This window comes from Ranitomeya variabilis, chromosome 1 (assembly GCF_051348905.1).
Source record: "Ranitomeya variabilis isolate aRanVar5 chromosome 1, aRanVar5.hap1, whole genome shotgun sequence".
NCBI classification, from domain to species: domain Eukaryota; kingdom Metazoa; phylum Chordata; class Amphibia; order Anura; family Dendrobatidae; genus Ranitomeya; species Ranitomeya variabilis.
Window position 1 is genome coordinate 106,363,198 of NC_135232.1, and position 72,089 is coordinate 106,435,286.

Sequence of the window (72,089 nt, forward strand, 5' to 3'; positions counted from 1 at the left end):
CCAGCTAGGACACTTGAGGTCCTTGAAATGCTTCTTACGGAGCCACTCCTTAGTTGCCCTGGCTGTGTGTTTCGGGTACTAGTCATGCTGGAAGACCCAGCCACAACATATCTTCAATTACTTACTAAGGGAAAGAGGTTGTTGGCCAAAACCTCATGATACATGACCCCATCCATTCTTCCTTCAATACAGTGCAGTCGTCCTGTCCCCTTTGCAGAAAAGCACCCCCAAAGTATGATGTTTCCCCTACCATGCTTCATGGTTGAGACGGTGTTCTTGGGTTTGTACTCATCCTTCCTCCTCCAAATATGGTGAGTGGAGTTGATGTCATGACCTTCTCCCATGCTTCCTATTGATCATTCAGATGGTCACTGGTAAGCTCCAAACAGGCCTGGACATGTGCTGGCGTGAGCAGGGAGACCTTGCGTGCCCTGCAGGATTTTAATCCATGATGGTGTAGTGTGTTACTAATGGTAATGTTTAATACTGTGGTCCCAGCTCTCTTCAGGTCATTGACCAGTTCCTCTCATGTACAGTAGTTCTGGGTTGATTCCTGGCCTTTCTCAGAATCACCTTACCCCACAAGGTGAGATCTTGAATGGAGCTCCAGACCAAGGAAGATTGACAGTCATCTTGTGTTTCTTCCATTTTTTAATAATTATGCTAACAGTTGTTGCCTTCTCACCAAGCTGCTTGCCTATTGTCCTGTAGCCCATCCCAGCCTTGTGCAGGTCTAGAATTTTGTCCCTGATGTCCTTAGACAGCTCTTTGGCCTTGGTCATGGTGGAGAGGTTGGAGTGTGATTAAGTGTGTGGACAGGTGTCCTTTATACAGATAATCAGTTCAAACAGGTGCAATTAATACAGGTAATGAGTGCAGAGGTAATGAGTGCAGAGTAGGAGGCCTTCTTAAAGAAAAACTAACAGGTCTTAGAATTTAGAATTCTTGCTGGCTGGTAGGTGATCAAATACGGTACTTATTTCATGCAATAAAATGCAATTTAATCATTTAAAATTCATACAATGTGATTTTCCGGTTTTCATTTTTAGATTCTGTCTCTTACGCTTGAAGTGTACGTACAATAAAAATTACAGACCTCTCCATTCTTTGTAGGTGGGAAAACTTGAAAAATCTGAGGTCTATCAAATACTTTACCCCACTGTGTATGCCTGATGTACTGTATTTAGTATTGGTTTATGCTAACATTTCATAGCAGAGATTCTTTCTTACCTATTGTTATTGATATCCCCAGTCTTCTAGCATAACCTGAAAGTAAAAGTTTAACTAATCTATAAAATATTGTTAGATTAGATTCAAGTAGGAATTTATCAATGGCTATGGCTCAAAATTTATGTATATATTAAAAAAAAAACATGCTCAATTTACTATTCAGTCATCCCCAAGTGCCAAGACCGACACTGTTCCACGTGAGGTTGTTACGTCACGTGTGCCCTGCATCCAATCATCACTGGCTTCAATGTCACTGCCTTCAGACAAATAAGTGCTAAGTAAGCTGCAGCTGCTCTCACTTCCTCTTGAGTACTTATAAGTCCAAAGGTGGGAAAAGTGAAGCCAGCGCTGATTGCACGCAGGGCTCACGTGACATAACAACTTCACTTGAGCCCAGGGAAAGTGAGAACCGACACCGCTGGAACAGCGCCGACACAGGAGGTGAGTATATAATAAGTCTTATTATTTTAAGGAAGAAAAACACAATGGAGCAACCATCAGCTCACCAGGTTGAGAAATTCCTAGAATAGGGGTGCAGTGCATCGAGACTTCAGGCTGGTTTCCTGAGTAAATGAACAATAAAAAAATGGGAAAATCCTAAAACATCACATTTATTAGTAGATTTAACCCCTTTCTGACATCCAAAGTACTATCCCGTCCATGTGGGCTGGGCCCGTATGACCATGGACGGGATAATACGTCGAGGCCGATCGACAGCGCACACGGGTGGTGTGTGGCCTATCGGGGCCGGGTGTCAGCTGATTCTCACAGCTGACACCCGGCACCAAGTGCCAGGAGCAGTCACGGACCACTCCCGCCACTTTAATCCCTGGAACACTGCAATCAAACAAGATTGCAGCGTTCCAGTGGCATAGAGAAGCGTCACGCAGGGAGGGGGCTCCCTGCGTGCTTCCCTGAGACCCACAGAACAACACGATGTGATCACGTTGTTTCAAGGGTCTCCTTCCGGCAGGCCCCGGATCCAAGATGGTCATAGGGTCCTTCCGGTTCCTGCATGGAGGTGGCTTGCCAGCTCCTGCTGAGAGCCGGCACCGGCAAGCCTCCTGCAGTGCCTGTCAGATCGCTGATCTGACACAGTGCTGTGCAAAGTGTCAGATCAGCAATCTGACTTTATACAGTGATGTCCCATCCTGGGACAATGTAAAAAAATAAAAAGAAAAATATTATACTGTGTATAATACTGTGTTTCTTTATTTAAGATTTTTAAAAATCTTAAATAAAGAAAAAATATAATAAATATTGTTCCAATAAATACATTTCTTTATGTAAATAAAAAAAAAACAATAAAAGTACACATATTTAGTATTGCCGCATCTGAAACGACCCGACCTATAAACCTGTCCCACTAGTTATCCCCTTCACTGAACACAGTAAAAAAAAAAAAAAAACCGAGGCAAAAAACAACGCTTTATCATCATACTGCCGAACAAAAAGTGGAATAACACGTGATCAAAAAGACGGATATAAATAAGCATGGTACCGCTGAAAACGTCATCTAGTCCCTCAAAAAACGAGCTGCCATACTGTATCTATACAGAAGTTATAGTCCTCAGAATAAAGCGATGCAAAAACAATTATTTTTTATATAAAATAGTTTTTATTGTATAAAAGCACCAAAACATAAAAAAATTATATAACTGAGGTATCGCTGTAATCGTACTGACCCGAAGAATAAAACTGCTTTATCAATGTTACCACACGCAGAACGGTATAAACGCCCCAACCAAAAGAAATTCATGATTTGCTGTTTTTTGTTCATTCTGTCTCCCAAAAATCGTAGTAAAAAGCGATCAAAAAATATCATGTTCCCGAAAATGGTACCAATAAAAATATCAACTCGTCCCACAAAAAACAAGACCTCACATGACTCTGTGGGCCAAAATATGGAAAAATTATAGCACTCAAAATGTGGTGATGCAAAAACTATTTTTTGCAAAAAAAAGTGTCTTTTAGTGTGTGACAGCTGCCAAATATAAAAACCTGCTATAAAAAGCCACTATAAATAGAAAATCAAACCTCCCTTTATCACCCCCTTAGTTAGGGAAATATAATAAAATAAAAAACATGTATTTCCATTTTCCCATTTGTGTTAGGGCTAAAGTTAGGGTTAGGGTGGGGCTAAATTTAAGGTTAGGGTTGGGGCTAGAGTTGGGGTTAGGGTTTGGATTACGTTTACGGTTGGGTTAAGGGTTGGGATTAGGGTTGGTATTAGGCTTAGGGGTGTGTCAGGGTTAGGGGTTTTGTTAGGGTTATGGTTAGGGTTGGGATTAGGGTTAGGGCTGTGTTGGGGTTAGGGGTGTGGTTAGGGTTGGGATTAGGGTTAGGGGCGTGTTTGGGTTAAGGGTGTGGTAAGGAATATGGTTAGGGTTGGGATTAGGGTTAGGGGTGTGTTCGGGTTAGGGTTTGAGTCAGAATTGGGGGGTTTCCACTGTTTAGGCATATCAGGGGATCTCCAAACACGACATGGCGTCCGATCTCAATTCCAGCCAATTCTGCGTTGAAAAAGTAAAACAGTGCTCCTTCCCTTCCGAGCCCTGCCATGCGCCCAAACAGTGGTTTACCCCCACATATAGGGTATCAGCGTACTCAGGACAAATTGCACAACAACTTTTGGGGTCCAATTTCTATTGTTACCCTTAGGAAAATGCAAAACTGAGGGCTATAAAATCATTTTTGTGGAAAAAAAAAGATTTTTTATTTTGACGGCTCTGCATTATAAACTTTAGTGAAACACTTGGGGGTTCAAACTTCTCACAACACATCTAGATAAGTTCCTTGGGGGGTCTAGTTTCAAATATGTGGTCACTTGTGTGGAGTTTCTACTGTTTAGGCACATCAGTGGCTCAGCAAACGCAACATGATGGCCGCAGACCATTCCATCAAAGTCTGCATTCCAAAACTCCACTACTTCCCTTCCAAGCTCCGACATGTGTCCAAACAGTGGTTACCCCCACATATGGGGTATCAGCGTACTCAGGACAAATTGCACAACAACTTTTGGGGTCCAATTTCTATTGTTACCCTTGGGAAAATACAAAACTGGGGGCTAAAAAATCATTTTTGTGGAAAAAAATGATTTTTTATTTTCACGGCTCTGCGTTATAAACTTTAGTGAAACACTTGGGGTTTCAAAGTTCTTACAACACATAAGTCCCTTGGGGGGTCTAGTTTCCAAAATGCCATCAGTTGTGGGGGATTTCTACTGTTTAGGTATATCAGGGTCTCTGCAAACGCAACGTGACACCTGCAGACCATTGCATCAAAGTCTGCATTCCAAATGGCGCTCCTTCTCTTCCAAGCTCTGCCATATGCCCACTACTGTTTAGGCACATCAGGCTCTCTCCAAACACGACATGGTGTCCTATATCAATTCCAGCCAATTTTGCCAATTTTGGAAAATAAAAATTGGTGGCGAAATGATCATTTTTGTGAAAAAAAATATGATTTTTTATTTTTACAGCTCTACATCATAAACTTCTGTGAACCACTTGGGGGTTTAAAGTGCTCACCACACATCTAGATCAGTTCCGTAGGGGGTCTACTGTCCAAAATGGTGTCACTTGTGGGGAGTTTCCACTGTTTAGGCACATCAGGGGCTCTCCAAACACGACATAGCGTCCTATCTGAATTCCAGCCAATTTTGCATTGAAAAGTCAAATGGCGCTCCTTCCCTTCCGAGCTCTGCCATGCGCCCAAACAGTAGTTTACCCCCACATATGGGGTATCGGCGTACTCAGGACAAATTGTACAACAACTTTTGGTGTCCAATTTCTCCTGTTACCCTTGGTAAAATAAAAACAAATTGGATCTGAAGTAAATTTTTTGTGAAAAAAGTTAAATGTTAATTTTTTTAAACATTCCAAAACATCCTGTGAAGAACCTGAAGGGTTAATAAACTTCTTGAATGTAGTTTTGAGCACCTTGAGGGGTGCAGTTTTTAGAATGGTGTCACTTTTGAGTATTTTCTATCATACAGACCCCTCAAAGTGACTTCAAATGTGATGTGATCCCTAAAAAAAAATGGTGTTGTAAAAATGAGAAATTGCTGGTCAACTTTTAATCCTTATAACTAGGGTTGAGCGACCTTTAGTTTTTTAGGGTCGAGTCGGGTTTTGTGAAACCCGACTGTCTTAAAAGTCGAGTCGAGTGTAATCGGCCGACCACCGTGAAAAGTCGGGTTTCGGCCGAAACACGAAACCCAATGAAGAAATTTTTTTAATATTATTTTTTAAATCTCGCTGGTTTTCCACATCGCTCCCGGAACGCTCATTTTACACTTTGCACATCGCTGTAATGCACGGGAAAAAAAATGCCTGTTCTTGTGTACGCCCCCTAACACCTATGTCAGCACTCTACCGCTCCTTCAATGGCTGCAAAAATGGCGCTAAACGCGTCATACGAAACGCGACTTTCGCGCCTAGATCGCGTACCGCATGGCCGACCCCACACAGGGATTGGGTCGGGTTTCATGAGACGCCGACTTTGCCAAAAGTCGGCGACTTATGAACATGAACGACCCGTTTCGCTCAACCCTACTTATAACTTCCTAAGAAAGAAAAATGTTGGTTCCAAAATTGTGCTGATGTAAAGTAGACATATGGGAAATGTTACTTATTAAGTATTTTGTGTGACATATCTCTGTGATTTAATGGCATGAAAATTCAAATTTGGAAAATTGAAAATTTTTTAACATTTTCACCAAATTTCCATTTTTTTCACAAATAAACGCAAGTCATATCAAAGAAATTTTACCACTAACATGAAGTAAAATATGTCATGAGAAAACCGTGTCAGAATCACCGGGATCCATGGATGCGTTCCAGAGTTATTAACTCATAAATGGACAGTGGTCTGAAATGTAAAAATTGGCCCGATCATTAATGTGCAAATCACCCTTGGGGGTTAAGGGGTTAAAACATGAAAAGGAAAAATTTATCATGTTTTTTTTAATTTTTCCTTTTCATGTTTTAAATCTACTAATAAATGTGATGTTTTATGATTTTTTCGGTTGCTGGATTTTCCCATTTTTTTCACTGTTAGCTTGAGAAGGTGTTGTGCTGGTAGTGGACAACCCCTTTTAATTATAACAAGTATAACATAACTTTATTTAATTATATTTTCAAACCTGACATTTGTATCATCAGATAGAGGCCTGTCAGTGTATTTCTATCAAAATGCTCATGCTGCATCTCACAGTTTCAGAAGTACTGGTCTACATGTCATATTTTTCAATCTAAGTTCTCCAGAATTGTACCTGAATTTGCACCAACATTTTACAATGTCCTTTATATTTTCAATGTCTTTTAGACTCTGTCTGGTTTTTGTCCAACAAGAGGTTGTAGCCTCTCTAAAACACAGCTTAGCCTAACATCCAACACTGTGCGCCAATAATGCACCACAATTATGGAAAATGTATCTGGCACTAAATAAGCCAACTAATAAGTAGTGTTCACCTAGGTTAGAAAGGTTTAAAATTAGGCAGAGTCATCAAAGAGCATGAACCACTATGATAAATCTTGTTCATTTTAAGACTGTCCAAAAATTATATAATACTGATAAGTCCGCCACGTTGGGGGAAATTTATAAAGGTAAATTGCCAGAATTTGCACCAAAAAACTTTCCGCATAGATATTGTGCTTTAGTAACTTTCTTTGCCTTGTCTGACAAGGGGGCACGGCCATGCTGAAAAGAGATGTGGCTTATCAGGAAAGGGGCAGGATCTTGCGACACATTACACCCAAAAATGTGTCAAAATTGTAGTGCACATTTCTGGCACAAAATAAGCATATTAATAGGAGGTGTGAACTTCGACCAGATAGTCTAAACATTTGTCTGATTTATCAAATATGAGCCCCTATGATAAATTAGACTGTCTAGTCAATGTGCTACTGCAAGGACCCCAAATTTATAAATCAGATGTGAAATACCTCAACCTAAAAATGTACTAAAAAGTATAAATACAGAGTTTTCCTCCATGTTTCATTACCCTGGTGATTCATGAAGCCTTAGTTTTTCTTCCCCTTGCCATACTATAGACTTTTACTCTGTTGTTATGTGAACATTAGCTGAAAAGGCTTTACTATCAATAAATGCCAAAATGATGAGAAGTCAATATAGAGCAAAAATCACGGGCTTGGTGAGGATTACCAAGGAGAGGATACTCCAAGTACAGTAATGCATACAATTTTATTAAGACTATGTGTTTCAGAGTCGATCAGACATCTTCGTCAGGTACATGATGACAGGATATTACCTATGACCTTTATATGAGTCAACGATGACGTAGTAAAAAAATACCTAGAAACATATTTAAAATACATTACTGCACAATCCCATGACATCTATTATATTAATAAAATCTCAATTATTCTATTATCAATAAATATATTTTACCGTCCTTGGTTTGTCCTCTCCTTGGCAGCACTCACCAAGTCTGTGATTTTTGTTCTATATCGATTTCCACCTGTTCCGATGGAGGAACCATTTGTATACTCAATCACTGTTGTGCCTGACTTTTCACAATGGAATTTGGTGAGTGCATCAAGTCACAACGACTATAGCATCTGGTTGATCTGCACTAGGAGCGCCTTTCCTCTCTAAAATGATGGAAAGTGAAAGCGCTCATCTAGGAAAACCAACTTTGCAAATGGTAAAGAAAATACATTGGGAGAAATTTGTCCATAGTGCCTGGAGATGTATAGATTCGTTAGTACTTACCCAACAGCTCATCCTCTGAAAATAAATGGAGAAAACAAATGAAAGTGAAATGCAGCATTTATTAATTTCTTGGATGATACACAGGGCATTGATCAATGATTACTTGCTTCATTATCGGCTCCTGTAAGAGGATCCCACCAATGGGAAATTACTAGAGTTGGTGCAGATCTATTCACAGGACCTGGTCTAGTGGCCAGATCAGCAGCTGGATAGGAACTCTAAGAACTGCCCCCTTTCTTCTGACAACCGCGGTTCTTCGTTTGATTAGCCAGTCTGGCCCAACGTCACATGTACGTCACACAGCGATGACATAACACAAGGCCGGCTATTCAAAAGAAGAGCCACAGATGTCGGGAAGTTGGAGGCAGTGTTCAGCAACCGGAAATTACTCATCGGGTCCTGTGGATCAATTTGCACCAATTCTAGAAATTACATTTTTAAAATAATATAAAAATAAATAGTTTATATATTCGTGATACATCTTTTTCACGTCTATTGAGGGGTTGTTTAGTAGATGTTATCGTAATTACACAATTTTTTGTTGTGCCATTTGGTCAAATAGGGAAGAGAACCTGTCCCGGTAATGTGCTGCTGTCACATAGAGCAGAATATTCAGGTGACAGACTTAAAAATAATTATGAAAGTAATTAATAGCATCTTTAAATTGCTATATAAATAGCAAGTGGTTATCACACACCCACAGTATACGTTCTAACCTCTACAGTGGCTTGCAGAAGTATTCAGACACCCCCTGGCATTTTTCGTGTTTTGCTACCTAACAAACTGGAATTTCATGTGGTCATTAAGGATGCTCAAAAGTCAAACCTCATTGATCTAAAAGGTTTCACCTATCCTGCAGATAGATAATGACTTCTTGTTACTGGAATCCACCTCTAAGTATTGTGGAGCTTTTTCTAAAAGGGTCGTTCCATAAAGAGTATTTAACACCTGTCCATAAGATATGAAACCTCAATATTTCCAAAGAGGGAGTCTCGAAATCCCCTATGTAAATTAAACCTTATTGAGCATATTGAGCTTTACTGAAGCCTCATAGATAGTGAATGGAGTGGAAGTTGAGCATTTGCACCTCCTCTTCATTCAAAACTGGTTCAGAGCTAAGTTTCCAGATTCATAGTCCCACTCTTAGGATACCGTCACACAGTGCCATTTTGATCGCTACGACGGTACGATTCGTGACGTTCTAGCGATATCGTTACGATATCGCAGTGTCTGACATGCAGCAGCGATCAGGGATCCTGCTGAGAATCGTACGTCGTAGCAGATCGTATGGAACTTTCTTTCGTCGCTTGATCACCCGCTGACATCGCTGGATCGTTGTGTGTGACAGCGATCCAGCGATGTGTTCGCTTGTAACCAGGGTAAACATCGGGTAACTAAGCGCAGGGCCGCGCTTAGTAACCCGATGTTTACCATGGTTACCAGCGTAACCGTAAAAAAAACAAACAGTACATACTTACATTCCGGTGTCTGTCCCCGGCGTCTCAGCTTCTCTGCACTGTGTGAGCGTCTGCCAGCCGGAAAGCTGACGTCACCGCTGTGCTCGTTTTCATTTTAAAATGCGCGCGTGTCCAGCCTCCCGTGACGTCCCGGCTTGTGATTGGTTGCGTCGCGGTCAACCAATCACAAGCCGGGAGGCTGGACACGCCCATGTGACTGCGACGCAACCAATCACAAAGCCGGAGCGTAATTTTAAAATACTGAATGACCTGAAATTACGTCACGGCTTGCTGTGATTGGTTGCGTCGCCGCCACATGGGCGGCACGCGACCAATCACAAGCCGGGACTTCACGTAAGGAAAGAAAAGCGCGAATTTTAAGCAAACAACGCTGCCGGTTCCCTCGCTGAGGTTCAGGCTGCGTCGGAGAGGTGAGTATAGCAATATTTTTTATTTTAATTCTTTCTTTTACACATTAATATGGATCCCAGGGCCTGAAGGAGAGTTTCCTCTCCTTCAGACCCTGAGAACCATCAGGAATACCGTCCGATACTTGAGTCCCATTGACTTGTATTGGTATCGGGTATCGGTATCGGATTGGATCCGATACTTTGCCGGTATCGGCCGATACTTTCCGATACCGATACTTTCAAGTATCGGACGGTATCGCTCAACACTATTAATAACCAAATACTTATTTTCCACCATAATTTGCAAAATAAATCTTGCCAAGTCAGTCAAGGTGATTTTCTGGATTTGTTTTCTCATTTTGCCTCTCATAGTTGTGGTCTACCTATGATGTCAATTACAGGCCTCTCTCATCTTTTTAAGTGGGAGAACTTGCACAATTGGTGGCTGTCTAAATACTTTTTTTCCCCACTGTAAAAATAACCTGACAGATTCCCTTTAAGGAAACTGATGTTTTTTTTCTTGAATTGTCTGTTCTGTAGATTCTTCTGTCATTTCATGAGCGTTTTCGGATGTTTTTTTTGCTGCCGGCAGTTTTTTGGAGGGTTTTCCCATGGTTTTTGTGGCTTCTTTTTACCTGTTGTTTTCACCTTTTTTTTAAATAATGAAGGAAATGTTGGCATTTTTTTTTAACCAGTACTCATTTTGTGCAGAATGAGTTGTATTTTTATAATAATAAAATAGGTTTTATCATATAATGTACTGAAAAACAAAAAAAACTTGTAGATGGGGCTGAAATGACAATTAATCGTTATTCCACCATTGTTTTTAGGGTTTTACTTTTAATACAACAGCCTCAAGAAAGAGGGGAATAACAATACAACTCAACATAGCATGAAATTATGTTGTTAAATTGCATTAGTATTAAATATGCTACATATAAACATACAAAAAATATAAGACAAAGGCAGACTCCCCAGATCTGATAAGCCAGTATAGCATATACAGTATATACGCAGACAATGTAACCCTCCTATGCAGATCTAGAAAATTGTAGACATTGAAGAAATATATGAGCACTGTAAAAACAAAATGCGTAGTGGATAATAGACACTGCCAGAAAGGACCTTGGTACTCAGTGGTAAAAGGAGACATTATTCAGAAAACATGTTTCACAGTTGGCAGAAGAGCATTATCTGAATAATGTCTCTTTTTACCGTTGACTTCTAGCATCCTTTATGGTAACACCCATTATCCACCATGCATTTTTGTTTTTAACACTGCTGGTATATGTTGGTTTAACTGCATGCTCAGCAACAGGCTGGTCTTCATAGGAGACCGTGAAAATTGCTGGTTCTAGTCCCCAATAGAGACTGAAAAAAAGAATGAGAAGTAAAAATAAAAGTTTTTAAAAAATATTGAAAATGGAAATTTAATTCAGTGTCTTTTTCCCCAGTTAATAATGGAAGAAAAATATAAAATATAAATATTAGGTACTGCCAAGTGCATAAAAGTCTAAACTATCAAAATATAAAATTATTTAACCAGTACGGTAAATGTTGCAAACAAAGATAATTTGAAACTCTCAACGTGCCATTTTATGGCTGCTGTATCTCAAAATGGTATCAATAAACATGCCAGCGCCACACAACAATCCCTCTCAAATATACATTTTTTTATCCAAAGTTTAGAATTTTTTTTAAAGACATTAAAATACTATAAAAAAACACATATTTCATATCACCGTAATCCTACTAAACTGAAAAATCGTGTTCCCAGATAATTTTTACTGCATAATAAACACCGTAAAAATGAAAACTAAAAAACAGTGGCAGAATTGCTTCTTTTACCTTCATTATTTCACCATACCTGGATTTTTATATTCCCTTTATGCCATACACTGTATGGTAAAGTTAATGGTGCCTTTCTAAGCTAAAACTCGTTTCACATGAAACAAGCCCTGACATGGCTATGTCAATGGAAAAGTAAAAAACTTATAGCTCTTTCGAAAAGGGGAGAAAAAAGTGAAAATGCAAAAAATTTAAATTGTCTGTGTCCTTAAATGGGTGTCCTCAAGTTATTAACTTGCTTTAGTTAGTTATACACCATGAAAATATGCATGACTGGATTTGACTTGCTTTCTCTATCTGCCATTATTCTTCTGCAATAAGAGCTTTTATCATACATATTGTACAGCTGGTTTCCATGCAGCTTGGCCGCCAGGCCCTGACTGAGGCTGCGCACTAGTTACATTCCAGGAGAGGAGTTAACTTTTAACATTACAGCCACCTCTTCTCAGCCCATTGGTTTCTAAACAGCAGTTAGCTTCTTAACTACCTCCCACTCCTCCTCAGATCCTGACAAGCTGCTGTTCTAAGTCTTCCAAAAATCACCAGCCCCCATCACAGCAGCTTTCTGAGAAGCTTTTCTAATTATGGATTTCACTAAGTTGTGTGCTTGTTCAAATGCCCTTTTATCTCTGTAGCTGTGCTACTCACCAGAACTGTCAATCAAGAAGGAGTGCCTGCCTTGTCAGAAACCAGGAAAAAGGAGAATGCATAACTATGAGCTACTCAAGACATAACGTGAGAATATCCGTTAAGGGGTTAATAGTAATGCAAGTATTTACTAAAACCTACTTGTCAAGAGTGGTGACTTGGCTATTGTAAGGGAGTTCATGGTACAGAGCTTTTTGATAGCCCTATGAAGGGTTCAAGTATGGGAGTAAGTTTCTAATATCTTCGATGTATCAACAGCTTGACATCCCATGTTAATTACATTTCCACATAATTAACTCAACTGTTGGAGCAGTAGTATATTTAGGTAGAATTTATTTCCTTTCACTTACCTATAACATAGTTACCTGAAAAGATAAGGAAAGTGATTAGCAATAAACGATATGTATAACAATTTACTCTAAATTGTGAACATCTACACAAAATGAACAAACTATTGGTGCGCCTCCACATTACATCTAAAGGAGCTTCTATGACATCCCTTCTACATCCATAGGCATCAATGTAGAGTTGGTCCTCCATTGCAGTTTCCACTATTCTTGGAAGACTGTCTACAAGATTTTGGAGCTATATGTGGAAATGTATGCCCATTCATCCAAAAGAACATTTGAGAGGTCAGTCACTGATGTTGGAGGGAGGACCTCACACACAATATCCACTCTAATTCATTCCAAAAGTATTGGATGGGGTTGAAGTCAGGGCTCTTTGCGGTCGGTCAAGCTCTGCAACCCCAAACTCACCCAGTCATGACTTTATGGACCTTGCTTTGTGAAAGGGGACACAGTGGTGCTGAAACAGAAAAGGGCCTTCCCCAAACTGTCCCCACAAAGTTGGAAACTACAATTGTACAAAATGTATTAGTAGCTGAAACATTAAAAGATTTCCCTTCACTGGAACTAAGGGCCTAGACTGACCCCTAAAAAACAGCCCCATCACATTATCCCTCCACCAAAATTTTTCAGCTGGAGCTATGCAATCAGATAGGTAATGTTTAGTGATGAGGGAATATACTTGTTACTCGAGATTTCTCGAGCATGCTCGGGGGTCCTCCGAGTATTTTTTAGTGCTCGGAGATTTAGTTTTCCTCACCTCAGCTGAATGATTTACATCTCTTAGCCAGCTTGATTACATGTGGGGATTCCCTAGCAACCAGGCAACCCCCACATTAACTTATGCTGGCTAACGGATGTAAATAATTCAGCTGCGGCGATGAAAACTAAATCTCCGAGCACTAGAAAATACTCGGAGGACCCCCGAGCGGGCTCGAGAAATCTCGAGTAATGAGTATATTCGCTGATCACTAGTAATGTTTACTTCACATTAGCTAAATCTAGATTATTTTGGGATAGAGAAGCATGAGTCATCACTCTACAGACCACATTTCCACTGCTTCAGAGTGCACTGGTAGTAGCATGATGTACATCACTCCATCCGATGCTTGTCACTGTGCTTGGTAATATAAGGCTTGCATACAGCTTCTAAGCCATGAAGTTGTAATAGAGTGCAGGGTAGACTATGTCACCACGGAACAGACAGAACAACTGTTGAGGGGGGTTCATTAACAGGGGCGATACTCTCCTCACAGGGAGAAAACAGTAGAATATAAACTGCAGAAATAACGGTGGAAAATATATGGGAAGCAGTATAACAGTAGTAAACGGAAGTTCTAGGGAAAAACACTTATCAGTCTGATGAGGACTTGCTTGTAGGGTCGTCTTCTCCAACGTAGGTGCCGGGAAACAGCGGCACTTGTTTTCCCTGTTATCCGTGAGTTGTGTAGTCTCTAGGAACCCTCAACCTGGGGTTTGAGGGATTACTGTGGTGAGTAGAGGGGATACTAGGCAAACGGGGTCCCCTGTGCTCAGAGTCTTCTGCCTCAACAGTGCAGCCTATCTCGGGAGAATGATGCTCAGTCTATTATTGGGTCTCCCAACAGTAATCAGGGGCTCTGCACTAATGCCGTGGGTGCTAGGGGCCACTGTCTCTGCATGGGTCACTGTCTTTGCACGGGTCAATGTCTTTGCACGAACGTCAGGGCGCACCTCTCCAGTCACAGCAGAGTCCGCTTTCACGTACTCACAAGATGCAGTCTTTCTGGACAATCTTCCTGTCTCAGTCCTCCGACCGGGAGCTCTCTCTCTCCTCCCCGTAGCACAGCTGCGTGCTGTTCTGTCCACTGTATCCACTGCTCTCTCTGCTGCACATGCTGCTCTCTGCTGCACACTCTGCTCTCTCTGCTGTGCATGCTGCTCTCTCTGCGGCACACTCTGCTCTCTCTGCTGTGCATGCTGGCATGCTGCTCTAGCCCTGGAAAGCGCGCCTCTTTTCTCTCTCAGCCCAGCTTCCTTCCTGTCCCAGCCTCTAAGTCTGCCCCCAGGGAAACCTGCTGCACAGCTAAGTGGTTCCAGGCATGGAGCAGAGAAGGTAACCCCCTTACAAAGTTCCTGTCTCACAAATTTGAGGTGATATTAATGACAGAGGAGGTTTGGACTCTGAAGTAATTTGGTCGACTGAACGTTGGTGACTTTTATGACCTCTGCACCTCAGCACTTGGAGACCCCGTGCTATATTATTTTATGTGATCTCCCTTTCATGACTGAGTTTCTGTGGTTTCTGTTGTGAATTCTGCTCTTGGGCTCCCTCCGGTGGTTGTTGGTGGTAGTGCAGTTGTCTTGGGGTTGTAATCCGGGCAAGTGTTTCTGCTGATTGCAGCTCTATTAGGTATTTAGGTGTGCAGGATCCATGAGTCCATGCCAGTTGTCCATTGTACTTGGAGGGATTGCATCTCTCTCTGGCTCCTCATGCCCTGCTGCCAATTCAGCTAAGATAAGTGTCTGTTTTTTTGTCTCTGTGCACACATGCAGTGTGCTTTGCAATTCCCCGGGACAGTGATACTGTGGAATGACACATGATGTCCAGCACCCAATCAGCGCTGGCTTCACTGTCTCCACCTTTGAACAAACTAAACATGAAGAGGAAGTCAGAGCTGCAGCTGATCTTTGGCTTACTCTTCATCTTCAGTTTGTCCAAAGGTGAAGACAGTGACGCCAGCGCTGATTGGGCGCCAGCGTCATGTGTTATTCCACCCCATCACATTCCCAAAGATAGCGAGTGCTCACAACGTGGGAATGGAGGGGAGTATAGGCTTTATTATTTTATTGGGCTGACCATTTAGTTTAAGATGGGGTTATCCTAGTAGTGGACAACGCCTATGAATACAAGAGGACAACTTTTTTATTTCTGCAGATATAATGGTAAAATTATGGTAAAATGTCAGCAGTGGCGGATTATTAGGGCATCCATTGGGGCATTACTGCCCTGACTGGCGTATGGGGCACGGTGGGCAGAGGGGGCCCACATCGGGCCCCGTCTCATCTGCTCACCAGGCCCCTACCGGCGCTGCGGCAGTTTAACGCTATTGACGTGCGGGCCCGTGCCCTCACGTCAATAGTTAACAGCCGCCAGCCAATCGGAGGCTGGCAGCTGACGTCAGCCGCGGCGCGCACGTCGCCGGTGTCTGACGTGATTGTCAGTCGCCGGTGATTGCGCGCTTCAGCTGCGTGGAGGGACCTTCTCCGCAGGAGCGCGGCCAGGTGAGAAGAACTTTTTTTTTAATTGAGAACAGCAATCCAGGGGGCCCAGGGCAAAATGCTGGAGACACTGGGGGCAGAGATGCTGGATACAGATGGGGGAAGAGATGCTGGACACAGATGGGGCAGAGATGCTAGACACAGATGGGGCAGAGATGCTGGACACAGACGGGGCAGAGATGCTGGACACAGATGGGGGCAGAGATGCTGGACATAGATGGGGCAGAGATGCTGGACACAGATGGGGCAGAGATGCTGGACACAGATGGGGCAGAGATGCTGGACACAGATGGGGCAGAGATGTTGGACACAGATGGGGCAGAGATGCTGGACACACTGGGGGCAGAATGCTGGACACACTGGGGGCAGAATGCTGGACACACTGGGGGCTGAATGTTGGAGACACTGGGGGCAGAATGCTGGAGACACTGGGGTCAGAATTGCTGGAGATACTGAGGGCAGAAATGCTGGACACTCTGGGGGCAGAAATGCTGGACACTCTGGGGGCAGAAATGCTGGAGACACTGGGGCAGAAATGCTGGAGACACTGGGGGCAGAAATGCTCTAGACACGGGGGCAGAAATGCTGGAGACACAGGGCAGAATGCTAGAGACATAGGGGGCACAATGGAGATACGGGGCAAGATTGGAGACACTGGGGGCAGGATTGGAGACAGATCGTGCAGGATCATGGGGCAGGATTGGATCATGGGGCAGGATGGAAACGATGGAGACAGATGGGGCAGGATGGGAACATCATATGGGGCAGAATGGATACTCATGAGGGCAGGATGGGAGAACATATGGCTGAGACACACGGGGCCAGGATGGGGAATATTATTACCATAGGGACTAATTTAGGGATATTATTACTGCAGTGATGTATTTATTTTATTTTTTGAGTATACTGTTTTAAATGAGGGGGCAGGTCTGTTACTGTGTAGAGTGACACTATGTTGCCTCTTTTTCTTCATGTGGTGTAAAGTAGAAGTTAGGAAAAATTAAGTAATGTGTCCTGCAAGCGGAGCTCGAGATAACTGTGTTATTTCCTGCAGAGATGAGCCCTGGCTGGAAGAAGTGATGGCGGTATGTGCTGGATGAAAGATGAAGGACTTCACAAAGAGGCGTCACTGGTGAGTCAGTGTGTTACCTATACACTGACACTATACACTGTATACTATATACAGAGCTCCTGTGTATAATGTCACCAGTGATCACTGTATAACCTCTACCCAGACACTGCATACTAAGTACAGATCTCCTGTGTATAATGGCACTTATGGTGATAGTATTGTGTTTTTTTATTACTGATCAGTATTGCAGTATTAGGTCATTATGTGGTGGTAATATGTGGTCTGGACATGGTGTTGTGGTATTTGTTCCTTGAATGTGCTATTTGGTCACTTTGTGGTGGTAATATGTGGTCTGGTCATGGTGCGGTGGTATTTGTTCTTTGTATGTGATATTATTCGGTCACTGGTGGTAATATGTGGTCTGGTCATGGTGTTGTATTTGTTCCTTGTATGTGATATTATTGGTCATTTTAAAAATTGAAAAATACATAAAAATATACCTAAATTGTATTGCATATTTTAACAAATATTTAGTAGGATACCGGTCAAAAGTGTCTACAGTGTTATGGTAGCGGCTTGAAAAATCTTTTGGCCAAAACAAAAGCTGCCGGTTATATGTGTGATCTGGTGATGGGAACTGTTAATGTGTAATAGGTGAGAAGTGGAGTTTCACTCAGCAACTATTTTTCTGGAATAATCTGGTACAGGTATATGATGACCCTGTCACATGACTGGGGGGCCCACAGAGTCTGAACAGCCCAGGGCCCTGGCTACCCTTAATCCACCCATGAATGTCAGGATAACATACATTTTTATGACATTCCTCAGCAATTTACTGTTTGAATTGCAATGGAAGTTGATTTTGTCTTTAACATCCATTGTAAGATTTAATTTAGAGTGTCCCTCTATCTTATACTCACCTATATTTACAGGTACTTGTCCCACGACTGCTGATTCTGCAAAAAAAAAAATTTCAATGCCTAATTACAGGACAAGATACAAGTTGAAGTAAATTTAGCCTGGCACTAAATTAGTAAAAGGGATATCCATAACTATATTATTTTTTTACTGTGGTCTTAAGAAGAAGAAGTTAATAACTACCTGCCTAGCGAAGATTTCTACCAGCACAAAGTGGTCACCGGCATCTCCTGCCAGCGATTCTGCGGCATCTTTTAATCTTGCGGTATTAAAAAAATCTGTTTGTTATATGCTCAAAAATATCTACAGCTGTTGGCTGAAGTGAAGTCTAAGAGTATGTCAACATATTGTGTTCTTCAGACTTTTTTTGAGTTGATCCACTCCAAAGAATGTCAAAAAAGGTGCTCAGAAAATGCTTGAAAGACTCTTCATATTTAAAAAATTACCTGCTCTGAGTGTGAATGGCCCAAAGACCAGAAATAAATCCCATTGAGAATCTGTAGAAAAACTTGAAAATTGTTGTTCAGATGTCTCCATCCAATCTCATTTATATAAAGCTAGGATGCAAGCAGAATGGGCAAAAATGTCAGCCTCTGTATGTGCAAAACTAATAGAAACATATCACAAAGACTTGCAGCAGAATTGCAGCGAAACGTGGCCCTACAAGGTATGGACTCCAGGGGCTAAATACAAATGCATATCACAATTTTTAGACATATATTTTTATAATATTTAGAAAACTATGTATCATTTCCTTTACACTTCACGAATACCTTCTTCTTTGTGTTGGTAAGAAACAAAATCCCAAATAAAATACACTTAAGGCTACTTTCACATTTCCGTCGGCCCGACGTTCCGACGGACATTGTGCACAATTGTGCACAACGTGGGCAGCGGATGCAGTTTTAAGACGCATCTGCTGCCCATTATGAGTTTCGGGGAGGAGGGGGCGGAGTTCCGGCCGCGCATGCGCGGTCGGAACTGGCGGATTCGACGGACGAAAAAAAACGTTTTATTGAACATTTTTTCGTCACGACGGACAGCAAAAACACAACTCATCCGTCGCACGACGGATGCGACGTGTGGCCATCCGTCGCAATCCGTCGTCTGTAATAGTCAATGGCAAAAAAACGTATCCTGCGGGCTCATTTGCAGGATCCGTTTTTTGGCCATAACGACGGATTGTGACGGTGGCAAAAAGATGGAAGTGTGAAAGTGACCTAAGTTTGTGGGTGTAACGTGAAAAAAGTGGAAAAGTTCACAAGGTATGAATACTTTTTCAAGGCACTACATATGATGAAAAAAAGGCTGATGTGAATATATAGACCAAGGTTCTCACATTTGGATGGAAAACCCAAGTTAACCAGGAGAGAAAACTTGCCATGCACAAGCTGTAATAAGGGTACTGTCACACAGTGGCACTTTGGTCGCTACGACGGTACGATCCGTGACGTTCCAGCGATATCCATACGATATCGCTGTGTCTGACACGCAGCAGCAATCAGGGATCCTGCTGAGAATCGTACGTCGTAGCAGATCGTTTGGAACTTTCTTTCGTCGCTGGATCTCCCGCTGTCATCGTTGGATCGGTGTGTGTGACACCGATCCAACGATGCGTTCGCTTGTAACCAGGGTAAACATCGGTTACTAAGCGCAGGGCCGCGCTTAGTAACTCGATGTTTACCGTGGTTACCAGCGTAAAAGTAAAAAATAACAAACACTACATACTTACATTCCGGTGTCTGTCCCCCGGCGTTCTGCTTCTCTGCACTGTGAGCGCCGGCCAGCCGGAAAGCGAGCACAGCTGTGCTTTCCGGCTGGCGCAGACACAGTAGAGAGAAGCAGAACGCCGGGGGACAGACACCGGAATGTGAGTATGTACTGTTTGTTATTTTTTACTTTTACGCTGGTAACCACGGTAAACATTGGGTTACTAAGCGCGGCCCTGCGCTTAGTAACCCGATGTTTACCCTGGTTACCCGGGGCCTTCGGCATCGTTGGTCGCTGGAGAGCTGTCTGTGTGACAGCTCCCCAGTGACCACACAACCACTTACCAACGATCACGGCCAGGTCGTATCGCTGGTCGTGATCGTTGGTAAATCATTTAGTGTGACAGTACCCTAAGCTGATAGAATTTATTTGTTTATAGTCAAATCTGTTGAGCTCTAGCAGGGCCACCTGTGCCATGAGATAAGATGAGTATCAGCACCCTGCAGTTTCCCTGAGGGGCGGCAGCCAGCATTTTCAAATGCATTGAAGGGGAACTTTGCAATTCTAGGATATCCAAAGGTGAAATGAACAAAACCTGTGTTGTCAGTCAAGGAATGAGATAAGGGAAGGAACCCCACATGTATCGCCACCAAATATGGCTTACTCAGGGGTGAAGGTTCATTTCACCTTTGGCTTTTTTTCAACCATTTTGCTATCCGAGGTGTTTCTAGAGGCTTTGTGCAGGTTTTACATACTCTATTGATCAATCAGGTTATTTACATTTATAGCTACTCCTCTGGATTAGGTTTTTGTGATATAATTATATAGGCTTTTGTTGATATAACATGACATTATATAACTATGTATTCATCAATTGTTGTTTTATATGGTACTAGTCTTGCACTTTAATTGTATTATTCTTACTCTTGTATATACATTTGCTCTACTACAACCCCTGGCAAAAATTATGGAATCATTTCAAATGGCAACTTTCTGGCCTTAAGAAACACTAAAAGAAATTAAGAACAAAAAATGTGGTAGTCAGTAATGGTTACTTTTTTAACCAAGCAAAGGGGAAAAATTATGGAGTCACTCAATTCTGAGGAAAAAAATTATGGAATCATGAAAAACAAACAAAAAACTCTCCAACACATCACTAGTATTTTGTTGCACCACCTCTGGCTTTTATAACAGCTTGCAGTCTCTGAGGCATGGACTTAATGAGTGTCAAACAGTACTCTTCATCAATCTGGCTCCAACTTTCTCTGATTGCTGTTGCCAGATCAGCTTTGCGGGTTGGAGCCTTGTCATGGACCATTTTCTTCAACTTCCACCAAGAAATTTCAATTGGATTGGGATCCAGACTATTTGCAGGCCATGACATTGACCTTATGTATCTATTTTCAAGGAATGTTTTCACAATTTTTGCTCTATGGCAGGATGCATTATCATCTTGAAAGATAATTTCATCATCCCCAAACATCCTTTCAATTGAAATATCAACATAAACTTGTGCATTTATTGAAGATGTAATGACAGCCATCTCCCCAGTGCCTTTACCTGACATGCAGCCCCATATCATCAATGACTGTGGAAATTTGCATGTTCTCTTCAGGCAGTCATCTTTATAAATCTCATTGGAACGGCACCAAACAAAGTTCCAGCATCATCACCTTGCCCAATGCAGATTCGCGATTCATCACTGAATATGACTTTCATCCAGTCATCCACAGTCCACGATTGCTTTTTCTAAGCCTATTGTAACCTTGTTTTTTTCTGTTTAGGTGTTAATGATGGCTTTCATTTAGCTTTTCTGTATGTAAATCCCATTTCCCTTAGGCTGTTTCTTACAGTTCAGTCACAAATGTTGACTCCAGTTTCCACCCATTCATTCCTCATTTGTTTTGTTGTGCATTTCCTGTTTTGGAGACATATTGCTTTAAGTTTCTGGTCTTGACGCTTTGAGGTCTTCCTTGGTCTACCAGTATGTTTGACTTTAACAACCTTCCCATGTTGTTTGTATTTGGTCCAGATTTTAGACACAGCTGACTGTGAACAACCAACACCTTTTGCAACATTGTGTGATGATTTACCTTCTTTTAAGAGTTTGATAATCCTCTCATTTGTTTCAATTGACATCTCTCGTGTTGGAGCCATGATTCATGTCAGTCCACTTGGTGCAACAGCTCTCCAAGGTGTGATCGCTCCTTTTTAAATGCAGACAAACGAGCAGACCTAATTTGATGCAGGTGTTAGTTTTGGTTATGAAAATTTACAGGGTGATTCCATAATTTTTTCCTCAGAATTGAGTGACTCCATAATTTTTACCCTATGCTTGGTTTAAAAAAGTAACCATTACTGACTACCACATTCTTTGTTCTTGATTTCTTTTAGTGTTTCTTAAAGCCAGAAAGTTGCCATTTGAAATGACACTAGTTTTGTGCCATGTCTGTGATCTGCTTTTTTACTACAAAATTAAATAACTGAATGAACATCCTTCAAGGCCGGTGATTGCATAATTTTTGCCATGGGTTGTACTACATTATCCACCTTAAGCAATTGCTGTATGTCTATTATGGCTGTTTGATTCCCTGTATTTCTACAATTTCAGGCAGATGTGGATAGGTGGTGGGCTTACCATGGACACACCTTACTAGTTATATACAATCTAGCTGGGTTTTTTTAATTGTATTTATGTTTATGTCTTGTTTCACATTTTTTGCACATAATAAAGATAATTTTTATATATCATGATCCCGAGACAATTGCATACTTCTTTTTTCTATCTGTCATTGTTTTCAAGTATGTGCTCGGCTGATCCTGTTTATCCTGGTGATGCCCTCAGTTACTTCGTCTCCTGTACATTAGGTGGGAATTAATTTTGTGGCTCACAATACCATGTGTTCCTGCAATAGTGCTCTGATTTTGCCTGACACGAGCTGCATGGTAATACCAGTCACAAAGGTAATAGCCACCTACTATACAGAGTACCATCACAGAAAAAAAGAGAAAAAAGAGGCCATACTTACCAATATCTGGTGGGCTGACAAGTGACAATACCAATGTGCAGCTCATATCGTGGCTGAGAATGTAATGCTCAGATGTGACTATATCAAGCACACAAACACATTAATAGCCTCCTGATGTGCCTATAAATATAGTAAAGGGCAAAACGCGTCGAGATGACATTAGCATAGACACTAGGGACTGTATTATCACAGCCAAGCGCCAATGTCGCTGTCTCTTTTGGATATGTCTGCAGAGTAAGCACTTCTTATAACTTGGACTTAGATTTCTATTAACCCATCTTACTCCCTCATCATGTTTACATATGCCCTTACAGTGTTTGCTCCACTAATCCTCTCTCTCCTTCGCTATCCACAAACCCAAGCACCCTCTAACCAAATAATCATCTCTCCTTCCCTCTTTCCTCCCCACCTGACCTCCTCTGCTGAGCTGCTCCTCAACCTCAAATCTGTCCTAATAAATCATAAAACAAGCCGGCAACTCTCCTTCTCTCCACCTGCTCTCCTTTTCTCTGCTTCTTCTCACTGCTGTCGACATATCTCCCAACCCTGGACCCCCACAGCACATACCTCCCATTACTACCCCCTTCTACCGCTCCCTATCTAATATGAACTACCGCAATCTTTCCAACATAAATCCTGTGTCCCTGACGCCCACCCCCCTGCTCCCTCTCTCTGGAGCACTCTGGAATGCCCAATCAATCTGCAATGAGCTTCATGTGATTCATGACTTTTTTTCTCTCTCACAAGCTTGCCTTCCTCGGCCTCACAGAAACATGGCTAACACCCTCTGATACTGGCTCCCCTGCTGCGCTGTGTTACGGCGGCCTCCACTTCACCCACACCCCTCGCCCCGGCAACAGACATGGTGGAGGAGTGGGTCTTCTCCTTTCTTCAAACTGCACCTTTAACCCAATCCCACCTCTACCCTCCCTTATCCTCCCTAATTTTGAAGTCCACTCTGTCCGCATCTACTCTCTTCATACAACCTCCAAGTGGCCGTCATATACCGACCTCCGGGCCCAGCCACTGCCTTTATTGACCAATTCTCCACCTGGATTCTTCACTTTCTGTTGACATTCCCACCATCATCATAAGTGACTTCAATATCCCCTGATACCCTTCAGTCAACAGCCTCCAAACTTCTGTCCCTTACTTCATCTTTTAGACTTACTCAGTGGTCTATCTATTGCAATTAACGACATCACGCTTTCCCCCATACCGGAAGTCCGCTGCCTCGGAGTAACCCTTGACTGTGCCCTGTCCTTCAAACCACACATCCAAGCTCTTGCCACCTCCTGTCGCCTCCAGCTCAAAAATATCTCCAGAATCTGTCCTTTCCTCAACCGTCAATCTAATAAAATGCTTGTGCATGCCCTCATCATCTCCCGCCTTGACTACTGCAACATCCTTTTCTGTGGCCTCCCTACTAACCCCTTGCACCTCTCCAGTCCATCCTATAACTCTGCTGCCCAACTAATTCATCTCTCTCCTCGCTACTCCTCCGCTTCCCCCCTCTGCAAATCTCTTCACTGGCTCCCATTCCCTCAGCGTATCCAGTTCAAATTACTAATACTAACCTACAAAGTCATCCATAACCTGTCTCCTCCATATATCTCTGAACTAATCTCTCGATATCTTCACCCATGTAATCTCCGGTCCTCCCAAGACCTCCTTCTCTCCTCCACACTTATTCACTCCTCACCCAACCGCCTCTAAGTCTTCTCCCGAATATCCCCCATCCTCTGGAATTCTTTGCCCCAACAGGTCAGACTATCAACCACATTCGGATCCTTCAGACGGAACCTGAAAACCCACCTCTTCATGAAAGCCTACAGCCTGCACTGACCCCGCTGCCTCCTCACCGCTACTGAAGCTACCGCCTCACCAACACGGGAGCTGTTGTGAATTCCGTTCTCGGACTCCCTCCTGTGGTCATGAATGGTACTTTGGTTAGTTCTGCTCTTGGACTCCCTCTGGTGGCTTCGAGCGGAACTGCTGGTCACTGAGGTTGGCTTTATCAGCTGCCCTCGTTTATTGCTATGCTTGTTTCCCTATTTAACTCCACTCAGATCGTTACTTCATGCCAGCTGTCAATGTCTTAGTATTGGTTCAGATCTCTCTTGGACTTCTCTGAGGACCTGACTACTCCAGCAGAAGCTAAGTCTTTGCTAGTTCATTTGTTGTTACTGCTTCCTGAATATATTTCTTAGTACTGCTAAATTCTAGTCCAGCTTGCTATCATGATATTCCCTTGCTAGCTGGAAGCTCTGGGGGTGCAGAGTGGCACCTCCACACCGTGAGTCGGTGTGGGGAGTCTTTTTGCTTACTCTGCGTGGCTTTTTGTAGTTTTTGTGCTGACCGCATAGTTCCCTTTTCTTTCCTCTGTCTATTTAGTTAAGTCTGGCCTCCTTTGCTAAAACCTGTTTCATTCCTGTGTTTGTGACCTTCCTCTTAACTCACAGTCAATATATGTGGGGGGCTGCCTTTACCTTTGGGGAATTTCTCTGAGGCAAGGTAAGGCTTCTATTTCTATCTTTAGGGGTAGTTAGCTCTTAGGCTGTGAAGAGGCGTCTAGGGAGAGTTAGGTACGCTCCACGGCTATTTCTAGTGTGTGTGTGATAGGAGTAGGGTTTGCGGTCAGCAGAGTTCCCACTTCCCCAGAGCTAGTCCCGATTTTGAGTTTACTCATCAGGTCATTCCGGGTGCTCCTAACCACCAGGTCCATAACAGTACAGTTGGCCCACAAAGTGTTAATGCATCTCAAAAGAGGGATAAGAGAAGTTCTGAACCCATTTTTTTTTCTTTGCAGTGTGTTTTGTCTCTCTTTTCCCCTTAACCTCTAGGTGGTTCAGGACTCAGGTGTAGATATGGATATTGTATGGATCAACTTACTGCTAGGGTACAAAGCATTCAAGATTATGTAGTTCAGAATCCGATGTTAGAGCCAAGAATTCCAATTCCTGATTTGTTTTCTGGGGATAGATCTAAGCTTCTGAATTTCAAAAATAATTGTAAACTGTTTCTTGCTTTGAAACCCCGCTCCTCTGGTGACCCCATTCAGCAAGTAAAAATTATTATTTCTTTGTTGCGTGGCGATCTGTTGTGAATTCCGTTCTCGAACTCCCTCCTGTGGTCATGAATGGTACTTCGGCGAGTTCTGTCCGTGGACTCCCTCTGGTGGCTGTGAGTGGAACTGCTGGTTCTGAGGTTGCTTCCTCAGCTGCCCTCGTTTGCGGCTAGGCTGGCTTCTCTATTTAACTCCACTCTGATCGTTACTCCATGCCAGCTGTCAATGTATTAGTACTGGTTCAGATCTCTCTCGGATCTTTCTGATGACCTGTCTACTCCAGCAAAAGCTAAGTCCCTGCTAGTTCATTTGGGGTTCATTTTGTACTAATATGTTTCTTAGTGCTTGCTAAGTTCTAGTCCAGCTCGCTAACATGATATTGCCTTGCTAGCTGGAAGCTCTGGGTTGCAGAGTGGCACCTCCGCATCGTGAGTCGGTGCGGAGGTCTTTTTGCACACTCTGCGTGGCTTTTTTAGTTTTTTGTGCTGACCGCATAGATTCCTTTCCTATCCTCAGTCTATCTAGTAAGTCTGGCCTCCTTTGCTGAAACCTGTTTCATCCCTGTGTTTGTGACTTTCCTCTTAACTCACAGTTAATATATGTGGGGGGCTGCCTTTACCTTAGGGGAAATTTCTCTGAGGCAAGGTAAGGCTTATTTTCCTATCTTTAGGGGTAGTTAGCTCTTAGGCTGTGAAGAGGCGTCTAGGGAGAGTTAGGTACGCTCCACAGCTATTTCTAGTGTGTGTGTTAGAATTAGGATTTGCGGTCAGCAGAGTTCCCACTTCCCAGAGCTTGTCCTGTCTTCTAGTTTAACCATCAGGTCATTCCAGGTTATATAAAGGAGTCCTTGGAGAAAGGGCATATTCGCCCGTCGTCGTCACCGTTGGGAGCAGGGTTCTTTTTTGTGGCCAAGAAGGATGGTTCTCTGAGACCTTGTATAGATTACCGCCTTCTCAATAAAATCACGGTCAAATTTCAGTACCCTTTGCCTCTACTGTCTGATTTGTTTGCTCGGATTAAGGGGGCTAGTTGGTTCACCAAGATAGATCTTCGAGGGGCGTATAATCTCCTGCGTATTAAACAGGGCGATGAATGGAAAACAGCACTTAATACGCCCGAGGGCCATTTTGAGTACCTGGTGATGCCATTCGGGTTTTCTAATGCTCCATCTGTGTTTCAGTCCTTTATGCATGACATCTTCCGAAAGTATTTGGATAGATTCATTATTGTATATTTGGATGATATTTTGGTCTTTTCGGATGATTGGGAGTCTCATGTGAAGCAGGTCAGAATGGTGTTCCAGGTTCTTCGTGCTAATTCTTTGTTTGTGAAGGGGTCTAAATGTCTCTTCGGAGTTCAGAAGGTTTCCTTTTTGGGCTTCATTTTTTCCCCTTCTACTATCGAGATGGATCCTGTTAAAGTTCAGGCCATTTATGATTGGACTCAGCCTACATCTGTGAAGAGCCTTCAGAAATTCCTGGGCTTTGCTAATTTTTACCGTCGCTTCATCGCTAATTTTTCTAGTGTTGTTAAACCATTGACTGATTTGACCAAGAAAGGTGCTGATGTGGTGAATTGGTCCTCTGCGGCCGTTGAGGCTTTTCGGGAGTTGAAACGTCATTTCTCTTCGGCCCCTGTGTTGTGTCAGCCAGATGTTTCGCTCCCTTTTCAGGTCGAGGTTGATGCTTCTGAGATTGGAGCAGGGGCTGTTTTGTCTCAAAGATCTTCTGATGGCTCTGTCATGAAGCCATGTGCTTTCTTTTCTAGAAAGTTTTCGCCTGCTGAGCGTAATTATGATGTTGGCAATCGGGAGTTGTTGGCTATGAAGTGGGGGTTCGAGGAGTGGCGACATTGGCTCGAGGGAGCCAAGCATCGCGTAGTGGTCTTAACGGATCACAAGAATCTGACTTATCTCGAGTCTGCTAAGCGGTTGAATCCTAGACAGGCTCGATGGTCGCTGTTTTTCTCCTGTTTCAATTTTGTGGTTTCATACCTTCCGGGTTCTAAGAATGTGAAGGCCGATGCCCTTTCAAGGAGTTTTGTGCCGGATTCCCCGGGAGTTCCTGAGCCGGCTGGTATTCTCAAAGAGGGGGTAATTCTGTCTGCCATCTCACCTGATTTGCGGCGGGCGCTGCAGGAGTTTCAGGCTGATAGACCTGACCGTTGTCCAGCAGAGAAACTGTTTGTCCCTGATAGATGGACTAGTAGAGTTATCTCTGAGGTTCATTGTTCGGTGTTGACTGGTCATCCTGGGATTTTTGGTACCAGAGATTGGGTGGCTAGGTCCTTTTGGTGGCCTTCCTTGTCACGGGATGTGCGTTCTTTTGTGCAGTCCTGTGGGACTTGTGCTCGGGCCAAGTCCTGCTGTTCTCGTGCCAGTGGGTTACTTTTGCCCTTGCCAGTCCCGAAAAGGCCTTGGACGCATGTTTCCATGGATTTTATTTCAGATCTCCCTGTCTCTCAAAGGATGTCGGTCATCTGGGTGGTTTGTGATCGCTTCTCTAAGATGGTCCATTTGGTACCCTTGCCTAAATTACCTTCCTCCTCTGATTTGGTTCCACTATTTTTCCAGCATGTGGTTCGTTTGCATGGCATTCCGGAGAACATCGTGTCGGACAGAGGTTCCCAGTTTGTCTCTAGGTTTTGGCGGTCCTTTTGTGCTAAGATGGGCATTGATTTGTCTTTTTCTTCGGCTTTTCATCCTCAAACAAATGGCCAAACCGAAAGAACCAACCAGACTTTGGAAACCTATCTGAGATGCTTTGTTTCTGCTGATCAGGATGATTGGGTGACCTTCTTGCCATTGGCTGAGTTCGCCCTTAATAATCGGGCTAGTTCTGCTACTTTGGTTTCGCCTTTTTTTTGCAATTCTGGTTTTCATCCTCGTTTTTCTTCAGGGCAGGTCGAGCCTTCGGACTGTCCTGGTGTGGATTCTGTGGTGGACAGGTTGCAGCAAATTTGGACTCCCGTAGTGGACAATCTGACGTTGTCCCAGGAGAAGGCTCAACGTTTCGCTAACTGCCGTCGTTGTGTTGGTCCCCGACTTCGTGTTGGGGATTTGGTTTGGTTGTCTTCTCGTTATGTTCCTATGAAGGTTTCTTCTCCTAAGTTTAAGCCTCATTTCATTGGTCCTTATAAGATTTCTGAAATTCTCAACCCTGTGTCATTTCGTTTGGTCCTTCCAGCTTCTTTTGCCATCCATAATGTGTTCCATAGGTCGTTGTTGCGGAGGTACGTGGCGCCTATGGTTCCCTCCATTGATCCTCCGGCTCCGGTGTTGGTTGAGGGGGAGTTGGAGTATGTGGTGGAAAAAATTTTGGATTCTCGTATTTCGAGATGGAAGCTTCAGTACCTGGTTAAGTTGAAGGGCTATGGTCAGGAGGATAATCCTGGGTTGTTGCCTCCGATGTCCATGCTGCCGATTTAGTTCGTGCCTTTCATTTGGCTCGTCCTGATCAGCCTGGGGGCCCTGGTGAGGGTTCGGTGACCCCTCCTCAAGGGGGGGGGGGTACTGTTGTGAATTCCGTTCTCGGACTCCCTCCTGTGGTCATGAATGGTACTTTGGTTAGTTCTGCTCTTGGACTCCCTCTGGTGGCTTCGAGCGGAACTGCTGGTCACTGAGGTTGGCTTTATCAGCTGCCCTCGTTTATTGCTATGCTTGTCTCCCTATTTAACTCCACTCAGATCGTTACTTCATGCCAGCTGTCAATGTCTTAGTATTGGTTCAGATCTCTCTTGGACTTCTCTGAGGACCTGTCTACTCCAGCAGAAGCTAAGTCTTTGCTAGTTCATTTGTTGTTACTGCTTCCTGAATATATTTCTTAGTACTGCTATATTCTAGTCCAGCTTGCTATCATGATATTCCCTTGCTAGCTGGAAGCTCTGGGGGTGCAGAGTGGCACCTCCACACCGTGAGTCGGTGTGGGGAGTCTTTTTGCTTACTCTGCGTGGCTTTTTGTAGTTTTTGTGCTGACCGCATAGTTCCCTTTTCTTTCCTCTGTCTATTTAGTTAAGTCTGGCCTCCTTTGCTAAAACCTGTTTCATTCCTGTGTTTGTGACCTTCCTCTTAACTCACAGTCAATATATGTGGAGGGCTGCCTTTACCTTTGGGGAATTTCTCTGAGGCAAGGTAAGGCTTCTATTTCTATCTTTAGGGGTAGTTAGCTCTTAGGCTGTGAAGAGGCGTCTAGGGAGAGTTAAGTACGCTCCATGGCTATTTCTAGTGTGTGTATGATAGGAGTAGGGTTTGCGGTCAGCAGAGTTCCCACTTCCCCAGAGCTAGTCCCGATTTTGAGTTTACTCATCAGGTCATTCCGGGTGCTCCTAACCACCAGGTCCATAACAGGGAGCTCCTGCAACCCTCAACCTATTGTCTCCTTCCCCACCATCCTGTATAATGTAAGCCTGCAAGGTGTTAAATATGCTTATTCTGCACATTCATTTAAATCAAGACTTAACCAGGTGCGTTATTCTTAAAAGAAAAATGTTGTCATATTCACATAAAAAGTATAGTGGTTTATTGATTGTCCATAGAAAAATCACTTTGCAGCAAAAACATAAAACAGATGAAAATAGTTACGAACGGATTGTCCATGTGTAGAGATCAGCATTAGTTACCCCTCTTTCCCAAGTCCTGAATGGAAGCCATCGGTCTGTGTGTCTGAAGTTTGAAGGTCATCATGGCTGCAGCTACCAGCTGTTGCTTCCTCGTCAGACATCCATGGAGAGAACGAGGATGAAGATGGGAGGTGACAGTCCCACGTGACAAAAGCCCCCACACCCTCCTAAGAGACGCTTATATATCTTCTCTACGGATCACGTGTTACCCTGTATATGGAGTGGACTTATGCTCTGAGCTCCTATATTCATAAATAGCTTTTGTAACGTCAGCATGAAGCGATATGCTCTGTACTGCATCAAAACCAAGAATAAGTCAATTAATTAATATTTAACACAAGGGCAGGGTCCTTGCCACTCTGTATCAGTCTGTAATTGTTAGTTTGCTTACTGTGATATCTGTAATTTGTATGTAACACCTCCTCATGTACAGCACCATGGAATCAATGGTGCTATATAAATAAATAATACTAATAATAATGTTAGGCTTCAGGCTCATTAGTCCCCTGAAGTAAGGGGTAATGTGTGCCTATGAGGAGGGGTTTTAGTAATTTCATCTGAATGGAGATGTTCTTGTTTGGTGCACTAGGTGGCGGATTTCCTCTAACCACGGGTTTCATATGTAAACCATTTTGGTCCAAAGTTTTTGTCGCTGTATATTTGTGGGATAGTTTCCTGTTGATATAGTGGAGGAGATCCATGTTTTTGTGTGTTTGTACTCCGTCCCCTTTACAGATATAACACTGGGTCATCCCCAGTGTCTCATCTCTATTTTTAATTTCATTAGTGTCCATTATTCTGACATCAGAGTTTAATAGACAGAGTGCACACAATCACGGTGGACCAGTTAGACAAATAATTTTATTGAGTTATTATTGAAAGATATGCTTTACTTTTTTCATTTCACCTCAGTCAGTGATTTTACAATACCAATATACTGCAGGATGCAGATAGAGGTACTATATATAGTGGAGGCAGCAAAAGTGCAAAATGCTGATGAACATCCACTGTATTCACATGTGGAGATTGTGCCGTAATTGATCCTCTTTTTTCCTAAAGTTAAATGTTTTTCCGAGAGCTAAAAGCATTATTTATTTGGATGCTGTATATACTATTTACTAGGAGTCATATGCAATATGTATGACACTATCTAGATGCTGCATGAACTATACAGTGGGGGAAATAAGTATTTGATCCCTTGCTGATTTTGTAAGTTTGCCCACTGACAAAGACACGAACAGTCTATAATTTTAAGGGTAGGTTAATTTTAACATTGAGAGATAGAATATCAAAGATAAAATCCAGAAAATCACATTGTATAAATTATTAAAATGTATTTGCATTTTGCAGTAAGAAATAAGTATTTGATCTCGCTGGCCAAACAAGACTTAATACTTGGTGGCATAACCCTTGTTGGCAAGCACAGCAGTCAGAAGTTTTTTGTAGTTGATGAGGAGGTTTGCGCACATGTCAGGAGGAATTTTAGTCCACTCCTCTTTGCAGATCATCTCTAAATCATTAAGATTTTGAGGCTGTCGCTTGTCAACTTGGAGCTTCAACTCCCTCCATAAGTTTTCTATGGGATTAAGGTCTGGAGACTGGCTAGGCCACTCCATGACCTTAATGTGCTTCTTTTTGAGCCACTCCTTTCTTGCCTTGGCTGTATGTTTTGAGTCATTGTATTGCTGGAAGACCCAGCCACGACCCATTTTTAATGTCCTGGCGGAGGGAAGGAGGTTGTCACTCTGGATTTTATGGTACATGGCTCCATTCATTCTCCCATTGATGCGGTAAAGTAGTCCTGTGTCCTTGGCAGAGAAACACCCCCAAAACATAATGTTTCCACCTCCATGCTTGACAGTGGGGTTGGTGTTCTTTGGTTCATAGGCAGCATTTCTCTTTTTCCAAACACGGCGAGTTGAGTTAAAGCCAGAGACCTCAATTTTTGTGTTATCTGACCACAGCACCTTCTCCCAATCACTCAGAGAATCATCCAGGTGTTCATTGGCATCCAGTGTTCATTGGCAAACTTCAGATGGGCCTGCACATGTGCCTTCTTGATCAGGGGGACCTTGAGGGCACTGCCTTTACGGCGTAATGTGTTATCAATGGTTTTTTTGATGACTGTGGTCCCAGCTGCCTTGAGATTTTTAACAAGTTCCCCTCGTATAGTTTTGTAGATCTCTCACCTTCCTCATGATCAAGGATACCCCATGAGGTGAGATTTTGCATTGTGCACCAGATCGATGTCGATTGACAGTAATTTTGTATTTCTTTCATTTTCTTACTATTGCACCAACAGTTGTCACCTTCTCACCCAGCGTCTTATTTATGGTTTTGTAGCCCATTCCAGCTTTGTGCAGGTCTATGATCTTGTCCCTGACATCCTTAGAAAGCTCTTTGGTCTTACCCATGTTGTAGAGGTTAGAGTCTGACTGATTAATTGAGTCTGTGGACAGGAGTCTTTTATAAAGGTGACTATGTAAGACAGTTGTCTTTAATGCAGGTAACGAGTTGATTAGCAGCATCTATCTGGTCTGTAGGAGCAAGAACCCTTATTGGTTGGTAGGGGATCAAAATCTTATTTCTCACTGCAAAATGCAAATAAATGTATATAATTTATACAATGTGATTTTCTGGATTTTATTTTTTTATATTCTATCTCTCAAGGTTAAAATTAACCTACCCTTAAAATTATAGACTGTTCATGTCTTTGTCAGTGGGCAAATTTACAAAATCAGCAAAGAATCAAATACTTATTTCCCCCACCTTATTCGGACTTACATATAGAAATAGCCGAAACGAAGAGATCCAGAAAAAATAAAATTGTACAATGCTTTTTTTAATGAATAATTTAAAAAAAGTTTACAACAATGTGGTATATTACAAAAGCGCCCTATCCAAAGGTGGGACGATGAATGACTATATTCAGTTTTAAAAATCCATATCAAGATCAAGTATATTAAGTAAGTATTACAGTCTGCTCTATCCGCCTCAATGCAGGCTACCTCAGTATGCACAAATACATTGAATATACAGTATATACATGAGCAGAAGCAAAGACCAGATGAATAGCTACCTTGCAGCGAATACAGCGTCCCACCCAGGGTCGGACTGGCCTGGCGGGGTAGCGGGTAAATGCCTGGTGGGCCCCGGGGTCGCGGGGGGGCCCTTTAAAAATGCGGGCCCTTTAAAAGCGCATCTGAATTTTTTGTAGTGTCGCGGGCACGTACCATCTGAACACGGGGACGCTGGCTGGCTCCCTCACTGTCGCCACACACAGGATAAGGACCTTGACGGACATTCTGTGTGGGCGGTGACAAGCACCTCTCTCTGCTTTCCCGCTCTGTTGGTGATGGTGACTAATCAAGTGGTGACGCTGCGCTCTGCTCTTCCGTCTCCAGCCTCCCGGCTCCCGCTGTGTGCTGCTGTGGTGAGTAGTAGTCGGTGACTGACTAACTTCACCCTGCTCTCCTGGGCCCCTGCTCCAACTGTCCTGCCGCCGTGTGAGTGACTCTGTGAATGAGTCTGACACACAGAAGAACTGTCTAGGCACTCTCTCTCCTCTCCAGGCTCCTTCTGTCCTGCCTAGGCTGCCTTGTAGACTGTAGCGACGGCTGTTTGGTGAGCTGCTGATCCTGACACCCTCCCTGAAAGTGCCGACTGCATCTCTCTTTCTAACCCTGCAGTGCTGCTTCTAAAGTGCAATACATTTTTTCAGGGTGAGTGCAGCCTCCATCCCATCCCCCATGATCCCATCCCCCATAATAACTTCCCATCCCCCATGATAAATTCATTATATGGGGCAAATATCTGTATGGAGCATCTTATGGGGCCATGTGCAGCATTATATGGGGCAAATATCTGTATGGGGCCATGTGCAGCATTATATGGGGCAAATTTCTGTATGGGGCCATGTGCAGTATTTTATGGGGCAAATATCTCTATGGATCATCTTATGGGGCCATAATCTGCATTTGTGGAGCATTATATGGGGCAAATGTGTCTATGGAGCATCTTATGGGGTCATAATCAAATTTGTGCAGCATTATATGGGGCATATTTTAATATGGAGCATCTTATGGGGCCCATCATAAACTGTTTGGAGCATTATATGGGGCCCTGATTCAATATGGATATTCAAAAACACTTAACCTACTGATGTCTCAATTAATTTTACTTTTATTGGTATCTATTTTTATTTTTGAAATTTACCAGTAGCTGCTGCATTTTCCACCCTAGGCTTATACTCGAGTCAATAAGTTTTCCCAGTTTTTTTGTGGCAAAATTAGGGGGTCGGCTTATACTCGGGTCGGCTTATACTCGAGTATATACGGTATGTTTTACACCACTACATATTGACTCTTATAGGGTATTTCCCAAGACAATTGTAAAAGACCTTATATGGGTGGATCATTTTATTAAAGTTTTTCACTTGAAAATGCTAGATAAATTTTGCTTCACTTTGAATATTGTTTACGTTGGCTTACGGACTTGGTAATTTACCTAGGACAAGGGATTTCTATGTGTGACAAAAACTACTACTGATTTTAAATAGCAGATTCTGTTAACTACAATCAATAAATTGCTTAACAAGAAACACTTTCATATAGTACAGTGCACAATACCGTTCTCTTTTGCACACTGTACAGCTTGCTAAAAGGCTCACGTTTTAGTGAGAGAGGCAAAAAAATGAAAAGTAATAAAACCGTTTATGGTAGCCATAGGGTGGGCCCCTAGAGTAAATTCCCCTGGTGGGCCCTAGGCACCCCAGTCCGACCCTGGTCCCACCTCACCTCTTCGTTTCGGCTATTTCTATATGTAAGTCCGAATAAGGTGATTATGTATTGTGAAGTGCCAGTTTTATGGTTCGGACATTGGTGAAACTATTATTTCCCCCACTGTATATCCAGATTGTACATGACCCTATACAACCGAACTCTGCATGTGGATAATGTATACACTATTTACAGGCTAGCTTCAGTATTTATACAGGCCCCATATGATACAATGTACATGGATGCTGTATGTATATAGATGATGATATACACTTTCTAATACATTTCTTTAAGAACCATTTATCTGCACACTGAATAAACTATTGATCTGGGTAGCTGCATTATTTATATTTATGACATGCATTATTCTTTTGGGCAATGTGTTTTCTTTTGTATTTCCCAAGCTGAAAACCTATTTACCGCCAAGGAAGAATGGGCAAGAATTTCAGTCTCTCGATGTACAAAACTGATAGAGACATACCCCAAGCGACGTGCAGCTGTAATCGCAGCAAAAGGTGGCGCAACAAAGTATTAAGTTAAAGGGGCCGAATAATATTGCACGCCCACTTTTCAGTTTTTGAATTTCCACAAAAAATATAAAATAACCAATAAATTTAGTTCAACTTCACAATTGTGTTCCACTTGTTGTTGATTCTTCACCCAAAATTTACATTTGGTATCTTTATGTTTGAAGCATAATATGTGGGAAAATGTTGAAAAGTACAAGGGGGCCGAATACTTTCGCAAGGCACTGTATATATATTTATATTTATTTTACAGCCTAGGTATGATAAAATAATGATACTGATGTCTGTATGGGTATTATATGGTACACATTAGTATTTGATTATGTAGAGAAATGCAATGTGTGATAGATCACATTAATTGCCTTAAATGATATATTTTCTCATTACTTACCAACCAAATCACAGGCTAAAATGAAAAGAAAACGATATATAAGCCTATTTTTGCACAGATTTTATCACTTTAACCAATAATATGTAGGATTAAGCATATTCTTCCCTAACACCTGTAAGATTGTTAAAACTGATCATTATTCATAATTAAATTATTAAAACAGATTAAATCAATTATGTGACATGATCCAAAATGTGGTTTGTCGTACAGTCATGCTTAGTGATGCTTCACGAGTGCTGGCCTTTGGGGTGAGAGATCCATGAGATCTCACAGCAAGGATGTCTTGTCTAAGGGTATGTTTCCACGTTCAGGTTTGCTTCAGGCTTTGGTCAGGATTTTATGCAGGTAAAATCCTGACCAAAACTGCACCTGAGGTCACTGGCAGTTCACCTGCGGTGTTCCTGCGTGTTTTGCTCATTGTAGCAACATGCTGCATTTAGAAAAAACGCACCACGCATGCGTTTTTTAACGCATAGTGGAGTATGGATTTCATGAAATCCCCTCCACTATGCTGTAACATCTGGACGCTCCGTTTTTGACGCTGCGGAAAAATGCAGCGTCAAAAACGCAGCGTTTCCTGAACATGGAAACATACCCTTAGGGCTTCTGCACACGACCTTAATAATGGGACCAATTCGGTCCTAGGAAAAAAATCGCAGCATGCACAAGTTGCCTCCAATAATCAGATGGCACTCGGCCATTCATGTCTTTGGTTCCATGGAAAACATCGGACTGCACTCGGATGACATCCAAATGTTGTCCGAATTTCATGGACACACTGCATGGAAAAGATGGAGAAACTTTTTTATTCTTCACATCCGAGAAAATCATATCACACCATGATTAAACTCAGAGTCTGATCAGAGTGTGATTAGCATAATTGGACTGATTTTTTTGGATGAGAGAAAATTGGGCATTTGACCATAGCTTCTGACTATTATTGCTGACCCTGTCAAATTGGAAATCTGTAGCTTTCTCACTCAATCCCAAATTGTTTTGAAAGAAACGAAAAGGCAGCTGGACTGGATTCATCCACACAACTTCGCTTATTATGTATTACTGGGCAAACTTCATTTTGTAATTGTTTGGCCTATTTAGGCACTGTGGTATTTTTACACTGTAGTATTTGGGTGCTATAGCAGCTGTGGTTGTCTGTAGAAGGTATTGAGATCCAAACTAAGGCATACTGATTGATGAAACAAATTCAAATTTCTTATTTTTTGGGTTACAAACACTACCCCAATTCCAAAATAGTAAAGATGCTGTGTAAAATGTGAAGAAAATAAGACTGAAGTGGCTTCGAAATCTATAGCCATATTTTATTCACAAGAGAACATATAGCACAGATCAGTAGTTGAACATTTTTCTCTTTCATTTTAAAGGGAATATGTCACCCCTGGACGCTTTAAAGCTATTACTATGGGCATACAGGTAATAGGATGGTTAAAATAGAGAAATAGAGTTTTAATGTTTTATGTTAATGATTTCGTCCAGGCTTTGGGGCGTTCGGAGCCAGGAAGAAATCTCTATCTCCTGACTTCATTATAATAGTACCCCCCTTCGCCTGCGCAGAAGCAGGATGAAGACACTGCCCACAGAAGGGAGGATAAGGTACCCAGAACAGCATGAATGCAGGGCACAGGTGCGGGATTATGGCGTGTGACGTGCATGGGAGGGGAGTGGTATTATAATTATTGCTCATCTCTAACTGCAGGACAGTGCTGCTAAGAGCAGTAACTGAGAGAGGATGTGTGATCAGTACTTTGAGTGTGGGCTGAGTTGCAAAGTAGTGGCAACAGAAACTGTGCCAGATGGAAGGAGGTGCTGCTGAAGAGATTGCCTGCAGGCTGTCGCAAGTAGTGTGTCATAATTGTCAGCACACCGCAAAAACAGAATGTTCCTCTGTTCAGGTGAGCCTTTTGCATTTTGTGAGAATGATAAACCTATTAATCTTATTGTCTCATGCTAGGTTCTGTAATCATGAAACTTGATGTCTTCCTGAAAGTAAAGTTCTAGCATTTTACCTCTGCTTCATTCCGCTATCCCTGATTGTGGTACTGAGAGCCGCTATTTCCTTCATTGTATGTAAATGGACACATCGCCATATGCATCACCTGTGTACCCCTTACACTATGAGACATGATTAATGTGAATGTTGAGGGTCTCACCTATGGGACCCTCAGCAATCATTAGATTGGAAGTTCCCAACACTAGTTTCTTCTCACTGCAGTCAGGATCAAATGGTTGCATATGTGCACTGCCGTGCTATTCATTGTCTATGACAAATCACTGTCTATAATAAAGCACTTATGTCACATGATACCTTTCCATTCTTACTGCAGCAGCAAGGAGATACGGGGGTTTGACACCTCCATTTTAGTGATAGTGATGGTCACAGCACCCACCTATGGACAGATGATAAATATCTTTTCTGGAAAAAACCCTTTATACACAACTTGATCAATGCATTATAAAGCACATTATTCAGCATGCCAGAAATATCAAATAGCATACCTAGATTCATCTCCATAGCCATAACTGTAAGAAAAAATAGACAAAGGATATACCGTACTTGTTAGATCACTGGAAAAAAAAGTTTTTTCTTCCCTTTATAAATAATGACTAGTGATGAGCAAATATACTCGTTACTCGAGATTTCTCGAGCATGCTCGGTTGTCCTCCGAGTATTTTTTACTGCTCGGAGATTTCGTTTTTCTTGCCGCAGCTGCATGATTTACATCTGTTAGCCAGCATAAGTACATGTGGGGGTTGCCTGGTTGCTAGGGAATCCCCACATGTAATCAAGCTGGCTAACAGATGTAAATCATTCAGCTGTGGCAAGAAAAACTAAATCTCCGAGCAGTAAAAAATACTCGGAGGACAACCGAGCATGCTCGAGAAATCTCAAGTAACGAGTATATTCACTCCTCACTAATAATGACAAGTAAATGCAGAATAATGACAGAAACAATGAATTAACCAGATGGAATAGGAAACAACACTATAAGGCCGGGTTCAGAGGGCCGTTGTAAAAATACTAGCCAGTCATATCCACAAATTCTGTATCTGACTGGCTCCATGTACAGCTCTACACCGTGGATGAGCACAGGAGCCGCTTGCTATTGACATGACCTAGTCTGATATGTAAATTGTGTCATAACCCAGCATGTTGTGAATTTGACATAGTCCCATGTGAACTATCAAAGCTAACATTGGGTCCCCATTCTGTCCATTTTTTTGCACATGCGCATCATATAGTACAAAAATACGTTAATCTTCACGTAACCTATTATGTTAGGCAACAATGTGATGTTTTACTCATAATCACTATGCAAATTGCCTCTTCAAAGAGAAAGAGGACTTGAACACTATAACGCCACCTGTTGAAAGCAGCGATCCTATAAGTTAAGGCTCTGGACTGTGGTCTAAAGGGCATCGTTTCTCATTGTGGAGAGTGACATACCAGCTCTGGCTTGTCACAGTAGGGAGGATTATTCACCGTGCAATGCTCCTCTGAGAAATCTAATATGCAAATTGCCTTTTCAGAGAGAGATCTGATTTGGCTAGGTGAGAAGCTCTGGACTTGACTTATACTCACTGAAATTCATTTCATCTGTAAAGAAAGAAAATACAAAAGATTATTGTGAATCTATTCAACTAAAAGAATATTTTTAGTTCAGATTTTTTATGGATGAGCTTTGGGGGAACTTTTTTTTTACTGATTCATATTTATTGAACAATAAATGCATAAAATGATATTAGTCTAAGGGCGCAGTCAAATAACCGTTTAAATTGGACCGAGATCGGACCGTAATGTTCAGACTGATCATGGCTCTCCCAAACCGAGTGTGACGGCTTCATATATTTCTGTACAGCTGTCATGCTCTGGTTGGGAGAGTCTGATCTCTGTCCAATTTATATGGCCGTCTGACTGCGCAATCATTTTTGGTTCAAATTATGTTTTGAAAAACATACAGTGGCATACATCGCCCAAAGGACCCCTTTTATTCTGTATGTCTTTGCATGGAATATCATTGTCTATGATGCTACTCAATACAGCAGAACAATATGCCAGAGTATACTGGCCCAAAGAATATTACATTACCCTCAGTCACAAATTTACTTCTGTTTCTATATAATAACAAACCTGGTAATTTATTAAATGAATGATGAGATCCTGCCCTTGTGTGTATGCATCGAGTAAAGTGTATTGTGACAACGACTGCTCATATAGAGAGGTGAGGGCCCACTCCTGCACAAGGCCCTACAGGCAGATTCACCTGTTCCCCCATGGGCCAGTCCAAGCCGGCACTCAGCACTACTAGATGGGTAAACATGCGTTCTGGAAATAATCAAATTAGAAAGAATTTCCATACTTACTAATGTATGCAGCTGAAAAAAAAAAAAAAGTAAATAATTAACAATCCCCAAATAGCTAATGTCACATTTACATTACTCAGAGGTAACTTTAATTTACTTGTCCTATGAATAAAACATTACATTTGAACATGTAATTATCTATTAATTCCAGCACACTTTTCACAATATTGTTACTCTCTGTTTATATATGCATTCAAAGCCTGTCGCCTTTTCTGGTATTTTTGGGGTTGCAGTTTGCAAATTATTCTTGTATCCATTTTAATGCATCCAGTGTAGCTGTCGTGGATGTATTATAAAGGAAGCAATGATATTGCTGCAAATAGAGCCTTTAACCCCTTAACAACCAATGACGGATATAGATCGTCACCATCACCCATCTACGGATAGCTGCTTAGATAATGCTCAGAACATGGTCTAAGATGCTGGTGCATTGCAATGCATTATACCTGTGATCAAAGTGAAAAAAGTAAACAGTCCCACAGAGGGACTAAGTAAAAAAGTTAACAAAAAAAAATTACAAAATAATAAAACTAATATTACACTAATAAATACACATTTTTATGTAACAAAAAAAAGTACAGATATTTGGTATCTCCGCGTCCAGAACAAAAAAAACATGGCAAACTATGGTTTTTCATTATACCGCTGGAATAAAGTGGAATAAAATGCGATAAAAAAGACAAATGTAAATATAAATGGTATCTATGAAAACTTCATCTTGTCCCGCAAGAAACAAGCCACCATACAGCTCTAAAAGGGGAAAATTAAAAAGTTATCTCTCTCAGAATACAGCGATGCAAAAATAATTATTTTTTCTCTAAAAGTTTTTATTGTATTGTGTAAAAATGACATCGATGTGGTGTCACTGTTATCGTACTGACCTGACGAATAAAGCTGCATTCCCAAAATTTGGAATACATCAAAAAATATCATGTGCCTGAAAATAGTACCAATAAAAACATCAACTCATCCCACAAGAAACAAGCCCTTGCATGACTTGGTCAGCAGATATATGGAAAAATTATAGCTCTCAAAATATGACGATGAAAAAATTGTTCTTTCAGTGTTTGACTGCAGCCAAGCATAAAAAAAAAAATTAAAAATCTGGTATCGCTGTAATGGCACCGACCCGAAGAATAAAGTTGTCTAATCAGGTATACCGCACAAGGAACAGCATAAAAAATAAATGTAACCAATTTTTCGCCTACTGATGATTTTTTTCATTTTGTCTCACAAACATCACAGTAAGGCTCGATACACATTTATCCTGCGCTCTGCGCTGAGCATTTACATCGGGGTTTCCCTGTAAATCTCTGAAAGATGTGATTCAGATGGAATGCTTGGCAGAAGAGTTCCTATAATGAGGCAGATGGAGGCATTGTAGATGCTGTCTGGCCTATGATCCAGTGGTGTCCGTCTTTTTAGACGTACATAACCCAGCAGTCGACCACAGTTTTGTGCACCTCTGAAAAGAAGGACTATGCTGAACAGAGGCCAGGCGTAGTCCAGAGTCCTGCTGCCTCATTATAGTGAATGGATCCCTCGGTGGTTTCATTTGAATCACATCATTCAGAGATTTAGATGGAAACCCCAATGTAAGTGCTCAGTGTGGAGTGCAAGATAAACGTGATTCCAAATGTTATGCAAAATGTTCCTAATAGAAGCTTCAACTCAATCCACAAAAAAAGGCGCCACTCAGGTCCTTTATCTGTAAATGGAAATGTAGGAGGGCTTCCATGTTACTGGTAGTGCAAAGTCTCTGGAAAAATGCTCTAGTTCCTCGCTCCCCAAAAGAAATTCAGCAAATTCTGCGCTCCCAAATGCAAATGCTCTTCTCTCCTCCATTATTGCTTTTAACTGTATCGGCATTGATTATGCCGATACAGTTGAATATGGGGTGGGGAGAGGGGCCCTAGGCAGCTGCCTAGTCTGAATGCCCCTAACACCAGCTCTAGGCCTCTGGTAAATAGCTGAAGTTAAAGAGGAAGTTCTCACTTCAGCACAAAAATTACCATAATCATACCTCCAAATTAAAAAAAAAAAAGAATTAATTTACCAGACGTTTTGGAATGGCCCAGCCAGAGCCCAGATCTGAATATAATTGAATGGTGTAATTTTTCGGTATTTTCTGTCATATAGGCCCCCAAAATTACTTCAAATGTGAGGTGGTCCCTAAAAAAAGTTTTGTATATTTTGTTGGAAAAATGAGAAATTGTTGATCAACTTTTAACCCTTATAACTTCCTAACAAAAAAAATATGTTTCAAAATTGTTCTGGTGTAAAGTAGACATGGGAAATGTTATTTATTAACTATTTTGGGTGACATAACTCTCTGGTTTAAGGGTATACAAATTCAAAGTTTGAAAATTGTGAAATTTTCACCAAATTTTTTATATTTTCACAAATAAACTCAAGTTACTGTATATTGAGAAAATTTTACCACTATCATGAAGTACAGAGTTATCACCATTTTAAATATGAGGCCCGGTCATTATCCTATAAAATGGCTCTGTCTTCAAGGGGTTAATATACGTATGTTGCTACATAGAAATCCTAATTATAATTACCGTATATACTCGAGTATAAGCCGAGATTTTCAGCCCACTTTTTTGGGCTGAAAGTCCCCCTCTTGGCTTATACTCGAGTCATACCCAGGGGTTGGCAGGAGAGGGGGAGCGGCAGCTGTCTAATAATACTCACCTGCTCCTGGCGCGGTCCCTGCACGTCCCTGCTTCCCAACTCTGCAGTTTCTTCCTGTAGTGAGCGGTCACATGGTACCGCTCATTACTGTAATGAATATGCGGCTCCACCTCCCACAGGAAGAAAATGCGGTGCAGGGGAACAGACGTGCAGCGACGGTGCCAGGAGCAGGTAAGTATGACGGGGGGCAGTGCGCGATATTCACCGGCTCCTCGTTCCACCGTCAGCGCCGCTGTGTCTTCCGCAGTGACGCTCAGGTCAGAGGGCGCGGTGACGTGATTAGTGCGCACCGCCCTCTTCCTGAGCGTCGGTGCAGAGGATGGGAAGACACAGCGGTGGAACGGGGAGCAGGTGACTATAGCAAGTGCCGGAGGCCTGAGAGGTGAGTATGTCATTTTTTTATTTTTTTAATCGCAGCAACAACATATGGGGCAAATATCTGTATCGAGCATCTTATGGTGCCATGTGCAGCATGATATGGTGGCAAATATCTGTATGGGGCATCTTATGTGGCCATGCGCAGCATGATATGGGGGCAAATATCTGTATGGGGCATTTTTTGTGGCCATGTGCAGCATGATATGGGGGCATATATCTGTATGGGGCATCTTATGTGGCCATGTGCAACATGATATGGGGGCATATATCTGTATGGGGCATCTTATGTGGCCATGTGCAGCATGATATGGGGGCAAATATCTGTATGGGGCATCTTATGTGGCCATGTGCAGCATGATATGGGGGCAAATATCTGTATGGGGCATCTGTATGGGGCCATGTGCAGCATGATATGGGGCAAATATCTGTATGGGGCATCTGTATGGGGCCATGTGCAGCATTATATGGGGGCAAATATCTGTATAGGGAATCTGCATGGGGCCATGTGCAGCATTATATGGGGGCAAATATCTGTATGGAGCATCTTATGGGGCCATAATCCACATTTGTGCAGCATTATATGGGGCATATTTTCATATGGAGCATCTTATGGGGCCCATCATAAACTGTATGGAGCATTATATGGGGCTTCTGATTCAATATGGATATTCAAAAACACTTAACCTACTGATGTCTCAATTAATTTTACTTTTATTGGTATCTATTTTTATTTTTGAAATTTACCAGTAGCTGCTGCATTTTCCACCCTAGGCTTATACTCGAGTCATTAAGTTTTCCCAGTTTTTTGTGGCAAAATTAGGGGGGTCGGCTTATACTCGAGTATATACGGTACCTTCCAATGTACAGCAGTGCTTTAAAGTTTGTTTGTGCCATGATACACTTCCACAAACTTGTTGTGAAGATCAGACTTTGATAGATCACTGTTCTTTAAATAAAACAGGTTGCCCACTCACACCTGACTGAAATCCCATTGATTGAAAACAACAGACCCCATTATCAGGCTAATTTTAAAGGTTCACATACTTTTACCACTCACAGATATGTGATATTGAATAATTTTTAAAAAATCACTTGTGTGAAAATCTGATCAAGTGGTAGGTTACATTTATTCAGCAATATAGAAAATTCTGAAGACTTCACAAACTTTCAAGCACCGGTATACGTATTTCATCAGAGAAGAATAGGACAGCATGTTGGGGTCTCTCCAATAGATTGTGGACATAATTGCAGTATGTATGCTGTATGCATTGTCCTGATGAAAGTCTCATAAGGGCAACCCATGCCCACATAGCCTAGTTGGACATATTGGGTCTTACTTGGTACCATCCTTTAGGTGCCAAAATGGACAACCATTATAGAAGTGCCACTTGTCTGGTGAATTTTATGCACCCATTCATTACTTGAACATCCATTAATTTCATTGACCAGAATGTAATACTAATGTAATGCTGCAGAGAAAATGTGAGATTGGCCAACTGCCCCCAGATATAACTGCTGATTGCTGGTGTAATAAAGGACAGATAATAGAAGTCAAACCCTAAGGCCACTTTATTTTATTTTTTTAGTCTTATAACTGTGTATAAAAAATATTACATGGTGCTGTGAACAATTTGTATAGAGATGGTGGATCTTTCAGCTTCTCATTCTTGATGTAAACTAACAGTACCCATACACCCCACAAGGACAATAGCACACTGAGATCTCTATGCTGTGAGATCCACAGGATAAGCGACCAGTGTTTGATCAGGGGCTGCACTGTACCTTCAGGATCCCTGCTGTTTAGCAGATGAAAGGGTTCAAAAGGTTCCAGTTGAATAGGACTAAGGGTACTGTCACACAGTGCAATTTTGATCGCTATGACGGCACGATTCGTGACGTCGCAGCGTCGTATGATTATCGCTCCAGCGTCGTAGACTGCGGTCACACGTTGCAATCACGGCGCTGGAGCGATGCCGAAGTCCCCGGGTAACCAGGGTAAACATCGGGTTACTAAGCGCAGGGCCGAGCTTAGTAACCCGATGTTTACCGTGGTTACCAGCGTAAAAGTAAAAAAAAACAAACCGTACATGCTCACCATCTGATGTCCGTCAGGTCCCTTGCCGTCCGCTTCCTGCTCTGACTGAGATCCGGCCGTACAGTGAGAGCAGAACACAGCAGTGACGTCACCGCTGTGATCTGCTCTCACTTTCCGGCCGGCAGACAGTCAGAGCAGGAAGCGGACGGCAAGGGACCTGACGGACATCAGATGGTGAGCATGTACGGTTTGTTTTTTTTTACTTTTACGCTGGTAACCATGGTAAACATCGGGTTACTAAGCGCGGCCCTGCGCTTAGTTACCCGATGTTTACCCTGGTTACCAGCGAACGCATCGCTGGATCGCTGTCACACACAACGATCCAGCGATGACAGCGGGAGATCCAGCGACGAAAGAAAGTTCCAAACGATCTGCTACGACGTACGATTCTCAGCAGGGTCCCTGATCGCTGCTGCGTGTCAGACACTGCGAGATCGTAACGATATCGCTAGAACGTCACGAATCGTACCGTCGTAGCGATCAAAATTGCACTGTGTGACAGTACCCTAAGCTGCAGTACTCTTTCAGATGAGTGTTCTGTTTGTACAAAGGGGATGAGATTTGAGAGCAGTGGTGTCTTTATTCTGAGAATCAGGGGGGGTTGTTGGAACACTAATGTCCTATAGATAGGTCATGAAAATAAAAATTCACACAAAAAATGCTCCAGGAAGACAAACCTCTTCTAAAAATAAGCAAGCGCTGATCCTGAGCGGGATCTGTTGCTGAGGTCCTGGTGCCCATGTATGGATGGCCTATGGAGATTGGAGATCAGTTGCTGGCTGTAGCTTGATACATGTGCTACGGTTGTGTTATGCCGTCTGTATTTGAGGAACTATCCTAAGGACTGTTGCTGGCTGGAGCTTGATACATGTGCTGCAGTAGTGGTATCTGTCATCTGGAGGAGCTTGGACTGTGACTACAGACTATACTGGTGGGAGATACAAAAGCTGTGAGCCAACCAAAAGTTGGGTGACAGTATCACCTGGTATAGGGGCAGTGGAACTACTGGCCCTGGGTTGGGATCTTGTTGACTGGAGGCAATGTATTTTGTACATCTACCCTAAGTTATTGTATGACCATAGACATAAGCAATAAAAAATAGTTGCAATGTTAACCTGCCTAGGTGATTATTACAACCCACATCGTCAGATCTTCACAAAATGCAACCTTAAAGGGAATCTTGTCAGCAGATTTTTCCCATATAACCTATGGTCACCACCTTTCTGCCCTAGGTTACAGGATATAAGTCCTCAAGCCACCCTACAAGACAAAAAAAGACATTTTATTATATACAACTATGGGGCGGTCCGGTCTGATTGGCGTCTCTGGTTTTGATCTGGCACATGAGCACTTCAGTACTTTGCAGAGAGAACTACACCTGCACAGGAGCGCCATAGAAAAACACTGTGTGGAGGACAGCAGCGCAAGAAGAGAGGAGGTGCCAGATCAAGACCAGAGACGCCTATCGTACCAGACGTTTTGCAGGGCAGCTTGGCGAGTTATAGACACCATTCCAGAATGCTGTAACACAGGGCTGAAAGGTGGTGAGCTTAGGTTCTATGGGAAAAATTTGGTGACAGGTTCACTTTAAAGTGTTTTTATTGTTCAAAAGTAGTAAAACATAAAACAAAATATACATTGAATTTGCTATCAGCTGAGCCACAACAGAATAAAGTTGATGTTATGTAAACCGCAGTGTAAAAATTGTTTTTTTATTCATCCTAACTTCCGAAAATGGAATAATAAAGTGATCAAAATTTCTTATATATATATATATATAAAATAGATATAAAAATAAATTTGAGATAATTTCATAGAGATTGAGCAATAATTTACAGGTGCCAAAAAGGTGCCATTATAACATATGTTGACAGAAGAATAAAAAATGTATGGCTCTAGAAATGCAATAACAAAAAGCAGAAGAAGAAAAACTGGTCCGCAAAAAGTTACAATATCCCCTTAACAACTAGGCCTGTTTATGCCTTAAAGAAATTCTCCCAACATGTAAAGTTGTCACTATATCACGACCCACCATTGGGATCTCCACTAATCCTGAGAAAGGGGCTATAAAATGCCACGATGGAATAGAAAGGCGGTGACCCATGCTTTACTCATTCTCCATGGAATGGCTGGAGATATCTGAGCACTTTACTAGAGCAGTTCCAGCAGTCCAGTAGGGAATGAATGAGTGGTTGGGTGCATGCTCAGCTCAAATCCAATGGGGCATTTCAGAACCCCATTCTTGGGATTGTTGCGGGTATCCGCCAACCCCAACAAATCCACAAGTTATCACTTATGCTTAGGAGAATGATAACTTTAAATGTTGGGATTAAAGTTGACATACATTTTAATGAAGAGAAGTTAAGAATGAAGGTAAGTGTCATACCAGGTTCTGAGGCAAAAATGTTGTTAATTTGCGCTAAAAGATAAAAATAAAAACATTTTTGTTAAATTCACAAATATAAATGTAGAAAACACAACATTGAAATTATATTTCTATATTTGTCAATAGTCTCAATGGTTGACTGGGAACAAACTATAAAGTAGAAATATATTGGTTAGAAACTGTTTTGCAACAGTTATTTGCATTCAGGACACCAACTTTTGTTACACACCAAAATGTTTTTCTTCTCACCACTTTTCAACAGTGATTAGAAAAGTTTATTAAGTGGATGTCTTGACCAGAAATGTCTGAGATGATTATCAATGCACAGGTGTAGATGTAATTTTTTCTCTTCAGGACAGCCTTAAAATGTGCAAAATTTATTAAGAGGCTTATAAATCAGGAAAGTTCCATGTGGATATTCTGCCAAAGAAGAACACGAATCAGCTAGCCTCTTCCTTTAATAATACTGAGTTCTCATAGTCAATCTGGTCATTATTTTGTGAACCACCAGGCTGAGTTTAGTCATGCTGTTTTGGGGCAGGGTGCTGCCCATGTGCACAACATAGAGCACATGAACCAATGTAAATGAATGCTGAGTTCCGACGACTGAGTGGCCAAGTGAAAAAGAAAAAAACTCACTTGTGGAACTCAATGAGTACATAAAAAAGAGACACTATACTGATCCATATGGTATTGCTTTTAATTGATTAGTTGCAGAGATTATTATTAATGTCCTTCTGCTTGATCTTGAGCCATGGTGATTTGATGGATGAACGATATGTATGAATATTGGTCTTTTGCAAGCTTAGAGAGGTCCATCAGGGTCTTCTCCGGCGTAATCTTGATTGTATCAAGCCATCTGGTTGCTGGGCTTCCTCTTCTCCTTGTTCCTTCTATTCTTCAAACCATGATTTCCTTTTCCAGTGATTGCTGTCTTCCTATGATGTGTCCAGAGTATTATATAGGATACTAAATTAATGCCTTTCAACATTTCTTTTTAATGGAAAGATCAGATGTAATATAGATTTTGAAAATGGACAAATGTAATACTGTATGATTAAAGAGTCAACTTTCTGACTATAAGGAAGAGAGACTTTTTTCATACAGTCGCCTGTCCCCAGCCATTAGGTTTCCAATCAAATATGGCAAACGTATTGATAATTTTATTAATTAGGTTCTGTAACTAAAATCTGCATCAAAATTACAATGAAAATTATAGTAAATGGAACTTTACATACCCCTGTTTACAAGTAACTGGTTTTGGGGGTCATTCATATTTGTAAGGTCACCTTTTTCCCCCATGAATAACATTCCTTTCTGTGAGTGGACCTATTTTTTGCAGCATATATGATCATTGTGATGTCTATTCAAATGTATAGCCTTTTTTTTACAAACTAATTTTTGTAATTTTTTAGCATACATCTGATAATAACAGCATTAGTGATGAGCGAGTGTACTCGTTAGTGTTAGTGTTCGGAGATTTAGCTTTTGTCACCTTAGCAGCATGATTTACAGCTACTAGCCAGCCTGAGTACATGAGGAGATTGCCTGGTTGCTAGGGAATCCTCACATGTAATCAAGCTGGCTAACAGATGTAAATCATGCTACTGAGGCGATGAAAATTTAATCTCCGAACACTAACAAATACTCAGATCACCCGAGCGTGCTCGTGAAAACCCGAGCAACGAGTACACTCGCTTATCACTAAACAGTGCACTTTCCTATTGACTTCTGTTGTAAAGTATACAGTGACTTCCGAGCTGTAAGCACCAGAAGAATGGATATGTCACTTCTTTCAAACACTTGGAATTGTAAAAAATCTGAAGTAGTTAAAACATGTTTATCGGCCTGAACATATGAACAGCAAGTCGTTTTTACATAGAAATGCATATTCATTCTTTTAAAGGTTTTTTCTTATTGGTTTTAAGGCAGTTTCTACAGTGGGATCCATGGGAAAAAGAAATTATGTGCACATAGCTGGTTTATGCTCATAAAACTTCTAAAAAACATCATGTACCCACCCCCTACAGTATCACTCACTGACATTAGAAATATTGACCTTTATCCCTTAGATTCTGCGCTCAACAGAAAACACAGCACCGAAGACATTTGATAACCAGTTAGTTATGTTGCTCTCAGAATGTGGAGACCCAAAAATGATTTTTCTTTCCATGAAAAGTGCTTTTATTGTGCAAAAGTATTAAAATCTCAAACAGCTATATTTATTTAATATTTGTTGCCAAACTAATTATCCATGGAACAAAGTTACGGCTGGGTTCACTCTAGCAATCTTTTCTGTTTTTCAGTTTTGTTAGGAAACTGAAAAGCTAGGAAATTGGAATATAAAAAATGGAACTAAGGAAAGAAACAGATCCATCCCATAATGTCCACAAATGGCACTAAACTGACCGCCTTGACTATAATGCTGACCATTTGGTTTAGTTAGGGCATCCGCTAATTTAATGTGAATATAGTTTAACGTATCATTTATACAAACAGTCCAAGCGATAGCCGACACTCACACCTTCTTAAAATAGTTGCTTTATTCATCCAATAGTATAAAAGGCATAAAAATGGTTGAACACAACAACACAAAAATTAAAGAGAGAAAGAAATATTTCACTGCACTCCCAGGCAACATGTTTCAGACCTGCATTGTCATTTGTCAAACCTGTGGCCTGTGGCTTGACAAAGGACACTGCAGGTCTGAAACATGTTGCCTGAGAGTGCGGCATATATTTCTTGTCTGCCTTTTTAATTATTCAACCATTTTTTGTGCCTTTAATACTAATGAATCAATAAAGCAACATTTTCAAGCAGATGTGAGTGTCGGCTATTGTTTGGACTGTTGCTACTACTGGAGTATTTTGCCGTGCACCTGGACAGGTGAGCTGATTGCTCATTTTTTACATTTATGTAATTTATTTAAAAAAATTGAGAGGATAGCAGCACACCACTGATGAAAAAATGAAAAAAAAAAACTTTATTCAGGCATAGCAAGCCATATTAAAAACATGAAAAGCCTTACGCGTAAGTCATAGGATATACAATTAAAATAACAGCCAGAATAAATATCAATGAACAACCAATCAATCACAGATGACAAATGATTAGTTACATATGCACAAGGTGTGGATGCAAACACAGCAGCAAAGGGAAAAAAACAAACATGTCAATAAATATAAAATAAATCATTTCTCGAGTTCATGCTCATCAGATATCTCGGGTCCAGCTTTAGAATCCAGAATGCCTCCCTTGAAGTCAATAGTTTCTGTTTGTTTCCACCCCGAATAGGATTAAAAATCTTTTCAAATGCATAAAAAGGAAAATGTGTGACGTCTCCTAGGTGAATCTTTACAAAGTGTTTTGAGGCACCGGAGTAAAGGTACCTTCACACGAAACGACTTTGTAACGATATCGCTAGCGATCCGTGACGTTGCAGCGTCCTGGCTAGCGATATCGTTTAGTTTGACACGCAGCAGCGATCAGGATCCTGCTGTGATATCGCTGGTCGTTGAACAAAGTTCAGAACTTTATTTGGTCGTCAGACCGGCGTGTATCGTCGTGTTTGACACCAAAAACAACGATACCAGCGATGTTTTACACTGGTAACCAGGGTAAACATCGGGTTACTAAGCGCAGGGCCGCGCTTAGTAACCCCATGTTTACCCTGGTTACCATCGTAAAAGTAAAAAAAAACAAACAGTACATACTCACCATCTGATGTCCGTCAGGTCCCTTGGCGTCTGCTTCCCACACTGACTGAGCGCCGCAAAGTGAAAGTGAAAGTACAGCACAGCGGTGACGTCACCGCTGTGCTCTGCTCTCACTGTACGGCGGCACTCAGTCAGAGCGGGAAGCAGACGGCAAGGGACCTGACGGACATCAGATGGTGAGTATGTACTGTTTGTTTTTTTTTACTTTTACGATGGTAACCAGGGTAAACATCGGGTTACTAAGCGCGGCCCTGCGCTTAGCAACCCGATGTTTACCCTGGTTACCCGGGGACCTCGGCATCGTTGGTCGCTGGAGAGCAGTCTGTGTGACAGCTCTCCAGCGATCAAACAGCGACGCTGCAGCGATCGGCATCGTTGTCGCTATCGCTGCAGCGTCGTTTCGTGTGAAGGTACCTTTAGCCGCATTTTTGTTTTGAATGTTGGCTAGATGCTCAGCTATGCTTTTCTTAATTAATTAATGCATGTGGATCCCGTTCAAGCTCCCAGACCTCTTCCTCCTATGTAATTTATATTGCAGTCTAACCACCAAATAAAATGTGAAGAAACACTTTCAAAATTTGCCATTGTTTACATCGCCTTCTGGTAAATGAAAATTAATTAATGGTGTCATTTAGAAAATACAACTTGTGCGCAAAAAACAATTCCCATAAAACTAAGTGCAAGGACACAATATTACAGTTATGGCTTTCCATATGCGGCAATAAAAAAAATTGTTACGTTCTGAAGGCTCAAACATATTTCTACTAATACACGTGGAAACCATAGGACTGCTTAAGGACTTTCCTAGTAAATTGATATTTGCAGTAAGACACTGTTACAGCAGATTTTCTCTTACCTCCTGACGTATTGTCACATTTTATCATCCAGGAGAAAGTTGTGGCAAAAGCAAGAAGATAGAACAGTGGCAGTGATTTCATCTTCTTGATATCTAGCCGTGTAGGGCAAGATTCCTTCACTGTTCCACATTAGTGCAGCTTCAAGACAGATATGTGACCCCATATATGAATACACAGGCAAATCAATATCTGTCACTGGGTGTAAGTAAATGAGGTCTAAACATTTACATACTGGCTCGTTTACAAGGGCATATCTATTGCATTAGCATTTTGCACATAAGATTTTCCAACCTGCTCATATGACTGTCTTATTTTCCTGCAAAGTTCATGCTTGTTGTAAAGTTATTTTATAGTAAAAACAAGTTGTTGTTTTTTAATAAGCTTCTATTGATTAGAATGAACTTTTGATGTGAAAGTGTGTGTTCCATTAATGACGTGACTTCAGATTCCAGAGCTATGAGACTGACAGCCAGAAAGTGCTGCCTTCAAATCATCACACATGCAATGTCAGAAACCTTTATTCAGTGCACAGACATTGTTCTATACTGATCACAGAGGCAAGCTACCACCACTGAAGTTACTCTGCCTGTGTGAGACTTGAATCACTATTACAAAAAATAGTGCCCTGCCCTGACCTTGAGCTCCTAGTGCATCCTGGAATACTCATCAGAGCAGGGGGCAGAGCTGCGTTCACTGTCACAGACCCTGCCCCCTACCTGAAATGATGCATCATCAGTGATGCTTGTTTCAGGGGCTGGTCCCAGCTCCGCCCCCGTGCTCTGCCTCCTGTGCGCTGTCCCCAGTGCACTGTCCCCTGCCATGTGCATGACATGCGCTCTATTGTTGGCTTAGATGAATGGTAATAAGTTGGCAGCAGAGAGATGTCAGAATATCTGGCATGCAGCAGACAAGCGTAAACCCAGCAGGTGACGCACAGGGTCTTTGATGGGTATTGTAACACCTCTCTGCTGCCAACTTGAATAGTAATAAGCTGGGCATCCCTCTTATAATTGGGGATGCTGTTGTGTTGAGATTTAGCCAACCAAATTTAAACTCATTTTAGTAGTAGCACATAGTTACTATCGTTTAAAGTGATTCTGATTAACGCCATATAACATTTAGCTGTTCTAGGAGGATTAGCTGAGGAGTTGCTCTTTACAGCAAAAGTCATGGTCCGTAAACAGCTTACAACACAGCAAAGGGAACTGAACGTGGTCAGTAAGGAGAAGGGAACAAAACTTTCCAAGGCATTAAATATACAGTGTAAGAGTACCGTTACACAAAACGATTTACCAACGATCACGACCAGCGATACGACCTGGCCGTGATCGCTGGTAAGTCGTTGTGTGGTCGCTGTCACACAGACAGCTCTCCAGCGACGCCGAGGTCCCCGGGTAACCAGGGTAAACATCGGGTTACTAAGCGCAGGGCCGCGCTTAGTAACCCGATGTTTACCCTGGTTACCATCGTAATGACGTAACCGCTGTGCTCTGCTTTCACTTTACGGCCGGCAGTCAGTCAGTGCGGGAAGCAGACGGCAAGGGACCTGACGGACACCGGAATGTGAGTATGTACTGTTTGGTTTTTTTTACATTTACGATGGTAACCAGGGTAAACATCGGGTTACTAAGCGCGGCCCTGCGCAGGAGATCCAGCGACGAAAGAAAGTTCCAAACGATCTGCTACGACGTACGATTCTCAGCGGGGTCCCTGATCGCTGCTGCGTGTCAGACACAGCGATATCGTATGGATATTGCTGGAACGTCACGGATCGTGCCGTCGTAGCGATCAAAGTGCCACTGTGAGACGGTACCCTATATCTTACACTGTGAGAACGTCATCAGTAAGTTGCTTAAAATTGACACAATAGTCACATTACCTAGAAATAGACGTCCCTCAAAAATTAATGAAAATACAAGAAGAAAATTGCTCTGAGGGCTGTCAAGAGGAATCTAGCAACATTAAATGATCTGCAGGAATTTCTGTCAAGTATTGGTTGCGTGCTGAATGTGACAACAATCTGCCATATTCTTCATATGTCTGACCTGTGGGGTAGAGTGGCAAGACAGAAGCCTTTTCTAACAAAGAAAAGCAACCAAGCCCAGTTATGTTTTGCCAAAACTTACAGTGAAGGAAATAATTATTTGATCCCTTGCTGATTTTGTAAGTTTTCCCACTGACAAAGACATGAACACTCTATCATTTTAAGAGTAGGTTAATTTTAACATTGAGAGATAGAATATCAAAGATAAATCCAGAAAATCATATTGTATAAATTACATCGTGTTCCAAATTATTATGCAAATTGGATTTAAGTGTCATAAAGATTTAATTGTTTTGTTTTCCAAATAAACTCATGGATGGTATTGTGTCTCAGGGCTCAATGGATCACTGAAATCAATCTTAAACACATGTGATAATTAGTTTTCCAGGTGATTCTAATTAAAGGAAAACTACTTAAAAATGATGTCCCACATTATTAAGCAGGCCACAGGTTTCAAGTAACATGGGAAAGAAAAAGGATCTCTCTGCTGCCGAAAAGCATCAAATAGTGCAATGCCTTGGTCAAGGGATGAAAACATTAGATATTTCACGAAAACTTAAGAGTGATCATCATACAGTGAAGAGATTTGTGACTGAAACAGAGCACAGACAGAGTTCATGCAGATAAAGGCATAATGAGGAAGGTTTCTGCCAGACAAATTCATTGGATTAAGAGAGCAGCTGCCAAAATACCATAACAAAGCAGCAAACAGATATTTGAAGCTGCTGGTGCCTCTGGAGTCCCATGAACCTCAAGGTGTAGGATCCTGTGGTGCATAAACCTACTATTCGGCCACCCCTAAACAGTGTTCAGAAGCAGAGACGGTTGCAGTGGGCCCAAACATACATGAAGACTTATTTCCAAACATTCTTGTTTACTGATGAGTGTCGAGCAACCCTGGATGGTCCATATGGATGGAGTAGTGGATGGTTGGTGGATGGCCACCATGTCCCAACAAGGCTGCGACGTCAGCAAGGAGGTGGAGGAGTCATGTTTTGGGACAGAATCATGGGGAAACAGCTGGTAGGGCCCTTTAAGGTTCCGGTAGAGGTGAAAATGACCGCTGCAAAGTATATAGAGTTTCTGACTGACAACTTTCTTCCATGGTATAAAAAGCAGAAGCGTGCTTTCAGGAGCAAAATCCTCTTCATGCATGACAATGCACCATCTCATACTGCAAAAAATACCTCTAAGTCATTGGCTGCTATGGGCATAAAAGGAGATAAATTCATGGTGTGGCCACCATCTTCCCCTGACCTCAACCCTATAGGGAACCTTTGGAGTATCATCAAGTAAAAGATCTCTGAGGATGGGAGGCAGTTCACACCAAAACAGCAGCTCTTGGAGGCTATTCTGACTTCATGCAAAGAAATACAAGCAGAAACTCTCCAAAAACTCACAAGTTCAATGGATGCAAGAATTGTGAAGGTGATATCAAAGAAGGGGTCCTATGTTAACATGTAACTTGGCCTGTTAGGATGTTTTGGAGTTAAATAGCTTTTTTATTCAGTGAATGTGACCTCCTAATGTTGCAAATTCCACAAATGAGCATTTTCAGTTCTTTAAAACATACCAAATGTTTAGAAATTCTACTGTGCCTAATAATTTGGAACAATGCATTTTGAGTTTTTATTCATTTTGGAGTTTATACTGTTACTAGATGGTGGCCCGATTCTAACGCATCGGGTATTCTAGAATATGTATGTAGTTTATTTATGAAGTTTTCAGAATAATGCAATTTATACACAGGATTCAGCCGGCTGCGACCAATTAGCGAAGCGTGGTTCAAATTCCGCGCCAATTCGCGGACGGACTGCGCCTGTTGCTGATTAGTCAAGCCTGGCCGCGAACAATCGGTAAAGCCAAGGCTGGCTCCAGGTTTTTGAGGGCCCTGGGAAAAAGAGTCTCAGTGGGCCCCCATCTTTAACACATACCACGATTCATGATGCACAGATACAGCAGAGAAATATAGCACAGCCAAGTAGCATATAACACAGCCCACGTAGCATATAGCACAGCCCACGCAGTATATAACACAGCCCACGTAGTATATAGCACAGCCACATAGTATATTGCCCAGCCAAGTAGTATATTGCCCAACCACGTAGTACATTGCTGAGCCCACGTAGTATATTGCGCAGCCACATAGTATATTGCGCAGCCACATAGTATATTGCCGAGCCCACGTAGTATATTGCCCAGCCCACGTAGTAAATAGCACAGACACGTAGTATATTGCCCTGCCACGTAGTATATTGCCCAGCCACATAGTATATAGCACAGACACGTAGTATATTGCCCAGCCACGTAATATATTGCACAGCCACGTAGTATTTAGCACAGCCACGTAGTATATAACACTGCCCATGCAGTATATAACAGGCCACGTAGCATAGAGCACAGCAATGTAGTATATTGCCCAACCACGTAATATATACCACAGCCACGTAGTATATAGCACAGCCCATATAGTATATAGCACAGAGATGTAGTATATAACACAGCCCACGCAGTATCTAACACAGCCCACGTTGTTGTGAATTAGACTTTTTTGGCTCCCTCTAGTGGTTACTAGTGATATGACTCTGGGATTTCCTTCCCTCTGTTTGCACCCAGCTGGGTCGTTACTTCAGGGGTGTTGCTATATAAACCTCCTGGAACCTTAGTCCAGTGCCTGGCATCGGTGTTATCAGACACATTCTGTTTGCTCCTGTTTGCTGGTCCTGGTTCGTGTTAAATTAAGCTAAGTCTTGCTTCTTTGTTTTTTGGGTTATTTGTTTACTATAATTTTTGTCCAGCTTGTACTAAATGTGATTCCTGGCCTTGCTGGAAGCTCTAGGGGGCTGGTGTTCTCCCCCCGGGCCGTTAGACGGTTCGGGGGTTCTTGAATTTCCAGTGTGGATATTTTTGATAGGATTTTTTGCTGACCATATAAGTTATCTTTCTATATTCTGCTATTAGCTAGTGGGCCTCTCTTTGCTAAATACCTAGCTCATTCTTATGTTTGTCTTTTCCTCTTACCTCACTGTTATTATTTGTGGGGGGCTTCTATCCAACTTTTTGGGGTATTTCCTCTGGAGGCAAGAAAGGTCTTTCTTTTCCCTTCTAGGGGTACTTAGCTCTCCGGCTGGCGCGAGACGTCTAGGATCAACGTAGGAATGTTCCCCGGCTGCTGGTATTTGTGGTGCTAGGATTAGTTATATGGTCAGCCCAGTTACCACTGCCCTATGAGCTGGTTTTCTGTATTTACAGACTTAGCATTATTCCTGAGACCCTCTGCCATTGGGGTCATAACAGTATGCCAGGCCAACATTGAATGTTTAAAGCATTGCAGAAGTGGGATAATAAGAAAGGAAATTCTGAGTTGTTTTTTTCTTTCCTTCTCTTCCTCCCCTTTACCTTTGAGTGGCGTGTGCTTGCTGCAGACATGAATGTGCAGACCTTGATTACAAGTGTTAACCAGCTGGCAGCTCGTGTGCAGGGTATACAAGATTTTGTTACCAGTAGTCCTATGTCTGAACCTAAAATACCTATTCCGGAATTGTTTTCTGGAGACCGATTTAGGTTTAGGAATTTCAAGAATAATTGTAAATTGTTTCTTTCTCTGAGACCCCGTTCATCTGGAGATTCAGCTCAGCAAGTTAAAATTGTTATTTCTTTTTTGCGGGGCGACCCTCAGGATTGGGCCTTCTCGCTAGCGCCAGGAGATCCGGCATTGGCGAATATTGATGCGTTTTTTCTGGCGCTCGGATTGCTTTATGAGGAACCCAATCTTGAAATTCAGGCAGAAAAAGCCTTGCTGGCTATTTCTCAGGGTCAGGATGAAGCGGAAGTGTATTGCCAAAAATTTCGGAAATGGTCCGTGCTTACTCAGTGGAATGAGTGTGCTCTGGCCGCAAATTTCAGAAATGGCCTTTCTGAAGCCATTAAGAATGTGATGGTGGGTTTCCCCATTCCTACAAGTCTGAATGATTCTATGGCGCTTGCTATTCAAATTGACCGGCGTTTGCGGGAGCGCAAAACCGCTAATCCTCTGGTGGTGTGGTCTGAACAAACACCTGATTTAATGCAATGTGATAGAATTCAGACTAGAAATGAACGGAAAAATCATAGACGTCAGAATGGGTTGTGTTTTTACTGTGGTGATTCTACACATGTTATATCAGCATGCTCTAAACGCCTAACAAGGGTTGTTAGTCCTGTCGCCATTGGTAATTTGCAACCTAAATTTATTTTGTCTGTGACTTTAATTTGCTCTTTGTCTTCTTACCCTGTTATGGCGTTTGTGGATTCAGGTGCCGCCCTGAGTCTTATGGATCTGTCATTTGCCAAGCGCTGTGGTTTTGTTCTTGAACCGTTAGTAAATCCTATTCCTCTTAGAGGTATTGATGCTACGCCATTGGCGGAAAATAAACCGCAGTTTTGGACGCAGGTGACCATGTGCATGACTCCTGAACATCGGGAGGTGATTCGTTTTCTTGTTCTGCATAAAATGCATGATTTGGTCGTTTTGGGTCTGCCATGGTTACAGACCCACAATCCAGTCCTGGATTGGAAGGCTATGTCTGTGTCAAGTTGGGGCTGTCAGGGAATTCATGCTGATTCCCCGCCGGTGTCTATTGCTTCCTCTACTCCTTCGGAAGTTCCTGAGTATTTGTCTGATTATCAGGATGTATTCAGTGAGTCCAGATCCAGTGCTCTGCCTCCTCATAGGGACTGTGACTGCGCCATAGATTTGATTCCAGGTAGTAAATTTCCTAAGGGAAGATTATTTAATCTGTCAGTACCTGAGCATGCCGCAATGCGTTCATATATCAAGGAGTCTCTGGAGAAAGGGCATATCCGTCCATCCTCTTCCCCTCTTGGTGCGGGATTCTTTTTTGTGGCCAAGAAGGACGGATCTTTGAGACCTTGTATTGACTATCGGCTACTGAATAAAATCACTATAAAATTTCAGTATCCTTTGCCTCTCTTGTCGGACTTGTTTGCCCGGATTAAGGGTGCCAAGTGGTTCACCAAGATAGATCTTCGTGGTGCGTACAACCTTGTGCGCATTAAGAAGGTGATGAATGGAAGACTGCATTTAATACGCCCGAAGGTCATTTTGAGTACTTGGTGATGCCTTTTGGGCTTTCTAATGCTCCCTCAGTATTTCAGTCCTTTATGCATGATATTTTCCGGAAGTATCTGGATAAATTTATGATTGTTTATCTGGACGATATTCTGGTTTTCTCTGAAGATTGGGACTCACATGTGGAGCAGGTCAGGATGGTGTTTCAGGTTTTGCGTGAGAATGCCTTGTTTGTTAAAGGCTCAAAGTGTCTCTTTGGAGTACAGAAGGTTCCCTTTTTGGGGTTTATTTTTTCCCCTTCTGCTGTGGAGATGGACCCAGTCAAGGTCCGAGCTATTCATGAGTGGACTCAACCCACGTCAGTTAAGAGTCTTCAGAAGTTCTTGGGTTTTGCTAACTTCTACCGTCGTTTTATCGCTAATTTTTCTAGCGTTGTTAAACCTTTGACGGATATGACCAAGAAAGGTTCTGATGTTACTAACTGGTCTCCTGCAGCCGTGGAGGCGTTCCAGGAGTTGAAGCGCCGGTTTACTTCGGTGCCTGTTTTGTGCCAGCCTGATGTCTCACTTCCCTTTCAGGTCGAGGTGGATGCTTCTGAGATTGGGGCAGGGGCCGTTTTGTCACAGAGAGGCCCTGGTTGCTCGGTAATGAGACCATGTGCTTTCTTCTCTAGGAAGTTTTCGCCTGCTGAGCGGAATTATGATGTGGGCAATCGGGAATTACTGGCCATGAAGTGGGCATTTGAGGAGTGGCGTCATTGGCTCGAGGGTGCTAAGCATCGTGTGGTGGTCCTGACTGATCACAAAAATTTGATGTATCTCGAGTCTGCTAAACGCTTGAATCCTAGACAGGCCCGCTGGTCATTGTTTTTCTCCCGTTTTGACTTTGTGGTCTCGTATTTACCAGGTTCAAAGAATGTGAAAGCTGATGCTCTTTCAAGGAGCTTTGTGCCTGACTCTCCTGGAGTCTCAGAACCTGTTGGTATTCTTAAAGAAGGAGTTATTTTGTCAGCCATTTCTCCTGATTTGCGACGTGTGTTGCAGAGATTTCAAGCTGGTAGACCTGACTCTTGTCCACCTGACAGACTGTTTGTTCCTGATAAGTGGACCAGCAGAGTCATTTCCGAGGTTCATTCCTCGGTGTTGGCAGGTCATCCGGGAATTTTTGGCACCAGAGATCTGGTGGCTAGGTCATTTTGGTGGCCTTCCTTGTCACGGGATGTACGGTCATTTGTGCAGTCCTGTGGGACTTGTGCTCGAGCTAAGCCTTGCTGTTCCCGTGCCAGCGGGTTGCTCTTGCCCTTGCCTGTCCCGAAGAGGCCTTGGACACATATTTCCATGGATTTCATTTCTGATCTCCCGGTGTCTCGGGGTATGTCTGTCATCTGGGTGGTATGTGATCGCTTTTCAAAAATGGTCCATTTGGTGCCTTTGCCTAAGCTGCCTTCCTCTTCCGATCTGGTTCCTGTGTTCCTTCAGAATGTGGTTCGTTTACACGGCATTCCTGAGAATATTGTGTCTGACAGAGGATCCCAGTTTGTTTCCAGGTTCTGGCGATCCTTTTGTGCTAGGATGGGCATTGATTTATCGTTCTCGTCTGCCTTTCATCCTCAGACTAATGGACAAACTGAGCGAACTAATCAGACTCTGGAAGCTTACTTGAGGTGTTTTGTATTGGCAGATCAGGATGATTGGGTGACCTTCTTGCCGTTGGCTGAGTTTGCCCTAAATAATCGGGCTAGTTCCGCTACTTTGGTTTCGCCATTTTTCTGCAACTCTGGTTTCCATCCTCGTTTTTCCTCGGGACATGTGGAGCCTTCTGACTGTCCTGGAGTAGATTCTGTGGTGGATAGGTTGCAGCAGATCTGGAATCATGTGGTGGACAACTTAAAATTGTCACAGGAGAAGGCTCAGCGTTTTGCCAACCGCCGCCGCGGTGTGGGTCCCCGACTTCGTGTTGGGGATTTGGTGTGGCTGTCTTCTCGATTTGTTCCTATGAAGGTCTCCTCTCCTAAATTTAAGCCTCGCTTCATCGGTCCTTACAAGATATTGGAAATCCTTAATCCAGTGTCCTTTCGCTTGGATCTTCCGGTTTCGTTTGCCATTCACAACGTGTTCCATAGGTCTTTGTTACGACGCTACGTTGTGCCTGTGGTTCCTTCTGCTGAGCCTCCTGCTCCGGTGTTGGTTGAGGGCGAGTTGGTGTATGTGGTGGAGAAGATCTTGGATTCTCGTCTCTCCAGGCGGAGGCTTCAGTATTTGGTCAAGTGGAAGGGTTATGGTCAGGAGGATAATTCCTGGGTGGTTGCCTCTGATGTGCATGCGGCCGATTTAGTTCGTGCCTTTCACGCTGCTCATCCTGATCACCCTGGTGGTCTTGGTGAGGGTTCGGTGACCCCTCCTTAAGGGGGGGGTACTGTTGTGAATTAGACTTTTTTGGCTCCCTCTAGTGGTTACTAGTGATATGACTCTGGGATTTCCTTCCCTCTGTTTGCACCCAGCTGGGTCGTTACTTCAGGGGTGTATAAACCTCCTGGAACCTTAGTCCAGTGCCTGGCATCGGTGTTATCAGACACATTCTGTTTGCTCCTGTTTGCTGGTCCTGGTTCGTGTTAAATTAAGCTAAGTCTTGCTTCTTTGTTTTTTGGGTTATTTGTTTACTATCATTTTTGTCCAGCTTGTACTAAATGTGATTCCTGGCCTTGCTGGAAGCTCTAGGGGGCTGGTGTTCTCCCCCCGGGCCGTTAGACGGTTCGGGGGTTCTTGAATTTCCAGTGTGGATATTTTTGATAGGATTTTTTGCTGACCATATAAGTTATCTTTCTATATTCTGCTATTAGCTAGTGGGCCTCTCTTTGCTAAATACCTAGCTCATTCTTATGTTTGTCTTTTCCTCTTACCTCACCGTTATTATTTGTGGGGGGCTTCTATCCAACTTTTTGGGGTATTTCCTCTGGAGGCAAGAAAGGTCTTTCTTTTCCCTTCTAGGGGTAGTTAGCTCTCCGGCTGGCACGAGACGTCTAGGATCAACGTAGGAACGTTCCCCGGCTGCTGGTATTTGTGGTGCTAGGATTAGTTATATGGTCAGCCCAGTTACCACTGCCCTATGAGCTGGTTTTCTGTATTTACAGACTTAGCATTATTCCTGAGACCCTCTGCCATTGGGGTCATAACACCACGTACTATATAGCAATGTGGGCACCATATCCCTGTTTAAAAATAATTAAAATAAAAAATAGTTATATACTCGCCATCCATTGGCCCCCCGGATCCAGCCAAGGCGTTTACCGATGCTCCTCGCGTCGCTCCGGTCCCAAGAGTGCATTGTGGTCTCGCAAAATGATGACGTAGTGGTCTCGCGAGACCGCTACGTCATCATCTCGCGAGACCGCAATGCATGGACCGGTCACCGGAGCGTCGCGAGGAGCGGGAAATGTTGTGAATTCGGTTTGTGGGCTCCCCCGGTGGTTTGTTATGGTAGTGTCTCTTATGTGCCTTCTTCCATCTCTGATTACCTGTCGCCACCCTCTAGGGGAGTTTCCTATTTAAGGCTGTTTGGCTGTTAGTCATATGCCGGCCAACAATGTGCTAGTAGCATTCTGTTGCATTCACCTGCTTCAAGTCCCAGTTCAGCTAAGTTGAATTTTGTTTCTTGTTTTGCTATTTTTGTCCAGCTATCTGCAATGTGACCTTTCAGTGCTGGAAGCTCTTGTGGACAGAAAATTACTACTCCAGTGGCATGAGTTGTCACTGGAGTTTAAAGTAGTTTCTGGATGGTGTTTTTGAATAGTGTTTTTAGGTTGACCGTGAAGTAACTCTTTCCTGTCCTTCTGCTATCTAGTAAGCGGACCTCACTGTGCTAAATCTGCTGTTCATCCTACGTATGTCATTTCCTCTGAACTCACCGTCAATATCTGTGGGGGGCTACTGTCACCTTTTGGGGTTCATCTGGAGGTAAGGCAGGCCTGTATATTCCTCTTATAGGGGTAGTTAGATCTCCGGCTGGCGCGTGGTGTCTAGGGCATCGTAGGTACATCCCCCGGCTACTGTAAGTGTTGGGTCAGGTTCAGGTCACGGTCGACCTTAGTTTCCATCACCCGAGAGCTAGTCCGTTTTGTATTTTTATTCCCCTGGTCATTGGGGTAACCATAACAGTTTGGCCGGCCTGTAAAAAATCTATGTGTTAAAATATGCACTAAAGCAGGAAGGAGGAGAAAAGGTTTTTTTTTTCTGTGTTTGAAAGTGCACCTTAGTTTGCTCATTTGTATTCCTTGCTTAAACTGCAGTCTTCAGCCTTTTTTTTTCTCCTCTCCTCTTAACCTCTGAATGTTTGGGTTACACCCATTTGAATCATGGATTCACAGAGTTTAGTTGCAGGTTTGAATAACCTTGCGACAAAAGTACAGAACCTACAAGATTTTGTTATACGTGCTCCAATGTCTGAACCTAAGATTCCTCTGCCTGAATACTTTACCGGAGACAGATCCCGGTTTTTGAGTTTCAGGGAAAATTGCAAATTGTTTTTGTCTCTGAGATCTCACTCTGCTGGTGATCATACTCAACAAGTTAAAATTGTTATCTCTCTACTGCGCGGCGACCCACAAAGTTGGGCATTTGCATTATCGCCAGGGGATCCTGCGTTGTTAAATGTAGATGCGTTTTTTCAGGCTTTGGGGTTGCTTTATGAAGAGCCTAATTTGGAGATTTTGGCTGAGAAAGCCTTGATAGCTCTTTCCCAAGGGCAAGATGAAGCTGAGATATACTGCCAGAAATTCCGTAAATGGTCGGTGCTTACTAGATGGAATGAGTGCGCCTTAGCAGCTAATTTCAGAGAAGGTCTCTCTGATGCCGTGAAGGATGTCATGGTGGGGTTCCCTGTGCCTACAGGTCTGAATGATGCCATGAAATTGGCTATCCAGATTGATCGGCGTTTGCGGGAGCGCAAATCTGTGCACCATATGGCGGGGTCTTCTGAGGAAAAATCTGTGCACCATATGGCGGTATCTTCTGAGCAAAAACCTGTGCACCATATGGCGGTGTCTTCTGAGCAAAGACCTGTGCACCATTTGGCGGTGACCTCTGAAAAGGCATTAGAGCATATGCAATGCGATCGTGTTTTGTCTAGAGGCGAACGTCAAAATTACAGGCGCAAAAATGGATTGTGCTTCTACTGTGGTGATCCAGCTCATGTTATATCAGCATGCTCTAAACGTATAAATAAGGTTGATAAAAAGGTTGATAAATCTTTTTCTACAGGTACCTTGCAGTCAAAATTTCTTTTGTCCGTGACATTGATTTGTACCTTATCATCTGTTACTGTGAATGCTTATGTGGATTCTGGCGCCGCTCTGAGTCTCATGGATTGGTCCTTTGCCAAGCGTTGTGGGTTTGATTTGGAGCCGTTGGAAGTTTCTATTCCCCTGAAGGGTATTGATTCTACACCTTTGGCTAGCAATAAACCACAATATTGGACACAAGTGACTATGCGTCTTACCCCAGACCATCAGGAGATTATTCGTTTCCTTGTATTATATAACCTACATGATGTCTTAGTGCTTGGATTACCATGGTTACAGATTCATAATCCCGTCTTGGACTGGAAATCTATGTCTGTGTTGAGCTGGGGATGTCGGGGTATTCATGGGGATGCACCTTTGGTTCCTATTTCTTCATCTACTCCCTCTGAGATCCCAGCATTTCTGTCAGATTTTTATGATGTCTTTCAAGAGCCTAAAGTTGATTCTCTCCCTCCCCACAGAGAGTGTGACTGCGCTATTGAATTGATCCCCGGTAGTAAGTTTCCTAAGGGTCGCTTGTTTAATTTGTCTGTGCCCGAACATACTGCTATGCGGGAGTATATCAGAGAATCCTTGGAAAAGGGTCATATTCGCCCCTCGTTGTCTCCACTAGGGGCAGGATTTTTCTTTGTAGGTAAAAAGGATGGTTCATTGAGACCTTGTATCGACTATCGACTTCTGAATAAGATTACAGTTAAATACCAGTACCCGTTACCTTTACTGACTGATCTGTTTGCTCGCATAAAGGGGGCTAAGTGGTTCACTAAGATCGATCTACGTGGTGCGTATAATTTGGTGCGGATTAAGCAGGGGGATGAGTGGAAGACCGCATTTAATACGCCTGAAGGCCATTTTGAGTATTTGGTAATGCCTTTCGGTCTCGCAAATGCCCCTTCCGTTTTTCAGTCCTTTATGCACGATATTTTCCGTGAATATCTGGATAAGTTTATGATTGTGTATTTGGATGATATTCTTGTTTTTTCGGAGGACTGGGAATCTCACGTTCAACAGGTCAGGAGAGTTTTTCAGGTTTTGCGAGCTAATTCTCTTTTTGTAAAGGGCTCAAAGTGTAGTTTTGGAGTTCAGAGAATTTCCTTTTTGGGATATATTTTTTCCCCTTCATCTATGGAGATGGACCCTGTCAAGGTCCAGGCTATTTGTGATTGGATGCAACCTACTTCTTTGAAGAGTCTGCAAAAGTTCTTGGGTTTTGCTAATTTCTATCGCCGATTTATAGCGGGTTTTTCTGCCATTGCTAAACCTTTGACTGATTTGACCAAAAAGGGTGCTGATGTTGCTAATTGGTCCTCTGCGGCTGTGGAGGCCTTTCAAGAGCTTAAGCGCCGCTTTTCTTCCGCTCCTGTGTTGCGCCAACCTGATGTGTTACTTCCGTTCCAGGTTGAGGTGGATGCTTCGGAGATCGGAGCAGGTGCAGTTTTGTCGCAGAAAGATCCTGACTGCTCAGTAATGAGACCATGTGCGTTTTTCTCCCGAAAGTTTTCGCCCGCTGAGCGAAATTATGATGTGGGAAATCGGGAACTTCTGGCCATGAAGTGGGCGTTTGAGGAGTGGCGTCATTGGCTTGAGGGTGCTAGACACCAGGTGGTGGTCCTCACTGACCACAAGAATCTAATTTATCTTGAGTCGGCCAGGCGTCTGAATCCTAGACAGGCGCGCTGGTCGTTGTTTTTCTCCCGATTTAACTTTGTGGTGTCATATCTGCCTGGGTCCAAGAATGTGAAGGCGGATGCCCTCTCTAGGAGTTTTGAGCCTGACTCGCCTGGTGATTCCGAACCTACCGGCATCCTGAAGGATGGGGTGATATTGTCAGCTGTCTCCCCAGACCTGCGGCGTTCTTTGCAGGAGTTTCAGGTGGATAGGCCTGATCGCTGTCCGCCTGGTAGACTGTTTGTCCCTGATGATTGGACCAGTAGAGTTATCTCGGAGGTTCATTCTTCCGCGTTGACAGGTCATCCTGGAATTTTTGGCACCAGGGATTTGGTGTCTAGGTCCTTCTGGTGGCCTTCTTTGTCTCGAGATGTGCGCATGTTTGTGCAGTCTTGTGATGTTTGTGCTCGGGCCAAGCCCTGCTGTTCTAGGGCCAGTGGGTTGTTGTTGCCCTTGCCTATTCCTACGAGGCCTTGGACGCACATCTCTATGGACTTTATTTCTGACCTTCCGGTTTCTCGTAGGATGTCTGTCATCTGGGTGATTTGTGACCGTTTTTCTAAGATGGTTCATTTGGTACCTTTACCCAAATTGCCCTCCTCCTCTGAGTTGGTTCCTCTATTTTTTCAGAATGTGGTGCGTTTGCATGGTATTCCTGAGAATATAGTGTCTGACAGGGGTACTCAGTTTGTGTCTAGATTTTGGTGGACGTTCTGTGCCAGGATGGGTATCGATTTGTCTTTTTCGTCTGCATTCCATCCTCAGACTAATGGCCAGACTGAGCGTACTAATCAGACCTTGGAGACTTACTTGAGGTGTTTTGTGTCCGCTGATCAGGATGATTGGCTTGACTTTTTGCCGTTGGCAGAGTTTGCCCTTAACAATCGGGCCAGTTCTGCCACTTTGGTTTCTCCATTTTTTTGTAATTCAGGGTTTCACCCTCGGTTTTCGTCCGGTCAATTGGAGTTTTCGGATTGTCCTGGAGTGGATGCTGTGGTTGATAGGATGCATCGGATTTGGGGACAGGTTGTGGACAATCTGAAGTTGTCCCAGGAGAAGACTCAACAGTTCACTAATCGTCATCGGCGTATTGGTCCTCGTCTTTGTGTTGGGGACCTGGTGTGGCTGTCTTCTCGATTTGTTCCTATGAAGGTCTCGTCTCCTAAGTTTAAGCCTCGGTTTATCGGCCCTTATAGGATTCTGGAGGTTCTTAATCCTGTGTCCTTTCGTTTGGACCTCCCAGCATCTTTTAATATCCATAATGTTTTCCATCGGTCATTATTGCGGAGGTATGAGGTACCGGTTGTTCCTTCTGCTGATCCACCTGCTCCTGTGTTGGTTGAGGGTGAATTGGAGTATGTGGTGGAAAAGATCTTGGACTCCCGTGTTTCCAGACGGAAACTTCAGTATCTGGTTAAGTGGAAAGGTTATGGCCAGGAGGATAATTCTTGGGTGACAGCATCCGATGTTCATGCTCCCGATTTGGTTCGTGCATTTCATAGTGCTCATCCAGATCGCCCTGGTGGTTCTGGTGAGGGTTCGGTGCCCCCTCCTTAAGGGGGGGGTACTGTTGTGAATTCGGTTTGTGGGCTCCCCCGGTGGTTTGTTATGGTAGTGTCTCTTATGTGCCTTCTTCCATCTCTGATTACCTGTCGCCACCCTCTAGGGGAGTTTCCTATTTAAGGCTGTTTGGCTGTTAGTCATATGCCGGCCAACAATGTGCTAGTAGCATTCTGTTGCATTCACCTGCTTCAAGTCCCAGTTCAGCTAAGTTGAATTTTGTTTCTTGTTTTGCTATTTTTGTCCAGCTATCTGCAATGTGACCTTTCAGTGCTGGAAGCTCTTGTGGACAGAAAATTACTACTCCAGTGGCATGAGTTGTCACTGGAGTTTAAAGTAGTTTCTGGATGGTGTTTTTGAATAGTGTTTTTAGGTTGACCGTGAAGTAACTCTTTCCTGTCCTTCTGCTATCTAGTAAGCGGACCTCACTGTGCTAAATCTGCTGTTCATCCTACGTATGTCATTTCCTCTGAACTCACCGTCAATATCTGTGGGGGGCTACTGTCACCTTTTGGGGTTCATCTGGAGGTAAGGCAGGCCTGTATATTCCTCTTATAGGGGTAGTTAGATCTCCGGCTGGCGCGTGGTGTCTAGGGCATCGTAGGTACATCCCCCGGCTACTGTAAGTGTTGGGTCAGGTTCAGGTCACGGTCGACCTTAGTTTCCATCACCCGAGAGCTAGTCCGTTTTGTATTTTTATTCCCCTGGTCATTGGGGTAACCATAACAGGGAAAGGCCTGGGCTGCATCCGGGGGGGGCCAATGGATGGTGAGTATATAAATTATTTTTTTTTTTTTATTATTTTTTTTAACATTAGATCTTTTTACTATTGATGCTGCATAGGCAGCATCAATAGTAAAAAGTTGGTCACACAGGGTTAATATCAGCGTTAACGGAGTGCGTTACACCACGGCATAACGCGGTGTAACGCAGCCATTAACCCTGTGTGAGCGCTGACTGGAGGGGAGTATGGAGGGGACACTGACGGCAGAGGAGTAGGGAGTGGCCATTTCGCTGCCGGACTGTGCCCGTCGCTGATTGGTCGTGGCCGTTTTGCCGCCAACAATCAGCGACTTGGGATTTCTGTGACAGACAAACAGACGGAAGTGCCCCTTAGACGATTATGTATATAGATCATTGGGAGGTTTCTTCAATAAAATTCGATGTATACTTTAACGGGTGATCACTTTTGTCAGACTGACTGTCATTTTCACCGACCATTTAGGAAAATCCGAGAAAAATATCATTTGTATAATAATTTTGAAATAATAATGGTGTATATAACTTTATTTGCATTTTGCAGTAAGAAATAAGTATTTGATCCCCTACCAACCATTTAGGCTATGTGCCCACGTTGCAGAATTGAGGCATAATTTTCTGCTTTAAATCTCCTCATCCTTAGCAGGAAAAACGCATGCGGATTTAGACGCGTTTCATACGCGCTTTGACGCATAATTGATGCATTTTGAATGTGTTTTTCAAGCGTTTTTCTAATGCATGTCCATAGGTGCAAAATTTCCGCGATTCCACAAAAATAATGAACATGCTGTGTTTTTTACCGCGATGCGTTTCCGCTGCGGAAAAAAACGCAGTATGGGCACATCAATTGCGGCATTAGAAATTAATGGGAGGCTGTTTGTAAGCTTTTTTTAAGCATTTCCGCAGCGGTAAATTGCGGCAAAAACGCTTAAAAAACGCAATGTGGGCACATAGCCTTAAAGTTCTGGCTTCTACAGACCAGTTAGACACTCCTAATCAACTCATTACCTGCACTAAAGACAGCTGTCTTACATAGTCACCTTTATAAAAGACTCCTGTCCATAGACTCAATTAATCAGTCAGACTCTAACTTCTGCAACATGGGCAAGACCAAAGAGTTTTATAAGGATGTCAGACACAAGATCATAGACCTGCTCAAAGCTGGAATGGGCTACAAAACCATAAGTAAGATGCTGGGTGAGTAGGAGACAACTGTTGGTGCAATAGTAAGAAATTGGAAGAAACACAAAATGACTGCCAATCGACATCGATCTGGGTCACCATGCAAAATGTCACCTCGTGGGGTATCCTTGATCATGAGGAAGGTGAGAGATCATCCTAAAACTACACGGGGGAACTTGTTAATGATCTCAAGGCAAATGGGACCACAGTCACCAAGAAAATCATTGGTAATACATTACACTGTAAAGTTTTAAAATCCTGCAGTGCCTGCTAGGTCCCCCTGCTCAAGAAGGCACATGTGCAGGCCCGTCTGAAGTTTACCAATGAACACCTGGATGATTCTGTGAGTGATTGGGAGAAGGTGCTATGGTCAGATGAGACAAAAATTTGAGATCTTTGGCATTAACTCAACTCGCCGTTTTTGGAGGAAGATAAATCCTGCCTATGACCCAAAGAACACCGTCCCCAATGTGAAGCATGGAGGTGGAAACAATATGTTTTGGGGGTGTTTCTCTGCTAAGGGCACAGGACTACTCTGCATCAATGGGTGAATGGATGGAGCCATGTACCGTAAAATCCAGAGTGATAACCTCTTTCCCTCTGCCAGGACATTAAAAATGGGTCGTGGCTGGGTCTTTCAGCAAGACAATGACCCAAAACATTCAGCCAAGGCAAAAAAGGAGTGGCTCAAAAAGAAGCACATTAAGGTCATGGAGTGGCCTAGTCAGTCTCCAGACCTTAATCCCATAGAAAACTTATGGAGGGAGTTGCCAAGCGACAGCCTCAAAATCTTAATGATTAAGAGATGATCTGCATAGAGGAGTGGACCAAAATTCCTCCTGACATGTGCGCAAACCTCATCATCAACTACAAAAACATCTGACTGCTGTGCTTGCCAACAAGGGTATTGCCACCAAGTATTAAGTCTTGTTTGCCAGAGGGATCAAATACTTATTTCTCACTGCAAAATGCAAATAAATGTACATATTTTATGCAATGTGATTTTCTGGATTTTATTTTTGATATTCTATCTCTCAATGTTAAAATTAACCTACCTTTAAAATGATAGACTATTCATGTCTTTGTCAGTGGGCAAACTTACAAAATCAGCAAGAGATCAATTAATTATTTCCTTCACTGTACATGAAGTTTGCAAAAAGCATGTGTGAAATGCGTAATGGTCTGATGAGACCAAGGTTGGTTATTTTGTTCATATTTTCAAAAAGTATGTGTGGCGCAAAACCAACACTGCCCATCACAAAAAAAAGTGCCATACCGACAGTGAAGCATGATGGAGGCAGCATTATGCTTTGCAGCTGTTTTTTTAGAAATTTGACTTTAGACAAGGTGGAGGAAATTATGAACAGTTCCAAATATCAGTCAATTTTTCAACAAAACACTCAGGCCTCTGGTAAAAAGCTTAAGTTGAAGAGGAATTTCACTCCTCAGCACTAGACTGACCCTTAATATACCTCCAAAAAGCCAAATGCTTGGCCAGGTGTATTGGAATGGCTCAGACTTGAAAACAATTAAAAATATATAGTGTAAACTTCTTCATTTATGGTGCTTTGTCTTATGGCCCATGTACGTACAGGTGCTTCTCACAAAATTAGAATATCATCAAAAAGTTAATTTATTTCAGTTCTTCAATACAAAAAGTGAAAATCATATATTATATAGAGTCACTACAAACAGAGTGATCTATTTCAAATGTTTATTTCTGTTAATTTTGATGATTATGGCTTACAGCCAATGAAATCACAAAAGTCATTATTTCAGTAAATTAGAATAATTATCAAAAAACACCTGCAAAGGCTTCCTAAGAATTTAAAAAGGTCCCTTAGTCTGTTTCAGTAGGCTCCACAATCATAGGGAAGACTGTTGACTTCACAAATGTCCAGAAGGCAGTCATTGACACACTCCGCAAGGATGGGAAGCCATAAAAGGTC

At 42.6% G+C, this 72,089-nt stretch overlaps 1 long non-coding RNA gene and 1 pseudogene across 2 annotated transcripts in view; one reads left to right on the forward strand and one right to left on the reverse strand.

Moving 5' to 3' along the window:
• The window catches only part of LOC143793753 (proteinase-activated receptor 1 pseudogene), a 13,253-nt pseudogene extending 5,274 nt beyond the window's left edge, over window positions 1-7,979 (reverse strand). The window contains exons 1-2 of the transcript XR_013220238.1: window positions 7,969-7,979; window positions 1,231-1,266 (exon numbers count right to left, since the gene is read on the reverse strand). The product of XR_013220238.1 is annotated as a proteinase-activated receptor 1 pseudogene (transcript). The remainder of the gene's footprint in view (window positions 1-1,230; window positions 1,267-7,968) is intronic.
• A 4,377-nt stretch (window positions 7,980-12,356) lies between these two features.
• LOC143793754 (uncharacterized) lies at window positions 12,357-52,676 on the forward strand. Its single transcript, XR_013220239.1, has 4 exons — window positions 12,357-12,418; window positions 37,543-37,659; window positions 37,763-37,958; window positions 52,592-52,676. It is a non-coding gene; the product is annotated as an uncharacterized LOC143793754 (long non-coding RNA).
• The last annotated feature ends 19,413 nt before the right edge of the window (window positions 52,677-72,089 follow it).